This window comes from Nicotiana tabacum, chromosome 20 (genome assembly GCF_000715075.1).
Source record: "Nicotiana tabacum cultivar K326 chromosome 20, ASM71507v2, whole genome shotgun sequence".
In the NCBI taxonomy this organism is placed as follows: Eukaryota; Viridiplantae; Streptophyta; class Magnoliopsida; order Solanales; family Solanaceae; genus Nicotiana; species Nicotiana tabacum.
The window spans coordinates 136,690,283-136,762,371 of NC_134099.1; the positions used below are offsets into that span (position 1 = coordinate 136,690,283).

The 72,089-nt window shown below is 38.2% G+C and overlaps 1 protein-coding gene and 1 long non-coding RNA gene across 3 annotated transcripts; both read right to left on the bottom strand.

Annotated features, from left to right (window-relative positions):
• Positions 1-4,047: 4,047 nt before the first annotated feature.
• On the bottom strand, positions 4,048-51,416 carry LOC107762287 (nuclear pore complex protein NUP107). 2 transcript variants are annotated; one of them, XM_075241402.1, is made up of 24 exons: positions 51,156-51,416; positions 48,754-49,088; positions 47,401-47,470; positions 45,772-45,892; positions 44,937-44,963; positions 44,459-44,584; positions 21,806-21,964; positions 21,185-21,277; positions 20,950-21,117; positions 20,620-20,718; positions 14,145-14,380; positions 14,005-14,062; positions 13,041-13,129; positions 12,262-12,393; positions 10,242-10,364; positions 8,291-8,389; positions 8,005-8,193; positions 7,741-7,915; positions 7,473-7,629; positions 7,058-7,260; positions 6,314-6,455; positions 4,928-5,088; positions 4,617-4,733; positions 4,048-4,377 (listed from the first exon to the last, which is right to left on the bottom strand). In XM_075241402.1, exons 1-24 carry the CDS (start codon positions 51,233-51,235, stop codon positions 4,309-4,311), a joined length of 3,228 nt encoding a protein of 1,075 aa, XP_075097503.1. In that variant the 5' UTR covers positions 51,236-51,416; the 3' UTR covers positions 4,048-4,308. The 2 variants fall into 2 exon arrangements, with proteins under 2 accessions (XP_075097503.1, XP_075097504.1); XM_075241403.1 differs by lacking the exon at positions 44,937-44,963 and having other exon boundaries at positions 45,747-45,892.
• An 11,091-nt stretch (positions 51,417-62,507) lies between these two features.
• Positions 62,508-63,209, bottom strand: LOC107802729 (uncharacterized). Its single transcript, XR_001651877.2, has 2 exons — positions 63,010-63,209; positions 62,508-62,774 (listed from the first exon to the last, which is right to left on the bottom strand). It is a non-coding gene; the product is annotated as an uncharacterized LOC107802729 (long non-coding RNA).
• Between the last annotated feature and the right edge of the window lie 8,880 nt (positions 63,210-72,089).

Here is a 72,089-nt window from a genome sequence, read left to right on the forward strand (position 1 = left end):
ATCTATACGTTAGTGTCTAGCATGACCGTGAGTCTTATATTGTGATTTTTATGATTTCGTTGTATTATACATGCCTTGGTGAAGATTTCTATTTGTTTTGTAAAGTTGTGGAAAGAATTATGACTTATGAACATTGAAGAGCGTTGGCTCCAGTTGTATAACGAATTGTGAAAGTATAAGTGATAATATAAACTCTAGAGCATTGGCTCGAGTTGTGAAGTGAATTGTAAAGTAAAAGTGAGAAAGAGAAGAGATCATTATGTTGCCCCCTCGCCGGGCTATTGTTGAGTTGTGGTTCCCTTGCATTGTGTTCTTAATTGATATTACAGATGCTTAGGTTGATGATTCTTTGTATGGGTGAGGATTATGGTCATAGCTGAGGCAGTTAGGTGTTGTAACAAGTTTGGTTATAGCTGAGGTAGTTAGATGTTGTAACAAGTTTAGTTATAGTTGTTTCTCCCTTGACGGGACGTAATTACTTATGCTGTCGAATCCCTTGTCGGGATAGCGTAGACCTTATTGATCCCTTGTCGAGATTCTTGTTATGATTGTTATTAATATTATATGTGGATCGGATTGCACGCCGCAACAATATTATATATGGATCGGGTTGCACGCCGCAACAATATTATATATGGATCGGGTTGTACGCCGCAATAATATTATATATGGATCGGGTTTCATGCCACAACAATATTATATGTGGATCGGGTTGCACGCCGCAACAATGATAAATGGTATGGATCGGGTTGCACGCCGCAATAATGTTGTTATATATTGGGATCGGGTTGCGCACCGCAACAATTATTGGTACAAGTGTGTTTAGTTTGGATATTAGCTTTCTTTTGTTTTGCTGTGAATTCTATGCTGCCCTTAGACTGTTACTCTAGATTTACTGTTAATACTGGTATACCCCCGCAGCATGTTTCCCCCTCCCATCTTTACTTGCTTGTTCCTGCTTTACTTTCCGTTATATATTATATAACTGCACAGGTTTATTTGGTAGTCTGGTCCTAGCCTCGTCATTACTTCGCCGAGGTTAGGCTAGGCACTTACCAGCACAAGGGGTTGGTTGTGCTGACACTACACTCTGCACTCTTTTGTGCAGACCCCAGTGTTGTAGACTCCGGACCGCAGTGGAATTGTTGATTCTTGTTCATCAGGAGGCCTGAGGTAGTCCTGCAGGCATCCGCAGGCTCTGGCGTCTCCCTCTATCCTTATTTCTTGTTTCATTTTCCCTTTTTTTCAGAAACAGTGTACTGTTATTTCTTCAGACTTTGTATGTAGCAATCTTAGACCGTCTGTGACACTGTGACACCAAGTTTTGGGTGGTTAAGGCTTAAGTATTTGTAATAGATACAGATTTCATATATTTTATTGTTGTCTTCCGCTTAAATTTGGATATCCGTTGTTATCACGTTACCGTCTTATATTTGTTAAAAAAAAAAAATTGGATAAAGAAGTAAGTAGTTAAAGGATTGGCTTGCCTAGCTCACATTAGTAGGCTCCATCACGATCCCCGAGGATGGGGAATTCGGGTCGTGACAAACCTGGAGAGAAGAGGGGAGGGATGAGAGAAAAAAAGAAAAGGATGTAACTAAATCCCTTGATTGAAGGCACAAATAATGGATGGATTGTATATATTTTTTGTAAACAAAGCTTGTTTATGCCGGGTAATTAACTAAACATGAACATTTAAGATAATAATGTTTCCAATAGTGTATAAGAATGAAAAAACCATTTCTTCTTCTTTTTTCCCTTAGAGCTTCTGAGTTGCTTTGATGATTTTATATATATATGTATATATATGAGAGAGCACGCGCTCTAGGACTTGATATGAGATAGCTCATAATTTAGTTAAATTTTCAATTTCTCTCTTATATAGGGTTATCTGGGATTATTTTCTCAAGTTGGATTGCAAATGGTAAAATAAGAGAAAGTTTTGGCACCCAATAGTTACATTAACCCAATAGAAAACATAACACGTGACTTCACATACACTATTTCACTAAACCGTCTACTTTTATTTTACCATTTACAATTCAACTTGAGAAAATAATCCCAAATAACCCTATAATCCTATGCAAATAGTTAATTAATACATATATACTCGCACTTTAATTTAGCACACAATCATAAAAATTAGTGTGATTTGGTATAAATACCGAATGCGAGTAAGCTTTTATCATCCACATTTGAATGTGGTGTTGCATGAATAAACTAAAGTTATTTATGATGAAAAGCAACTTTACGAGCTCATAATTAATCTTTATTCGAATATTAGATTCTTGGTTTTATTTTCCAATTATCCAAATAAGTCTCGTGTTAACTTTTTTCCGGAGCTCATTTTGTAACTCAGGTTGATTTTAAGAAACGTGACTGGGTAACTTTTTTTGTTTCAGTGGATACAAATTAAGCTCACTGGTACCTTTTATTTTATTTTGCACTATTAATGCATCAATTTTAAATCTAGAAAAAGAAAATTAGAGAACACATTGCTGCATGTTCCTTCTAGCATGAGAAACGTCAAGTTACTTTTCAAAGTTTTACACACATTAAAAAAAAAAAACATTTTTGCTAGCTTTCGCTTATCTTCTTTTTGCGTTCCCTTTTAAAATGATAAAACTTCACGTCCGAATCAAATTACAAAACCATCCATATAAGGAGAATAATAACAAAAATTATGCAAATAGTAAAACCTAAGCGCTTATAAGGTGAATACAAAAACCTTAAAGTCTTTATAACCTATATTTTGGGCATTATACCTCAACCTTAATGAATCTTACTTGAGGGTCAAATTTCCTTTTTAATAACTTTATTGGAAATGGTCAATTGAGGGGAAAAATAGAGAGAGGACATTTAAAATTAATGCAAAAATAATATATGGAAGAGCTTGCCCGTTAGTTATCAGCCCTTTCGGTTAAAAGAAAAAATTGAAAAAATGACATTGTATAGTAATTCTCAAAATAATAGCTGAAAATATATATTTTTATATTTTTTTGTATATATATATACATTATGTATATTATATACAAAAATTATACAAATTTTATACACTTTTTCGGCTACCGAGTGTATATAGTTTCTGGCGCGGGCTAAAAGTAAAAAAAAAAACCTTAAAAATTAGAGCAGTTTTAGACATTGCGATCAGGTTAAATACTTGAACCCCAATGTTTTTAGGCGTATTCCCTGTTAGGAAACTGATGTTTAACAAGGGTTCCTCCATTGTTTCGGTAAGAAATAAAATCTCACCACCTCTGAGATTGTACGTGATTTTGAGGGAGAACATGCCTTAATCAAGTAGATAGTCGAATACACGATTATCTATAAGTAGAGCTTCTGGCAGTAAGACTCAAAAGATTTATCTTTCTAGCAAAACTCTGCAAATTTCAATCAACAGGCAATTCCAGATGCCACAGGGAAACATCAACTTCACAGTTTTATCTTCTAACCAACCAATGTGATTTTCATACAATTGTTGTGCCATAAAAAAAAACTGTGGCCTTATATACAACTTGTTTGAATGATAGTTACAAATCATTTTTTAAAGTATCGTATAGCTTTTAACAAATAAAATATTTGAATAGATCATATCATTTTTCATAGTTTCATAATGTCAATACACCAGAAATTTGAAAAATAAGTGGTTGTTTGGTAGAAAAGAAGTTATCCCAAGATTAGTTATTCCACCTTTCCATGGGGATAAAAAAACACTACAAACCCGGTATTAATTATACCGCAGTTTTCTACCAACCAAACATAGAATAAACTCCTTAAATTTAGTCCCGGAATTAATTATTCATTATCCCTCTTACCAAATGAGCCCTAAATGTATAATATTTTTTTTTAAAAAAGTAGAATACGAGGTAGAGTACAAGAACAACAACTCAGTGAGTTCTCACAAATGGGATCACGAATGGGATCTGGGGAGGGTAAGATGTACGCAACCTTACCCCTACCCTGGAATATGAGGTAGAGTAATTATTAAAAAAGGTAGAGCAAAAAGTAATACAGAATATAGTAAGGGCCAGATGAGAAAAACAACAATAACAACGCAACCACACAGAATCGATCGTTACATAAAGGGATCTATCTTTACATTGTTATGTAACAAAGAATGTAACGATACGATATAATCAAAAATTTGAATAGCAATCAAAACATTGTATTTAGTGTAACAATATAATAAATAAAATACAATAGGTAACAACCATCCAAACAAGAACTCTAATTTTGATAGACTACAAAAATATACACCATAACCAAAATTTAAACAAGCCTGCCAAGTATTTAAGCTCCTTAATGAAATCAAGAGGTCGGCTCCTCCTCGAGTTCCATTTTGTATATTGTATATTCCCTCTCAAATAACAAAAACTCCTGTATGAAAAGAGAGCTTCAACTTTAGTAGCAAGATCTAGTTATTGCACAACAGATCAAATTAACCGGCTAACAAGACAACAAATATAATTTATCAGAAAAACAAGACAACAAATATATTAATGCTACAAGTGATGTATGCATGAGAACTAATGAGACTTTGTCAAACCTAACAATCGTTTAGTTGATAGTAGCTCTTTTCCTGTGCATAAAGGGTACAAGCCAACCAGTTAGCTTACCTGCAATTGATGATGACTGAAGAGACGAAGGAATCCAGTTTCAGGACTTGTGACAAGGTTGATCAACTCATCATGGCTATTAGGTGGATTACCAGAACCGACAAGCGACACACAGACCTAAAAATGAGTCCAACAGATCACAACTGAGAGTACAAACAGACACGTCCTTGAAGTTTTTGCTTCTATTCAAATTTTCAGAATTGTCAAATAAGATAAATGAAAATTTATGGTATAGGAATTTTGCTCTAGGTGATAGCCTACACACAATACTGTAAATAATTAGAAATTATGAGTTCGAATATCAAGCTCACCTGCATACACCGCAGAACAACTTCAGGGATGCAACACCTACGACAAAGACCATGCACTATGTAGGTTGCAGGGCCTTCAATAGAACCATCACTGCCAGAATACCAAGCATCTAATCGAGAGATTTCCAATGTAACTCCAGCTTGAAAGCGAATAAGCTCCCCTGTGACAAGGAATGAGGTACTTTATGAAGATAAATTTAATATACAAAAGAGATAAAGAAAAGGCAATGAGCTTCAGCAGAATTCTCATTTTACACATCATGCCAACTAGCACAAGAAATAATACTTTAGCATATCAAAGTAACAACATATATAAACAACATACCTCCTGCAAAACTTACAACTTCTGACATTGTAAGCAACGGGAAAAACTTCTCTTCTAGGGTAATCTAATATTTCAGTGCTCATCCACATACAGATGGCTAATATCCAATATTCCATGGCTCATCCATAAAATACCCTTTCAATTTTTATATTTTTAAGTTCAACATTTATTCCATTTGGCCCACGGGCCGGCACAGCCTAGGCTCAGTCAGACCTCAAGGGTCGGCGGGCTTTGCTTGGGCCGGTCTAAAAGGCCTCATTCTTAAATGAGGTCCAAAGATCTTAGCCAACTCTATCAAATAACGGGCTAGGCTGGGCTAAGATTTTTGGTGGACTTTGTTTTTTTCCTTTACTTTTTGTTGACAACAGTGGTGCCTGCTGCCCAGGCCGATTTCCGCGCACCTCGAGTATTCCACTAGGTATCTGCTACCTCTCACCTGCACAAGTACCCGGCAATTATGCCCACCAAAGCTTGGGCAGATGAGAAGAAATCACTTATTATTTTGTCTCTGCCGGAATTTGAACCATGATCTCCAAAGTTTGCACTCAGTTCAACGTGGTGGACATTGTTATTTAAGTAACTATGTCAATTTTTAAAGAGATACTAAAACAATAAGTAGATCAATCAAAATGGGATAGAGGAAGGAGGAAGCATCAAGTAAGCTTAGGTGAAATGACAATGTAAACACGGAAAGCGATAAAAAAGATGTTGAAAAGAAAAGTTAAACAAAAATTGGGAAAAAGAATAAGAATAAAGAATATGAAACCCAAAAACTAATCGATCAGCACGAATCAAGATGAGGCTAACACAATTTTATTTCAAGGCCGAAGATGCACAGCCCCAAACGAATGAGACTAGTTAATGGAAAAAAGGAAGAAAAAGATGGAATGCAAAATAATGACACATAACAAGTCATATTTAAAAGCACACAATAGTTTGCAGTCTTAAGATAATCTGGCCTTAAAAGGAGCTCCAAGAAGACAATTGCATCAACTGGAGGCCTAGGAAACAGGGAGAAGGCTAATCTAAAAACAAACTCACCAACTAGAGAATCTCATTACCTTTGAAGCCAGCAGCAAGCATTGCAGCAAGAATACCACCATCATGGAACTGATGTGACCCAAGACCATCCTTTTCTGTTGCCAAGCAGCGTAATACAACCTCGACACAATAGTTGTCTCTGGATGATATGGAGACGCTCACCTGCACGAACATCATGGCAATCGCCAACATTACTACATTTATATAGAAGGTCGAAGTCCTCCTAAATCATAACCTTTTGCATTGAATCCTGTTTAATGTAGAGTTGATTTTAATAATTTGTTTCAGACAGAAAAGCCTAATAAGGCTAGAGACCCATTACAGAGGTTACGAGACCTATGGCTGGATGAGCATGTGTACTAACTAGTAACTAATAACTCTTATTTTAGTTAACCTTCTGCTTTCAAAATGTCAGTGCATGTACTTCCATGTTTTATATAATCCATTGTACCAATAGACCATTGCCGCAGACTAATGTACTTACTCATGTTTAGGTACATTTGCTAGCTAGAATGCTCATTCTGACTACACCTTTTTTGGAACTGATATCTTGGCAGGGAGGCTACCATTTTAAAGCTACCATACCTTGTACACTTTTGATAGATATCTTGATCAATAGAGAAATTGACCGACGCAGTCCAAGTATAATAAAAAGTTAGACACCACAAGAAAGAGAGGAGGCTTATGTATTGAACATGTCCTCTGAGGACCAGTACAACATCAATTACAACTTCCGCATTTGACTCGACAAAAAATTAGCATACCATTATCTGGCGCTTTAATACTTCTTCCTCACTGACTGAAGAGTAAAGGGCACTCATTAACGTTGTGCACAAGGTGGCATCGGGCGCCAAACAATCACCAGATGATGAACAAAGCATCGCAGTAGCATGCAACTCGAGGAACACAGGCTCATCACTTTCCAAGATGTGATCTTCAGTTGGAACTAACCAGGGATTCTTTTGCCCTAAGACACATATTCAGCACATTAACTTTCTGGAAGCCCGGCAATTCAATTATATAAGGCCATATACTTGAGAAGAAAACCAACGAGAGGGGGAGGTGGGAAAAATGAAAACTGGGGCAAGGGGTAGGCGAATCATATTGAGAAGACAATATATCTTCCAAGACTAGACATCTTCTGAACAATTTTTTCTCACATAGGTTTCGTTCACTCACGTTGTAGAAGCAAGAGTGATGTATCAAGAGTTTCTCTAGCAGCTATAACTTCATTCTGCTTTTCCTCATCCGAGAGTTCAACTGGTGAAATTTCTGCATTCTCTAGCTCAACCTTTAACCAGTTGCGATAAGTTGCATCACATGAATAGAACTCACTCTGATTGGGCAAAAACAAAATATTACGATTATAATTTCTACAAAATTTAAGAAATAACAAGCAAACCAAAGGCGTATCCATATCTTCTTTAGAAGTCTCAAAAAAGCGTACCCAGTCCTGGAACTCCTTTAAATTCTCCGAGAACTCATGACTCTCAACAGAAACAAGATCATCTGAGAGTTGTTTCAATGGCTCAGCCAGTAAACTGAGTAAAGTATGAGCCCCGACTGGCATTGCTGGAACCCTCCACATTGAGATAAGAGCAAATTCCCGGAACAGTACGTTGCTGTGGAAGTAGTTGCAAGTCAATTCCATGATCATTTGAGTCACCTCGAGGAACATAAAATTAAAAAGAAACGAGAAACAAAAACTGACCTGTGTGTCAATGCCCGGAAAAGAAGTTTCATACTAACGGACCTAGAATTATTGACTGTTGAAGGAGGTGTAAAGCAGAGCCACTGAATTACTAAAGCTTTCTGAAGGCTCTGTAATCGATGCTGCTCTGCAACATCTGTTTCATTATCATATTTCCCGACTCTGATTTCTCGAGACCTTGAAAGAACCCTGTTTAAAATAATTACAATCTAACGTCAGTCCTTCGAAAGAACTCAATTTTGCATGTTTTCAAAATTGTGAAATATGTGTTAAGAAATAAAGGAACCTTTCGATGATATCCTCAAAACTGCCCTTTGAATCATCTTCTGGAGCAAATGGCAAGTATTCAATAGCAGAAAGGAATATTTTATACCTGACGCGAACGCTGTCAACAATGGAAAAGCTATTAAAACTAGTCTAAACCAAAACATCTGACCAAGATCCTAGTAATGATAAAGTAGAATGAACTGTTCCTGAGTCATAAAATAAGAACTCCCACAGTTTATGCAAGAACGTGTTGCATGAAGTAACAACTTACATAGCTCAATTATCTTTTTTAACCTGGATAGCAAGGATACAATCCATCAAATTAACTATAGTTAATCAAAATAATTCCCACTCACCCTTAAAGGAAGGATGATAGTAGAAGGAATAAACAAAAGAAAGACACCATTAGACTAATGTATCGTAGGCCCTAATCTTGCAATGAAAATTACTTCCATATAAACAGGTTGTATTCATACTCATTTTCCAACTTTTGGTCTTTGCATTAGAGAATGTTTCCCGAGAATGTAAATTTTTTAATTTAAAAAAAAACCACTTAAGTGACAAGTTTAGAGGGGAAGGGCATCAATTGATAAAATGACCAACAAAAGCTTTAACCCAGCTAGTCATTATGCATCCAATAGCATGCGTGGTATAAAAACTACTACTAATTAGTTGACAACCTCCTAAAGTTCCTGCCAAAATTAACAAAGGAAGATTCAGCACGAACTCATTGACTATAACACGTTGAGATTATATGGAAGATAAAAGGGGGCATTTCTCAAGAAGTTCTTTTCCAAGTTCGATCACACAAGAAAGCAAAGAAAACCCTTACACTGACCATGCACACACTCAGCAAGCGTGCAAGGGGAACATAAGGACGAGAAGAGGGGAGAAAGTCAGACGCAAAGCATGCGTTATGGCAACGACAAACACCATGTTTAGCTGACCAATATATCATAGCCTGGGGCTTTTATAGTAAGTTGTCACCAGACTTCCTGACCTAAAGTCTATACATGAACACCAGAAGTTTAAGATCACCTGCACTCTTATGCTTCTTAGTTAGTTGTTACCGGGCGCATCCCTTCAGAATTAGTAAGGAGCAAACTAAGGCCAAATTCATAATGAGTCAACCTATACTTTTGCAATAATCTATAGTTTATTTTATTGGTCAACTTTCCTTGACATCCCACTTCACCTGTGTGAGTTCATCCAATTTCTGAATAATTGGCCCCAAAGTACGAAGAAGATGGAAGTTTACTAGTACTAAACAAAAGCCTGCCAATGCAAACAGATATTTTAACAAGGCAGAAAATGTCCTCCACAACAGCATAGTAAAGTTAAGGCATCTAAAAGCTACAACACCCAGGCACAAAAGGTTGAACTGCAACCCACTAAGAATTTGTGTCTGAAGATTAAGTCTATATGCTTATGGCTTTTTGGCTATTAGGTGTACTCTTCAGGATGTCAGAGATGAAAATAGCTTGGTAGATTTAATTGACTCACTACAGGGATAGGAACTTTACAGAAAGGAATCCTTTCTTTTGTTTTTGTGTAGGAGGATTCTGACTATGTAAATATACAAGCACCGTTGTAGAGCTAGATTTTTTACTATCAATAAGAATCCATTACTTACCTGTTCAAAAAACAAAAGGAAAAAAGAATTTGCCACCGACGAAAGTCAAATACCAAAGTACCAAACACATAAAGGATCATAATACTTTTTTTTATAACCATGGTCTCGGCCAGCTTGCGCGCACCTCGGCTAATTCCAACGGGTAAAGGGTCATAATACTTAACAGCACGCTTTTTAGTACCTAAACCACACGATGGGTATTTTATGCCATAACTCATAAGCATGCCCATCAAATGAAATCTACGAAATTCCCTATCGAAAGAATAAAATAAATGGATCACCAACAACCAAAATAGGAAATAAAGAGGAATAAAAGTCAGCATTACATGGGTTTTACCTGCTATTTAGCCTTAACTCCATCATATGCACAAAGAGATCGATACAACGATGACGAGCTAACTGAGAAGCATAAATCCCAACCAACTCTTCATGTTGCTTTGTAAAAAGAAACATAGTATACCTGCAATTGCAGTTCAGACTTCAGAAGCCAACAACACAACCCTATAAAATAACAGACACTGGATATTGGACGATAACATTTGAAGATAACAATGAAAATAGTGCATTATTACTTTGATCTATCACGGGAATGAAGCAGAAAAACTAGATACAATGAAAAAGAAAATCGACAGATGAAGACATTAATTCTCCATGAAACTTGAGACGAAATGCAAATCCCAATCAAGAACAAACACAAACAACCAATATATATGAGACGTATACCAAAAAGTAGAGAACCTACATCAAGATATGATTCTCTGCACAGACACCAAATCATTTATACAGACAGGTATCTCATAGCTACATAAAAAAAAAACAAGTGGATATTCCTTAAATGGACAAAATCATTTTCAGTCCCTCCCACCGCTCTCCTTCCATGCAACCTACATAACAGCTAGCGGGGTAACCTCCCATGCCGTTGATCTTCTTTCTAGCTTTTAAGAGACCAAATGTAGCATATCTCTTATTGTACCTATATCGCCTTTTATATTCCGAAACAATTCAAAATCACCCTTCACAAACCAGGGGCCACCTTGCACTACAACAGAAGGTGATCAAGGTCTTCGCCCGAATATTTGCATTATAGCACCAATAGAATCATGCGTAGAAGGCAATATGATCTGCTTGTAGAGTGCTCGAACTAAATTTGGAACTCCCCATCTCCCAGTCTCATAGATTCCTCCAAAACCGAGGTCCCTGAAATATACCTCCCTCTTGCGCCCCTTCAGATATGTTGGATTGTCATCCCTCCCTGGTTTAATACTCTGTATACGCGAGGAAAGGAGGCCCTCAGAACCTCAAATCTGTGGTTCCAAAAGCTAATTCTAATGTCAACCCCGACCCTAAAAATGATATGCCCGCTAAAGTCTTTCCCCCTTCATGATACTCCTCCACAAGCAACAACCAAATGGCATTGTGATATTTCAAGTCCACCCCTCTTCTGTTGTGTCGTACCTCTCTGCTACCACCTCTTTGCATAAAGCATACTCCATTTCGAATCTCCACAACCATTTCCTTAGGTTTCTTGAACACCTTGATCTCTTCCGCTCCTAGCCACACATTTTCTTGGTGTCGTGTCTGCTACCACTTTACAAAATGGAACTTTCTGGTACCATGTCCAAGGGATTAAGAATGAAGATATTGATTTCTGAAATCAAGTTGCATCACATTTTATTTATACTTCAATGTTCCATGAGAGGATAAGCACATTGAAGTTGATTCTTCTTTTAATCAGTCACAAAAAGTTGATTCTCATTGTTCGTAAAAAATCAAAATCCAGATGCATCTATTCCAATTTTATTTGTACTGTGACGAGTTGGAAGATGCATTCATTCACCAAGGCTCTAGGGGGGACAAAAGATAATGTATATTTGTCGTGAACTCATTGTGTATGATCTATGTAGTCTAACTTGATTGAAAGTGTAAGAACGTGTCCAGTTTCATTGCATACAAATTTATTCGCATTATACTTTGCAATTAGGCAATTACTTATTGAAGGAAACTACAGCTAAATAATTCAAAAGGACACCTCACAATCAGTACATAGCATAGATATCGTAGACAAAGCAGTACATAGCATAGATAGATAAAGGTTGATAGGCGTTAGTCATGCATTTTCAAACTTTTAGTTTTCTCCTTAATTTTCGTGGGTACATCAAATCAAATAAGATATATTGCAAATTTGTGCTGATTTTTCTACCAACATTACATTAGATGCTATAAGCAGTGGAATTATGGCTATGTTCTCCAAACTCTCATTTTGAAGAAAAATATGAGATATATGAAAGGAGCATCAATTGACTCCCCAGATGCCTATCAATACCACCAACAAAAAGAATATGCTGCGTAATACTTACATGTGAAGAATGAGGTCACCAACTGTCAGTAATTTCTCTCTAAACTCATCCTTCATTTGATCTTCGAGCAAGTATCGGAGCACAAGCACTAAGTGTGCACCAAGGCGCATCATTTGTGGGTCACCATGAGGTCTAAGCAAAAGAAAATGTGCATTCAGCATAAATCATATCCAGCATAAAGCTCAATCTCCAAGAATAACAAGTACTTATGCATATTGTGGACTAGTCTATTACTAAACACATCATGTATAGATAGATCATTCATGTAATTCTGACTATCAAGGACATAAAGATTACTCTGTACCAGGAACCAAAAACAACAAAAGTACCCTCTAGAGGCCTTCCTTATCCCTTGGACAATTGACATCAAAAAATCTAACATGATAAAGCTGATAGAGGGGTAATCAGTATGTGACGTGTTTGTAATATTTTAAGATGAGGTGGTCACGCACAATTCAACACAGTGCCAACGTAGGCAGAAGTCTCAGTTTTGAATCTTACTACCACCCATTTACACATGGAGCTTCCACATGTTAGACTCAAGGAAAAGAATGAGACCCATAGGGAAAGAGGCGTGTCAGGAAGTACTTAAATAAATGTGTCCCGATTCTAACTACTATGTTTTAATGAGGTGAAACAATTCATCAACGTTAAATACTATTTAGAAGCTTTACAAAGACAATAAGAATCTCAAAATACTGCAGAATAACCTAGTCTTTTTGTGTATGTGCAACAAAGAGCCTCCGCCCATGTACAATAAAGTGTGAAAAGTGACTTACCTGAAGAAGGTTGCATCATCTTCAGAAGGCGATATCCAAGACCATATGATGTCCAGCAAACTTGGTATGTCTCCTAACATAAGGTTCATCTGTTCAAAAGCTTTGGTTAAAGCTGCAGAATAGATCATAGAAACTATAATACTTTTAAGATGAAACCGGTACTCAGCTAATATACACTCCCTTCCTCGCAGGAAAGATGTAGTAACTTAGAATGGGACCAAGGAGACGGACAGGATGAAAGACACTCTACTCAAAGTCATCACCTACCCAAGTAACTATATACAGAACAAAAATAAAAAGGGCAGCCCGGTGCACGAAGCATCCCGCATTCACGAAGGTTCTGAGAAAGGGCCGCACCCCAAGGGATATGATGTAGGCAACCTACCCCGATGCAAGTATCAATAGATGATTTCATGGCTCGAACCCGTGACCTATAGGTAACATAGAGACAACTTTACCATGACACCAAGGCTCCCATTCTATATGCAAAGAAAATGGAAGGAACCAGGCTTATCTGAGAATGACACAAGACGAAGTGAGGGAGAGATCTGAAATGCCAGATTTTATGGTGGAAAAAGCTATGGACTGAGCTGCATTACACAAACATACATTTGATACATATGCGTGGGTAAAGTCGTGAGAGGACTAACACCAAAATATGATATCCATGGATGTGGAAGGTAGCACGCAATGGTAGCCTATTTCTCCTTCTAAAGCATCATTCAAAATTACTTAAATCATAAGACAAGACAGGCCAAATGTTTGTGCATATAGACTCACCATGTTTAAAACATCTGGTAAGATGTCTCTCATCATTTTTTTTTGTGTGTGTAAGGGGGTGGGGGTGGGGGGACTAAATTTTAAATAGATAAAACGGACTAAAATAAATAGAGACTAACACAGATTACTCTTCTAAAGAAAAAGTAAAAAGGTTGAGAAGCGATACAAGAACATGAGCCTATACCTCAATTTGTCTCTGCTGCTCCTTGCACGATCGAGCAACAATTTCATGCACCGTATCACTAGATTACAGAGAATTTTAATTTATTTCAGATAAGGAAGTACAAAAGAAAAACCTGGAGCGAAACCGGACTGCATGAATACCTTGAATGGAGTTTCTGGAGAAGGGCAGAGAGGTGCCTAGGTTGCTGATTCACAACTTGAAGTGGCCAACTATCTGGTCCAGCAGTTGGCTGAGAAACACCATCTACAAATTCTGGGCTTCTATTAATTGCTTCTTCAAAATTCTTGAAGTGATCCCCTTCACCTGGTTGCAGGCGGGTTAATTCCACATCAACCTGGAAATCAAGCCATGATTTGGCCATGGCCCAGCAAGCAGACTGGAACAAGATAAAATTGATTTGAATATCACGAGCAACACTAGAAATCAAAGAAGTGGCTGAAGGAAAAACAAAGAGAAGAGGAAACCAACCTCCGTATAACAAATGCAGCAAATGGTTAGAAATAAGTACATCCTTTTGTTGGTTCAATTCATTAGCTAGCAGTTATGTTACTAAAGCTTGCATATTGCTACTAACTTAACGCCATAAGAGTATCAGGCACATAGAGATTTATTATCACTTTATATATAAGATATATTCTAGCCGTATCTCCACTAGTTTTATTTGTTCAATTCAATCTAGCAGATACATCACTAAAGCACTTGAAGCAAACTTGGGAAATATAATCAATAATCTACAATTCAGGAGAGTGTTAGCATATGCCTAGGTTTAAACATATAAAATTGGCCAGGTCGCAATGATGGACCAGGACCATAGTACCATACTTATACATATTTCTTAAGAAAATATGTAATTCATTTTAAAAAATCTTATGTCACATTTTTACATTTCATTTTGATCAAGTAATAAATTTATAGAATTTGGAAGAAAAAACACCTATATACAACTGTATAGGCATACAACTTTACATTCATAATTTCTTTGTCAATTTTTCTTTTTTTTGAAATTTATTTCCGAGTGAATAAAAAATTGAGGAACAAAACATATACGGTTATTTGAAAAATTAAATTAATATTGAAAAGATAAAGTAAAGGGCAGGCCCAATCAGAATACCAGATAACCGGTGAATATGCCTCCCCAAGGGGTTAGGGTCTAGTTTCCCTTGACAAAGCCTCCTAATTTTAACGTTTTTAGCCACTCATGGACTATGTGCCAATTTCTTAGGGGCGTATAGATCTATCCCCTTTTCATGCATAGATCTATCCCCTTTTCATGTGCCAATTTTTTTTTTTTTTGAAATTTATTTCAGAGTGAATAAAAAATTGAGGAACAAAACATATACGGTTATTTGAAGAATTAAATTAATATTGAAAAGATAAAGTAAAGGACAGGCCCAATCAGAATACCAGATAACCGGTGAATATGCCTCCCCAAGGGGTTAGGGTCTAGTTTCCCTTGACAAAGCCTCCCAATTTTAACGTTTTTAGCCGCCCATGGACTATGTGCCAGTTTCTTAGGGGCGTATAGATCTATCCCCTTTTCATGCATAGCTAGAATAGATTATATGTGTTTAGGTTCATTCTACAGAGATCATGCAATAGTTAGCAGCTACCATAATTAAGAATATTTTTTTGGTAAGGTAAATAACTTTATTAACGGGAAACTGTGTATACCAAAAAGAGAACCTACACCAAAATATGGTTCTCCACAATAGAGACCAATTCCTCTATACAAATAGGGACCTCATGAGTAAAAAAGAAACAAAAAGACTACTTTGAAATTTTACAAAATCTTGTTCCACCCCTTCAAATGCTCTCCTATCTCTCTCTTTCCAAATAACCCACATGATCGCAAAGGGAGCAACAGCCCATTCCCTTAGACTTCTCTCCCCCACCTCCTGTGAGGCCAACTTTGTAATGCCTCCTTCACTTTACCCGGCATCACCAATTGCATCCCAAACAAATTAAGGACCACCCTCCACAATCGATTAGCCACTTGATAATGCAATAGAGGATGAATCTTCGCCCGACATCACAAATTATAATTAGAGAATATATCAAAGAAATTGAATGATCCGACGATCATATTGAAGGCCCTTTGTCCCAATCTCAATGTCCCCTTCTAGGAGAAGCTTTAAGACATGACAGATATGACCAGAATCTGTATAATATGCAAGACTAGCAAAGTTTCTAGGAGAGAAACAATCAACATGCAGCAGTATTTTCAATCCAAAGGCTACCATGCATTTAGTATTGTGAGAAATGCACGGGAGAAAATATTATTGATTAATATTGACAATGATACAATGAGCCCTATATATATATATAATACATGCTCTACTCCTAATACATATATAATACATGTCCTACTCCTAATACATATGGGATTAGGGTTATTTACTACTATTTAACTATCAAACTAACACTCCCCCTCAAGTTGGTGCATATAAATCATATGTACCGAGCTTGTTACGTATATAATTAATACGAGGACCAGTGAGGGACTTGGTGAAAATATCAGCAAGCTGATCATTCGACTTCACAAATTTTGTAGCAATATCTCCCGAGAGTATCTTTTCTCTAACAAAGTGACAGTTAATCTCGATGTGTTTAGTTCTCTCATGGAACACTGGATTTGACGCAATATGAAGAGCGGCTTGATTATCACACAAAAGCCTCATCTGACTAATCTCACCAAATTTCAACTCATTGAGCAACTGTTTGATCCAAATTAGCTCACATGTTGCCATAGTCATTGCTCGATATTCTGCTTCTGCACTAGATCGAGCAACCACATTCTGTTTTTTGCTCTTCCAAGACACCAAATTTCCTCCTACTAAGACACAATATCCAGACGTAGAACGTCCATCAGAAGGTGATCCTGCCCAACCAGCATCTGAGTATCCAACGATCTGCTCATGGCCTCGATCCTCAAACAATAAGCCTTTACCTGGAGCTGATTTTATATACCGAAAAAAGCGGACAACTGCATCCCAATGACTATCATTAAAAATGAGCTGATTTCAAATCCTGACTCACAACGCTCAATGGAAAGGAAATGTCAGGTCTAGTCACTGTGAGGTAATTTAATTTACCAACCAACCGCCTATATCATGCAGGATCGCTAAGAGGCTCCACCTGTCCTGGCAAAAGTTTAGAATTCGGATCCATCGGAGTGTCAACAGGTCTACAACGTGTCATTCCTATCTCTTCAAGAATATCTAAGGAATACTTCCGTTGTGAGATCACAATACCTGAGCTAGACGGAGCGACCTCAATACCCAGAAAATACTTTAATCTGCCCAGATCCTTAGTCTGAAAGTGCTGAAAGAGATGTTGCTTCAACTTACTAATACCATCCTGATATTTGCCGATAATAACAATATCGTCAACATAAACGACCAGATAAATACAGAGATTTGAAGCAAAATGTCGATAAAATACAGAGTGATCAGCTTCACTACGAGTCATGCCAAACTCCTGAATAACTGTGCTGAACTTACCAAACCAGGCTCGAGGAGACTACTTTAGACCATAGAGGGACCGGCGCAACCGACACACAAGGCCACTAGACTCTCCCTGAGCAACAAAACCAGGTGGTTGCTCCATATAAACATCATCTTCAAGGTCACCGTGAAGAAAAACATTCTTAATGTCCAACTGAAAAAGATGCCAATGGCGAACAGCAGCCATGGATAGAAAAAGACGCACTTATGCAATTTTAGCCACGAGAGAGAAAGTATCACTGTAATCGAGTCCAAATATCTGAGTATACCCTTTGGCAACAAGACGAGCCTTAAGTCGATCAACCTGGCCATCTGGACCAACTTTGACTTCATACACCCAACGACAACCAACAATCGATTTACCCGAAGGAAGGGAACAAGTTCCCAAGTACCACTCGTATGTATAGCAGACATCTCGTCAATCATAGTCTGTCGCCATCTGGGATGACACAGTGCTTCACCTGTAGACTTAGGGATGGAAACAGAGGACAAAGATGACACAAATGCACAATGGGGTGATGACAGACGATGGTAACTTAAACCGACATAATGAGGATTAAGATTAAGTGTGGACCGTATACCTTTTCGTAGTGCAATCAGTTGATTAAGAGGAGACAAGTTGCAGTATTAGCAGGGTCAGGTGCAGGACGTGAATCAGCTTCGTCTGATGCTGGGCACGGACGACGATGATAAGTCAGGAGTCGTGGAGCTGTAAAAGATTGAACTGGACTAGGTGGTGGCACTAGAGCTATAGTTAGTGGAACTGGACCAAGTGGTGGCACTGGACTCGGTGGTGGCACTGGAGCTATAGGTGGTGGAGCTGCAACTGGAACTGTAGGTGGTGGAGCTATGGAAGAAGATGAATGGGAGATAGGGACTGAATCTCCAAAAGAAGGAACTGGTAGCACCTCAGAAATATGTAAGTGATTAACTGGACCTGAGAAGTATGATTGGGTTTCAAAGAAGGTAACATCAGCAAACATAAGAAATCGCTGAAGGTCAGGAGAATAACATCGATATTCCTTTTGCGTTCTCGAGTAACCCAGAAATATGCACTTAAGAGCACGAGGAGCTAACTTGTCTTTTAATAGAGTAAGGTCATGAATAAAGCACGTACTCCCAAAGACACGGGGTGGAAGAAAGAACAAAGGTAAGTGGAGAAACAGGACAGAGAATGGAACTTGATTTTGGATAGCTGAAGATGGCATACGATTAATAAGATAACAAGATGTAAGAACTGCGTCTCCCAAAAAACGCAGCGGAACATGAGATTGTATGAATAGGGTACGAGCAGTTTCAATAAGATGTCTATTCATTCTTTCAGCTACCCCTTTTTGTTGGGATGTGTACGGTCAAGATGTTTGATGAATAATCCCATGAGAGTTCATAAACTGCTAAAATGGGGAAGACAAATACTCTAGGGCATTATAACTACGAAATGTGCGGATAGAAACCCCAAATTGATTTTGAATTTCAGCGTGGAAGGTCTGGAAAATAGAAAACAACTCAGATCAATTTTTCATCAAAAATATCCAAGTGCACCTGGAATAATCATTAATGAAACTAACAAAGCAGCGGAATCCCAAGGTAGAACTGACCCGACTAGGACCCCAAACATCTGAATAGACTAAACTAAAAGGTGACTGCTCGATTATCAAGACGCCGTGGGAAATGGGAGCGAGTATGCTTACCGAGCTGACATGACCCACACTCTAGAGTGGACAATTGAGATAAGCCAGGTACCATTTTCTGAAATTTTGACAAACTGGGATGTCCTAACCGTTTATGTAATAAATTTGGTGAATCAGTAACGGGACAAGTTATTGGAGGAAAACAAGATGCGAGTCCATGTGATTTTGCAAGGATAAGGTAATAAAGTCCATTTGATTCACGTCTGGTACCAATGATCCGCCATGTACTGCGTTCCTGTATAAAAACAAGGTCATCAAGAAATAAAACAACAGATTTAAGTGATTTGGCTAAGCGACTAACGGCTATGAGATTAAAAGGACTACCAGGAACATAAAGAACTGAGTCTAAAGGTAAGGAAGGAAGTGGACTTGCTTGACCTACTGCAGTTGCCATGGCTTGAGACCCATTGGCCATTGTGACTGTTGGAAGAGATTGAGAATATGAAATACTAGTGAAAAGAGATTTGTTACCAGAAATATGATCAGATACACCTGAATCAATGACCCAAGACTCAGAAGGTGAAGATTGGGAGACACAAGTCATGCTACTATTTGTTGGAACAACGGAGAATCCTGAAGATGTCTGTTTACGTGCTTTTTACTGAAGGAACTCAATATAATCCGGTAAAGAAACCATCTGGATTGGATTCAATGCATTGGATCCAACAAATTGTGTCTAAGGCTTCTAATAAGAATGACATTATAATGTTTTTTTTTTAGAATAAATAAGAATGACATTATAATGTTCACGCCGGAAAAAATCATAAATTTTTCTTCAAATCACTTATCACGCCAGAAATCACAGTTCACACCGGAAAAATATAAAAGTTGTCGGAATTAGGTTTAAATTGGATGGGTAGGCTCGGAATTGCAAGACAATTACACCGTCCAAAAGAAACTTTTTCAAATTCTGGTCGGAACAGCCCTCACGAGCCGGCGCGTGGGACAGACGCGCCGCCGGTAGCAGAACTCCAGCAGGCGCGTGGGTGAGTGTTTTCAAGTGGTTTTTTCTGGGTTTTGGTCGCCTATCTCTTGGGAACCTTTTGGTGGTATTGGATTTCGCACAGTGTTAACACTGATAATTAGTGATTAACGCAAATAGTCACTTAGGTAACCGGAAAATCTCACGGTGACTGAGTTCTTTCTTCCCGGATGTCGCTGGAATGACGCACAACAATCTATTCTCACCAAAGCTCTGATACCATGTGAGAATGCACGGGAGAAAATATTATTGATTAATATTGACAATGATACAATGAGCCCTATATATATCTATTTATATATAATATATGTCCTACTCCTAATACATATGGGATTAGGGTTATTTACTACTATTTAACTATCAAACTAACAAGTATCATGCAGATTAAAGAACGGAAAGTACTGCATTACGAAATGGACAAATAACAGGAATGTTATACCTCCCAATCCCTACATGTTGGAAGAATGCGTTTCAGGTTACTGCACTGGGTTGCATATACTGCTGCTTCATATTTTCCGCCACCTTGATCTGCAATTTTCTTCAATGTAGAGAAGAAAACAAGTTTCATCAGTTCAAATACAACACAACCACACCAGCACATCCATAGACGGAGAACATGCGCTCTCAAACATAATCATGACGCAAAAGGCATAACAGAGACAGATATCCTTAAACCCAATGTCTCTTGCATAATAATAAATTATTTTTGGACGAGAAGAAAGCTAGATACTGAACAGGAAAACCCCATCACTTTAACCCTATTTCCTACCTCTGAAGCACAATAGCAAGCCCATTTCCAGAGACGCCATTGATGACCGAGTCCACTTTCCAGCTCAATGGCCTGTAAGGTTCTGTTCTTGCCATTTCTTACCAGGGCTTCAATGGATGGGAACTGATCAAACCCTCCAAATGGAGATAGTGTTGCAGCTCTCCATGACTGTCAAGTCAATGTTTTTATCAGAATAAAGGATACGGTGTCAAACTTCCCTAAAAGATTGGCATACCTGTCCAGCAGACCGGCAGAGGCTGCATGCTTCTTCCAGTCTCCCTGCCCTTAACAGAGTCCAGACATCCTCCAGAAGAGATTCATCTTGTTTCTATGGGTACAAGATGTTTTTCAATGCAAAAAGAGCATCACATGCCATCAGTTAATGAGATATGTAGGCACCATGAAAAACCCACCAATATGAACCTTCTAATGTTGGCTACAAAGATCATGGTTTTTCCATTTCTTGTTCTCCACCCTCTCCCCACGTCCCCATTCTCATGTAATTTACCAATAAAGAAAACAGGGAAACCAGAGACACTTAATAAACTATGCACAAATCGAAAAGGACTACCAAGAATGAACTGAATGAAGATAAGCATAATGCAGTTGAAAGAAGATACGAGATACCCAGGAGAAAGAAGCTGAAGCATGGTGGTTTCTGCAATATGTAAATGTATGCCTACAGTGATATGATCAAAGGAAGAGAGAAGGTCTTCTAATAATCCTGACATCTAGAGATAGCTTTTCTGTCAATAGCGAAAAATTTAACAAATTTTCACCATCCAAAATCATCCAGGAGGAGATAGACATGGAGACACATGCAAATAATTAAGTCAATTTCTTTGCAAGAGCATACTTTGTCATCAGGCAATTGCTGAGCATGTTCACGCGTAGGAGCATCAAAGTCCAAGTGATTAATTGTCCTTTGATTTGGAACACCTTTCTTCAGGAACCGTTGAGTGTGATGCCAAATTCCGGAACTAGGGAGATAGGTGCCAACATGAGAGCCACGCACCTGCAAAGGTAAATAAGCATAATTAGAAACAATCACCATTACAAGATTTCATGAAAAAAGGAGTAAAAATATGTCAACTGTGCAATTAGACATGGTACTGAAGTTATGAGCAGTCTTCCCATTAAAATTTTGGTGTTTATGCTAGATAATTAAACAAACAAATAAACCATCAAACTCATCTCTAGCACACACTATGATTCCAGCAGTGCAAACAGGTGAAAAAAGTAACCTCCCTTAGTTCCAAAAGAGAATGTAGCAAGAGAAAAAAAATAAGAGATTTTGAAACTTTTGTAGCAATTACAGATAACCCAACAGACGAATCTAATTAGAAAATCTGATGTACAATCAAGGATCTTATCCCAAAAAAATCTAGGAACAAAAACCTCTTTATCCGGACTGTCATATACTTTTTTCTCCTTTTTTATTTCATGCATCCCTTAGACTGTCTTACGATAAAATTTGAATTAAGTGCTTGGCATTCCCTTGCCTCAAGCTAAATCATTCAAAAATATATAGAACTGGATGGTTATGTACGTCTACCATCTAGGAAAAAGATATTGTGCAAAACAGTACAGCTTAACAACATTGGTTTTCCACCTATAAAATTTTAATTTCTCCGTGTTACACTTTAAAACCAGACTTCTCTACAGGTGCAATGTCCATCTAAGAAGCATGGATTTCCCTACATAGAGGTCAAAAGAAGCTAAACCCTCATATCATTTCCACACAATCATCCTTATTCCCTGAGTAACTTTGCCCAAAATCACAAGATCTTAGGCAATTCCCCAGACAATGTACAGCAAACTCAGCTTGCTGAAGCTTAGTTAATAACTGAATCTTGTTAACCAGCTTTTGCCTCAATTTAACATTTCAGAAAGGTAAGTTATTTCCATGATTTAAACAATTTAACACTTTCTTTTATAAGGCCAAACAAGTCGTGACTGATATAACCATGTTTCCTCTTGTTATCATACAGTAGATCAGCCTGTAGTCTCTCCAGCTCAATTCCCATACACCGACTGGAGAAGCTTTTCTAGTGTTTGACATTGTTTTTACCCAGGCATAAATCTGCAAATAAATTTGAACAGGAGAGCCAGAAGGAGTAGAAAAAAGAGGATATTTGGGTCAAACTTCCCAGTTAAGTAGCATAATTTTTGTTTTAATTACCTTTTGAGATGATGATCAATCCCTGCTATGCTGGCTAATGCATACGTTCAGGGAAGAAAATGGAAACCAAAGACCAACAAAATTTTAACTTGAAAACTGGCCATGTCAATTCAATTTGGGAAACTGCAACACATAGGGCACAATAATTTCCTTCCAGCTAATTGGTTGTCTCTCCAACCAAGCCATACTTCACTTGTTAATGTTGAATGCAATGCCTACACTAGGTGAAAAACTGAAAATTATACTTTTCTTTGTCCGCAAGCATAAATAACAACAGTTGGACAGTCACATTCTACTCTTGGCAGAACTACAGTTCGTGGAATCATGAGGGAAGAAGAGAATCTACTATCGAAGACTAGGAATTCCAACAGATAACCCAATGATTAAAGGCGCTCTAAAGCTAGGTGCAACTTAGCTTGGTGATTTGCCTAACCAAGCTGGCGCTATGATACTGACACCAAAACTCAGAGGAGTGCGCCTCACCGCCTAAAGTTTGTCTTAAAGAGGGTGGTAACAACAAAAACAAACCCAGAGTATTTCCATAAATGGGATCTGCGGAGGGCAGTGTGTACGCAGACCTTACCCCTACCTTATAAAAATAGAGAGGTTGTTTCCGATAGACCCTTGGCTCAAGGAACAGTGGAGATAAAGCAACAAGTAGCAAATAATAGTAACAACAATATATTAAGTTAACGGGCGCAAATGACACGGCATGTAATAGTAAAGAACCATGAAGAAACATCTTGGAGACAAAAATCAAGGTGTCAATGGTTAAAAGAGGGTGACAGGAACACAAAGTACTTCCAATCAATTGCCAACTCTCACAGAAGATTCAACAATATCGACAAGCTCCAGGTGGATGATGAATTAATAGAAGACAAAGCAAAAATCAAAGAAGAGATTCTGAGCTTCTAACCTGTACACAGAGAATGAGGGATGGAGACCTAGAGCTAATTTTGAAGAAGTTGCTACACTTTCGGGGGAAGACAAGGAGATGCTAGAGAAAGCGTTTGACGAAGAAGAAGTGCATAATGTTATTCTTTCATGTGCCCCAGATAAAGCTCCAGGTCCAGATGGCTTCACATTGGCTTTTTTCCAAAAATCCTGGGAGTTTATCAAACCGGAGGTGATGGGGGCTCTCAACCATTTCCATCAGCAATGTTACATGGTGAGATCATGCAATGCTTCTTTCATTGCCTTGATCCCTAAAAAGAAAGGGGCAATTGAGCTCAAATACTATAGGCCAATAAGCCTTATTGGAAGTGTTTATAAGATTGTGGCCAAGTTGCTAGCAGAAAGGCTGAAGAAGGTTATTGGTAAACTTGTGTCCAGTCACCAGAATGCCTTCATCAAACATAGACAGATCACATATGCAGCACTTATAGCTAATGAGACTTTAGATTGGAGGATTAAAACAGGGGATCCTTGTATTATGTGCAAGCTGGACATAGAGAAGGCTTTTGACAAACTAAACTGGTCCTATCTAATCTCTATACTGAGGAAGATGGGATTTGGAGACAAATGGATAAGGTGGATCAGATTCAGCATCTCAAAAGTGAAGTACTCAGTTTTAGTCAATAGGGAACCAGTGGGCTTCTTCTCCCCTCAAAGAGGGATCAGGCAGGGAGACACACTCCCCCCTTTCCTGTTCATTCTAGCCATGGAGGGACTAAGCAAGATGCTAGAAAAAGCCAGAGAAATGCAGTGGATTCAGGGATTAAAAGTAGGCTCCAATATTGGGAACTCAGTCACCGTTTCTTACCTGTTATATGCTGATGATACTTTGATCTTCTGTGAGGCAGATAAGTCGCAAGTTATGTATACTTTGATCTTACCTGTTATATGCTGATGATATGCTGTTGCTTTTTTGAGCCGAGGGTCTCCTGGAAACAGCCTCTCTACCCTTTGGGGTAGGGGTAAGGTCTGCGTACATATTACCTCCCCAGACCCCACTTGTGGGATTTATACTGGGTCGTTGTTGTTGTTGTCTATGTACCTGAACCTCACTCTTCTCCTCTTTGAAGCTCTGTCAGGGTTACATGTAAATGTGCTGAAAAGCATAATTTATCCTATCAATCAGGTGCCTAATGTGGAGGAGCTGGCAGGCATTATGGGTTGCAGCATTAGGACTCTACCTACAACATACTTGGGCCTACCATTGGGTGCTAAGTTCAAAAACTGTGAGGTATGGAATGGGATTCATTGAAAAATTTGAGAAGAGACTAACCTCCTGGCAGCTTCAATATATATCCACGGGTGGCAGATTAACTCTCATCAACAGTGTGCTTGACAGTATACCAACATACTTCATGTCATTGTTTCCCATTCCAAAGAAAGTACTAAAGCAATTGGACAGAACCAGGAGAAACTTCCTATGGGAGGGAAATAGCAACACCCACAAATTTCATCTAATAAAGTGGGACACAGTCACTCAGCCGAAATGCAATGGAGGATTGGGAGTTAGAGATCTAGCAGCCCACAATAAATGCCTATTAATGAAGTGGCTTGGGAGATTTGGCACGGGAGAATCAAGCCTATGGAAGGAAGTGATCATTGTCAAGCATGGGAAAAGAGATAACTGGAGCACTAAAAGTTCTAATGCACCTTATGGTGTGGGTCCTTGGAAGTACATTAGTAAATTCGGGAGTGAATTTTTCCAGTACATCCACTTCAAACCAGGCAATGGGGCTCACATAAGATTCTGGAAAGATAAATGGCTAAACAACTCTTCACTCATGGATGAGTTTCCTAGCCTATATCAGATTGCTCTACACCAGAACTCCTCTATAGATCAAAACAGAAATGGTAGCAACTGGGATGTTCACTTTAGAAGAGCAGTGCAAAACTGGGAAATTGATAGCCTATTTGATTTGCTAGCAAAAGTGGAGGGGTACAATATTGATGTGAGCCAACCAGATAACATATGCTGGGGAAGCAAGGGCACCTTCACAGTAAAAGAATGCTACAGGCAGACTGATTCCAGAACCAGGTGTTAGATGCATGGCCCTGGAAGTTAATATGGAAGACCAAACTGCCTATCAAAGTCATTTGCCACAACTGGATTGCCCTCAATGAGGCCTGCTTAACTCAAAACAACCTCAACAGAAGAGGTTTCCAGTTGGTCAACAGGTGTTATCTATGTCTGAGAGATGCAGAAACTGTCAACCACTTATTTTTGCATTGCCCTGTGGCTTTTGACCTTTGGAATATGTTCCTTTGCATTTTTGGCTTGATTTGGGTCATGCCACAGAATATGAAAGAGGCACACTTGAGCTGGAGTTTATGGAGAGTTGACAAGACCATCAAAAAAATCTGGTTGATGATCCCTGGTGCTATTTTTTGGTGTTTATGGAATGAAAGGAATAGAAGATGTTTTGATGGAATCTCAACTCCAAATCACACTCTCAAAGCTATTTGCCTACTCAATCTTTTTTGTTGAACTAAATTAGCTTCTGTAATTAGCACTGACCAATTTTTGGACTTTGTTAGCTCCCTGGTCTTAGATTGACATTGTAAAGGGAGCTACAATTCTTATTCTTTTTTCTGCATTTCATTACTTTTGTAACGTGCATCTTCTTGATGCCTTTTGCTAATGAAACACCTTATTTCATCAAAAAAACAAAAAGTAAAGAACCATGAATAAGATAATACAAAAATAATCCTAGTACTAGTGTTAAGCCTATAAGGAACACACTACTATCTGTCAACCTACAACCCTAATCCTCGACCTCCCCACCTTTCTATCATCGGTCATATCCTCGGTAAGCTGGAGCAATAACATGTCCTGCCTAACTACCTCTCCCCAATACTTCTTAGGGCTGCCCCTTCCCTTCCTCGAACCCGCAATGGACAACCTCTCACACCTCCTGACCGGAGCATGATGCTACTCTTCAAATGCCCGAACTATCTCAGCCTCAACTCCCGCAAATTATCCTCCACCATGCCACTCATACCTTGTCCCTAATAACTTAAAGAGGGTGGTGCACATAATAAATATAAACTATATACAAATAGTTAAGGAACGTCATAAATGAAAATGTTAAATGAATGGTCATATAAAATAAAATTCTTCTTTTTATCAAATAAATTTAAGTATAAAAAAAATTATATAGCTCTTGCACATTGCATCCACCCCTATCTAAGAACTTAAGGAGCTGATAAAATATTCCAGAATATAAGATATTCAGATGCTTCGTGCACCGGGCAGCCCCTTTATGTTTTGCTAAATCCAGATGAATGGACACAGCTTTTATAAAGTCGATTTCAAATTATTGGAGAATGAGGTATAGTTGACTTATTGCATTTTTTCCAATTCTTTTGACTATATAATTGTTATTTGTGTTTTCTAAATACCCATTTTTTCCTGGTGTTACACATTATTTTCATTGTTTCTTCGTGTGTGTTCCTTCATTAAACCGAGTGCTTTAGTTGCACTTAGCAGTTTGCACTTGCCCAGCAGATCTTGGCCCTTTTCACACTTTTTACCCTTTTTAACACCAAAAGAACCACAATGATGCTGATAAAAGTACAATCAGTGTGTACAAATAGAGAAAAAAATATCAATGCAGCCTCCCTACAGTAATCATGAAGACAATACCAACCATCTTACTTAGTCGATGTACCTTAGTATAGTTATGTTTACTCCCCACATATTCCTTGGTCAGAGCGACAAACCTTAGACTATTTACCTTTACTCCCACACATGAGCTACTTTAATGGTTTCCTCAGTGAAGTCTTCTCACCACAATTCAACCATAATGCAGGTTAACAAACAAAGAGACCTCGGATTGACTCAATTAAAGCTTTACTAAAAAAAAATTTGACCAAGTACAAGACCGAATAGACTCAGCTTGGACGAGTCGAAGGACCGAGGACAAAGAAGTATAATTTTGTTGACTAGTTTTACGATACGCCCATTGTGCGTGTACCCCATATCAATGAGTATAATTTTTTTTAAAATCACACAAATAATATTAAACCATGTGATTGAATTATAAAACAACAACAACAACCGAGTAAAATCCCACTAGTGGGATCTGGGGAGGGTAATGTATACGCAGACCTTACCCTTACCCCAAAGGAGTAGAGAGGTTGTTTCCGAAAGACCCTCGGCTCAAGAAAACAAAGAGACGAGAGGAGACAATATTAGTTTCACCACAGAAATCATAGGAAAAATAGGAACAACATGAAATCCAGAAGAAAGATGCAAAGCAAAAGTGATGACTAGTAAATAGGTCCTGAAGTGAAATAGTAAGACACAACATTGCCACTAGCTATCTTACACAAAAACCCTACCAGACTAGGCTCACAAAGGTACAAAGTAAGGCAAGACTCAACTACCTCCTAACCTACAACCCTAATACTCGACCTCCACATCTTCCTATCAAGTGTCATGTCCTCGAAAATCTAGAGCCTCGCCATATCCTGTCTGATCACCTCTCCCCAATACTTCTTAGGCCACCCTCTACCTCTTCTCGTGCCCTCCACAACCAGTCGCTCACACCTCCTTACCGGAGCATCTGGGCTTCTCCTCCGAACATGCCCGAACCATCTGAGATCGCTTCCCGCATCTTGTCATCAATGGGAGCCACAAGCACCTTCTCCCGAATATCATCATTCCTAATCTTATCCATCCTAGTGTGCCCGCACATCCACCTCAACATCCTCATTTCTGCTACTTTCATCTTTTGGACATGTGAGTTCTTAACGGGTCAACACTCAGCCCCATACATCATAGCCAGTCTAATCACCGCTTTATAGAACTTACCTTTGAGTATCGGTGGCACTCTCTTGTCACACAGGACTCCAGATGCTAAACTTCACTTCATCCATCCTACCCAATACGGTGTGTGACATCTTCGTCGATCTCCCCTCCCCCTGGATAACCGACCCAAGGTACTTGAAGCTGCCTTTACTTGGGATGACATGTGATTCAAGCCTCACATTCACGCCTACTTCCCCCGGCTCAGCGCTGAACTTATACTCCAGGTATTTCGTCTTCGTCCTGCTCAGCTTGAAACCCTTAGACTCAAGAGCCTGTCTCCAAACTTCCAGCCTCTCGTTAACACCGGCTCGCGACTCATCAATCAGAACTATGTCATCGGCGAATAGCATGCACCATGGCACCTCCCTTTGAATATGGTGTGTTAATGCATCCATCACCAGGGCGAATAAGAACGGACTGAGCGCAGAACCTTGGTGTAACCCCATTACAACCGGAAAATGCTCAGAGTCGCCTCCTACTGTCCTAATCCGAGTCTTAGCCCCATTGTACATGTCCTTAATCGCCATAATGTCGGGAATCGATACATTTTTTGCCTCTAAGCATCTCTAGAGAACTTCTCTAGGAACCTTGTCATACGCTTTCTCTAGGTCAATAAACAACATGTGCAGACCCTTCTTCCTCTCTCTGTACAGTTCCACCAACCTCCTAACAAGGTGTATAGCTTTTATAGTAGAACGACCCGGCATGAACCCGATCTGGTTGTCGGATACAGACATTGTCATCCTCACCCTCGCTTCAACCACCCTCTCCCACACTTTCATGGTATGACTCAGTAATTTGATACCCCTATAATTGTTACAACTCTAGATATCACCTTTGTTCTTATACAATGGAACCACCGTACTCCACCTCCACTCATCCGACATCCTCTTCGCCTTAAAAATTACATTAAACAACCTAGTCAACCACTCCAAACTTGCTCTCTCCACACACTTCCAAAATTCCACCGGAATCTCATCTGGCCCGGTCGCTTTGCCCCTACTCATCTTACGCATAGCTCCCACGACCTCCTCAACCTTGATACGCCTGCAGTACCCAAAGTCTCGGTGACTCTCGGAATGCTCCAATTCGCCTAGCACAATATCCCGATCCCTTTCTTCATTCAGAAATTTATGAAGATTGAATTATATTTAGCCAACTTTATAAAGGAAAAAAACTATGTCATACTCTAATGCCTTATGATAACTTTGATATATTAGTTGTGCATTTATTTTAGTAGCTTAGACATAGTAGAATAACTAATATATTAACTTATATTCAAATATCATGCAATAATACATGTTCTTCATGGCTTTAAAAATTGTATTCTCTTTACTCAAGTATCTAATATATGAATTCATCGTATTCCTACTGAAACTCAAATTAGAACTCAAGTATCTAATATATGAATTCATCTTATTCGTATTGAAACTCAAATCAGAAAATACGAGAAATAAAAAGAGACTCCACATTGTTAGTTTTAGTAATCATATGGAGAATTTAATTAGATGGTAATATTAAAACCCAACAAAATTTATTTTTAGTAAGAAAAAAATGATCATCATAAAAAATTAAAGTAAAAAACTAATGCTTATTACTGTATTATAAAACTGCAATCACAAGGAATTCAGCAACCAAGTGTCATTGAAACATCTAAATGGACAAAACTGGTTATGGGTAAAGCACGCAAAGCTTTTGGGATCAACGTAACCGGATTTGAGCATGAAATCTTCGATTTAAATGGATCAAAAGAGACAAATTCAAATACAAAAAAGGGGTCACTGGCAGCAACAAGCAAGAAGGGAAAGAAAAAAGGGGAAGGTGAGGTTCAAAAGCTAATTAGCAGCATTAAGTACGATGGGCGAAGCAACAGAGGCAGGGGCAAGCACTTCAAGAGCCAGTCAAGATGAAAGTAAAAATCCTAAGCTGGAACATTAGGGGTCTCAATGGTAGGAAAAAAAGGAGCACTCTAGTATCTTTAGTTCGTAAATGGAAGGCCGACATTTTGTGTCTTGAGGAAACCAAAATGGAGGTAATTCCTAAAAACTTGTTACATCAAATTTGGGGGAGCAGATGGGTTGATTGGGTAGAACTAAAGGCTTGTGGCACTAGTGGGGGTATTATTATTATTTGGGATAAAAGAATGTGGAATTGCATTGACACTCATCAAGGCAATTACACAGTCACATGTATCCTTGAAAGTTCACAAGAGGATTTCAGATGGTGCTTTACTGGAGTATATGGTACACATACAAATTCTGAGAGGGAAGAACTATGGCAGGAGCTGGGAGCAATTAGAGGTATTTGGAGTGAGCAATGGATTATAGGTGGGGATTTCAATGCATGCAGGTTGGAGAACAAGAGACTCAATTGCACTATGAGATCCAAAGCAATGAAAAGCTTCTCAGAAACAATTATGGATCTGCAACTGATTGATTGCCTCTTCATGGAGCAAAGTATACATGGTCAAGGGGGGAAAACACTCTACAGACATCTAGGATTGACAGATTCCTTATTTCTACAGAGTGGGATAAAAGCTTTAAAGCAATTAAACAGCTAGCGTTGCCTAGACCTATTTCTGATCATAAACCATTACTGTTGGAATGTGGAGAATGGGAGGCAACCCACTCCTAATTCAAGTTTGAGAATATGTGGTTGCAACAAGAGGGGTTCATTGATATGGTAAAAGGGTGGTGGCAGAATTACACTATAGGTGGCAGCCCTAATTTTATTCTCACTCAGAAGTTGAGAAACTTGAAAAAAGACATCTCCAACTGGAACAAAGAAGTTTATGGCAAATTGGAAGTAAGAATGCATACACATACTAAGTAAGAATAGGTTTGTTTGGATATCATCCTTTAGTGAGAGAGGCTCCTCCTTCTCTCTAACTTTATTCTGCCTAAGGCAACCAAACGAATGCATACACATACTACTACAGGCAACCTACTAGCAACAACAACAATTCCTCCAAAGCCTCCTAACATCCCCCCATGTGAGGAAAAGATTTCGTACAAGGACAAGCTGATTGGAGAATTAACTAACAATCTAGGGGACTTGAACAGTCCAAATAGCTCATCTTCCCCATGGATGTGCAACACAATGATCGTGCCCAGTTTACCAACGAGGGAAGGGTGAACCAGCCTCATCAAATAACCCTAACGGGGCAGGATATCAAAAGAATTTATGAACCATGGAAATTCTCCGTTATAATCAAGCTAATTGGAAAGAGAATCCTCCACCAGTATCTAAAGGCAAAGGTTCAAGCCCTGTGGAGGCCATCTGAAAACTTCTCCTTAATAGACCTCGGAGAGGACTATTATACGATTAAATTCAATAAGGAAGAAAATGCAAAGAAAGAACTGCAAAACGGGCCATGGTTCATCAATGGCTTCTTCCTCTCAGTCCAAAAATGGACACCAAACTTTGTAGCCACTCAAGCAACCCAAAGTTTCACGGCCATCTGGGTGAGATTACCCCATCTCCCAACGGAATTCTACGATGGAATTATACTCACAAAAATTGGGAATGCTATTGGAAAGCTTCTAAAAATCGACGCATGTACCTCCTCTACTCTTCGAGGGCGTTACGCACGTTTATGTGTTCAATTGCCACTGAAGGAAAAGGTGCAGCCCTATATCCTTATTGGATCTCACAAACAAACAATATTATACAAATGAGATAATATTCTATGTAAAAAATGTGGTTGTCTTGGGCACTCAACTACCAAATGTACCCACATAACCACCCACAGTACAAACTCGACCAATGAAGAAGGCAAACCAGAAAAACGGACAACGACTATGAATGGCAGACGGTTTCATTCCCCAAGAATAGGAGATCATTATTAAAACCAAGCATGCAGACAAATACCACAACATCAACACTGCCAGGTATAAATGTAAAAATTTTTGAAGCCTCAACGGGTAAGTTTCTCAAAACTCAGCAATTAAAATTCATAGAAAAAAAATCTGTGCCATCCACGCTTCTCGATAATCCAAAGTCTCTTCATAATCCTGTATTAGCTTTAGTTAAAAACCATAAGCCTAATGAAAATACTCTTACTAACCACTTTAATCATAATTACCATAATCTAAATTTAGAGCACCTAGATTATGAACAAACCAGCGGTAAAAATAATACCACCAGTGGTTTGCATGGCAAGGACTACCCCAAGCAGACAGGTGGACAAAACGTGTCTTCTAAGAACTCTAATCCTACGGAGTATCTCCCAAAATCTCTTGCTACTAATGAGCCTGCTAATAACCCTCTAACACCCAATAAAAAAATCCACACAAAAAATACTCCTTTACTAACCCCTCACAGTAATCATATTATGGAGGAAGATATCCCACTATTAGATTGCGTGCAATCAAATGACCTCCCTGACGATGAACACTTGGCCAAAAGCGACCTCCATATGTCGGACGCGATCTCCATTGGAGATATTGCTAAAAACCTCACGCAAGACCCCTTCTCTCCCTTGCATATAGACCCTATCATTACTACTCCTGCTCTTACTCCTCCAAACTCCATAGCTTGTGATATATTAACTTCCCAGAATGCCTCGAACACAACTCACCCTCCGAAGGAGATTTCGCCTAATTCAAATCCAACGCCTCAATCGTCCCTACCCAATGGACAACCTTCCTCCATTACCACCCCATCTTCCCCCTCAACCTGTGATTTACACTCGGCCACCAAATCCACCCAACAATCAGCCACAATCCTGGATAGAGCTAGGCCTCATGGGTCAAGCCATTTCCTTCAATCTTTAGATCGACGGGCAGGACCCAGTCCTGATCATCCAAAATACGAGCTACCTTGCTCAGCTGATCTCGGAGGGCATGCATTTGGCCATGACAAACTACATCAACCAAATGTGGATCTCAAATATCCTCCAACCACTGGCTCCATCACTCAATCAAAACCTAACTACCAATATGCAAGAGATGTGGAACATTCCAGGAAATCCCAACAATATGATGCCACAGAATGTACCAATCAATCTACCCTTGTTTGCTCCAGAGGAGATGTCCATGCTAAACCCCATTTTCACCCCATGGACAGCCCAAACACCCCCTGTCCAACAGGCCCAACCACCAAATCCACAACCACAACATCAGAACCCACCTCCTCCCATGCATGCAGAAGCACAGCAGATGGACATGCAAAATCTCGAGGAAAACCAAGAAGTGGAGGAAGAACCACTCCCTCATCTTGGAGAACCGAGGGTGGCGTTCTCAAACCTAAGCAAAGTAAAAATACTAATCTTCAAAGAATGGCTCGACAAGAAGTGCATCATCAGCTGTCCACCCACCATGTTCAAGTGCTCGATGGATATACGCTCCCCCCTCCCCCGACCCCATTGTCGGGAAGAATGTACTAATTCTGGTACCCTCCCACAGGAGGAACAATACACCAACCGCGAGGGAGAACCAAGCACCTTCCAACCAGCCCATGATGAATCAACCCATTAACTTTATAATTTGGAACGTCTGGGGTGCAAATAATGCAAATTTTCGTCGTAATTTTAGGTAGCTTATGGATACTCACAACCCCAACATGGTAGCTCTGCTAGAAACTAGAATGGCTAACCACCTCTCAATTCTGGAGGACTTCAATTTCACTGAAATGATTGAGGTGCCCTGCTGAGGGGAAAGCAGGTGGGCTGGTCATCCTTTGGAATCATAATAGAGTCGTCGTCAACAACTTCACTAGGCGTAACCAAGAAATCCATGCCATGATCGAGGTAAAACCAAATCACAAAACTTGGCTCTTTCGTTCAATCTATGCTGGCACTGACAAGTACAATCGTGATACATTATGGCATAATATAAAAAATATCTATAATTTCTATAAAGGACCTTGGCTTATGGGAGGGGATTTTAATGATGTAATTATGTCTCAAGAAAAATTTGGAGGTAGGGCAGTGAACCAAAAGCGTGCACAAAACATTTTAGCAAGCCTAAACTACTGCAAATTATTTGATCTAGGCTTCAAAGGGTGCAAATTTACGTGGTCGAATCATAGAAAAAGAGGGAAAGGTCTAATAATGGAGCGTCTCGATAGAGTTTATGCTAACACGGAATGGTTAGATCAATACCCTGATGCCTCCATAATCCACCTATCAAAAACTCATTCCGACCATAACCCTATTCTCATCTCTCTCAAAAAGAAATCCACGAACTATATTGACAAGCCTTTCCGCTTAGAAACAATGTGGTGTTCCCATCCGGAGTTCACTTCTATAGTCAATAAGCACTGGGCCACTAATGATCTTATATCTGCCACGAAGTCCTTTGAGGAGGATGTTAAGAGCTGGAGTAACGAAGTCTTTGGTGACATTCATAGGAAAAAAAGACAAATTCTAGCAAGGCTAAGTGGAATTCAAATTAGTCCTAGATATAGCACTAGCATTTTCCTTCAAGAGCTAGAAAAAAATTACAACATCAATATAATGAGATCCTAGTACTTGAGGAAGATTATTGGAAGTTACGCTCTAGAGTTATGTGGATGAATGGAGGCGACGCTAATACCAAATATTTCCAAATCATAAAGAATTAATAAGATTACCTTCTTTAAAGATGGCTCCAAAAAGTAGATAGACGACCCAAAATCCATAATGGACCACACGGTCAATTTTTTCAAGAACTTATTCACTACAAACCACACTTCTTCCTATTTGCATACACAAAATGGTAGCAACCACTCTAATATACACTTCCCTCCCTCGTGCCTAGACTAGCCGCTTATAGACTTTGAGATCACAAAAGCAATATTCTCTTTTCATCCTAATAAAGCTCCATGACCGGATGGGCTTCACCCCCTTTTTTTCTAAAAATTCTGGAATAACATTAAAGGTAGTGTTATGGATTTCTGTCACAAAGTATTTAGGGAAAACAGTATTCCTAAAGACATTAACAAGACTTACATTTGCCTAATCCCCAAGTTTGAAAATGCTAATCATTTAAAAAAATTTAGGCCCATAAGCTTTTGTAATACGATTTACAAAATCATTTCTAAAATAATAGCCAATAGGATGAAGCCCTTTATGCAGAATATAATTGGCCCTCACCAAGCTAGCTTCATTAAGGAAAGAAGAGCTTGTGATAATGCTCTAATCATTCAAGAAGTAATGAACTACATCAAAAATTCAAAAAGCAAGCAAGGGAATATGATAGTCAAAACCGACCTTGAAAAAGCATTTGATAAATTGGAATGGTCTTTCATCCATAGAACATTAATCTTCTTTAATTTCCCTACTAGTTTGATCAACCTAATTATATGTTGTATTACCTCCTCTAGCTATACCATCCTTGTCAATGGCACAAAGTCTGAATCCTTTGCTCCTTCAAGAGGAATTAGACAAGGAAACCCTATGTCACCCTACATTTTCATACTTTGTATGGAAATGCTCTCTATAATGATCAACCACAATGTGGATATTAAGAAATTGGAAACTATTAGAATTACTCACAAAAGCCCTCCTTTATCGCACTTATTCTTCGCAGACGACCTCACTCTAATGGGCAAAGCCAACATAAAAACATCCCATTCTATGATTCGTTGCCTTGATAACTTCTGCCAGTTATCAGGCCAAACCATTAACAAATCAAAATCTAAGTTAATTATTTCTAGTCAGTGCCCAAAGTCAACAAAAATCAAACTTTCGAATCTTTGGGACATAAAAGTCAGCGAAACTTTTGGTACATACCTTGACTTTCCAATCATAAACGTTAGCCCAAAACCAAAAGACTACCAATTCGTCATTGATAAAATGAGAAAGAAACTAAGTAGTTGGAAAGCTAAGTGGCTCAACACAGCGGGGAGGTGCACCCTGATATCCTCTACTCTAAACACAATTCCCAACCACATCATGCAATCCTCTATGCTTCCCAAAAAAACTCTAAAGGAAATAGACAAAATCCAACGGGATTTTCTATGGAACTCATCCCCTGATAAGAGGAAACTCCATATGATTAATTGGAACATTGTTACAAAGAACAAATGCATGGGTGGCTTGGGGATTCGAAAAGCTGATAGTAAAAATCTAGCACTCCTAACGAGTTTAGTATGGAGACTTATTAACAACCCTAATTCGATGTGGACCAAAGTAATCTCTAGTAAATATGGTAATATGAGGGGGAATACTACTAACTCCCACACCTGGAAGAGCATCTTTAGAGGATGGCACCTTTGCAATATTGGTACAAGATGGGATATCAATAACAAGGCTCTCCTTAGTGTTTGGCAATCCAATTGGATCCCAAACATAAGGAACCTTAGGAATGCAATCGCAGGTCCTCTAAGGGAGCATGAGGATAAGCTTACAGTAAATCAAATTAAGGAAAATGGGCAATTGAACTTCTCAAAAATCTCATCCCTTCCCAAATAACTGATAGCATTAGTGCTATCATCCCCACCGGTAGGAAATCTCGCAATATTCACAATATATGGAGCCTATCCTCTAATGGACTGTTCTCAACCTCTTCTTGCTATCAAATCATAAATGAAGAGGAAAATCAAGACAAAGATTTCAGTTGGATCTGGAGCTTACATTGCCCAAACAAGATAAAAAAATTCATTTGGAAGTGCTACCACAATAGACTTCCTACACGATCTTACTTGGCTAATATAGGTATCAACATCGACCCAATCTGCCCGGTTTGCAAAAACAATGAGGAAACTATTCACCACATCTTCTGGGATTGCTCATCTGTCAACAACTTATGGCATACTTATGGTCTCCAACTGAATGATAAGACGCATACTACTCACTGGCTCGACCATAAGCAAATTAATAATTATTTTAGCCACCACTATCTTTCTTGGAATGAGGACTTTCCTTTTGCCATTTGGAACATCCGGAAAAATAGGAATGCAAATAACCACAACAATACTTCTCACAAAATTCGTTGGTCAACCATTATCAACACCTCTCTAGAATATAAACTCGTGATTGAAAAGCACATTAACAACTCCCTCACAAGTCTATTAAGGTTAGTTGGCACAAGCCACCGCAAGGCTGGTTGAAACTAAACATAGATGGTGCCTTCAAAGCTGATAGATACCAAGGTGGAATTGGAGGAATTGTTCGTAACCATGCAGGCGCTGGATAATGGCTTTCACCAAGAAGGTGCATACACTCTCATCGGCTCAAGTGGAACTCCAAGCACTACAAGAAGGCCTGCAGATGGTTATAGCACACAGTATGCATCCGGTAGAAATTGAAACGGATGCTTCAGAAACAATAACCATGATTGAGCATGACCATCCTACTTACACACATCTAATTTATGCATGCAGGTTGTTACTTCTTCGGGCGAGGCAGAAGGGGCAGGTAATCCTCAAGCATAGCTTAAGGGAAGGAAATGCAATGACACATATTTTGGCTAGAGATGCACTCATGCAGCCCAACATAAATAAGCTTCGCCTTTTGTCTACCCCACCGGAACCGGCGATGACACAATATCAAAGGGACATGGAGGGCTTCTTTTCTGTAAAAACTACTTCCGCTACTATATGCGCTAGGCTGCGTTAGGAAATGTTGATGCCTTAGAAGGCTGTAGTGCAAATGTTAGTGCCAATTGCGGCAGTTTGGGATGTAATATGTCAATGTTTGACACTTAGCTATTATTAATATATTTCCTTCTGTTCAAAAAAAGTTGGAAGTAAGAAGAAGCAAGGCTCTTGAGGAACTTGCAGCTTTAGAACAAGCTACAGAAGGCAGAATTCCAATGCAAGCTGAAAAGCAGAAGATTTTGAGTTCGCAAGTGGAGCTGGAGGAACTGGCCAAAGCTGAAGAAACATATGGAGACAAAAGTCAAGATGTCAATGGTTGAAAGAGGGGGACAGGAACACTAAATATTCCCATTCCATAGCCAACTCACACAGAAGATTCAACAATATTAACAAGCTTAAAGTAAATGATGAAATAATAGAAGACAAAACACAGATTAAAGAGGAGATTTTGAACTTCTACTAGAATCTGTATACAGAAAACGAAGTGTGGAGACCTACTGCCAATTTTGATGAAGCAACTAGACTAGCAGAAGAGGACAGGGAGTTGTTAGAGAAAGCTTTTGACAAAGAAAAAGTGCATGAAACCATTAATTCTTGTTCCTCAGATAAGGCTCCTGGGCCAGATGGTTTCACTATCGCTTTCTTTCAAAGAACATGGGAGTTTATCAAACCAGAAGTGACGAGGGCACTCAATCACTTTCATGCTATAAGGTGAGATCATGTAATGCCTCCTTTATTGCCTTGATTCCAAAAAAGAAAGGGACTATTGAACTTAGAGACTTCAGACCAATAAGTCTAATTGGCAGTGTCTATAAGATTGTGGCCAAGCTACTAGCAGAAAGATTGAAGAAGATTATTGGCAAATTAGTCTCCAGTCATCAAAATGCTTTCATTAAGCACAGGCAGATAATTGATGCTTCACTTATAACCAATGAGGCTCTAGATTGGAGGCTTAAATCTGGGGAGCCTGGCATTATATGCAAACTTGATATTGAAAAAGCTTTTGACAAGCTGAATTGGTCCTATCTAATTTCTATTCTAAGGAAGATAGGATTCAGAGACAAATGGAGAAGGTGGATTAGATTCAGCATCACAACAGTCAAATATTCAGTGTTGGTCAACAGAGAACCTGTGGGTTTCTTCTCACCTCAGAAAGGGATCCCACTCTCCCCATTTCTATTTATACTTCCCATGGAAGGTTTAAGCAAAATGCTTGAAAAGGCCAGAGAACTACAACGGATTCAAGGCTTCAGAGTAGGGACAAACATTGGGAGTTCAGTCTCAGTTTCTGACAAAGAAAAAGTGCATAAAACCATTAATTCCTGTTCCTCAGATAAGGCTCCTGGGCCAGATGGTTTCACTATCGCTTTCTTTCAAAGAACATGGGAGTTTATCAAACCAGAAGTGACGGGGGCACTCAATCACTTTCATGCTATAAGGTGAGATCATGTAATGCCTCCTTTATTGCCTTGATTCCAAAAAAGAAAGGGACTATTGAACTTAGAGACTTCAGACCAATAAGTCTAATTGGCAGTGTCTATAAGATTGTGGCCAAGCTACTAGCAGAAAGATTGAAGAAGATTATTGGCAAATTAGTCTCCAGTCATCAAAATGCTTTCATTAAGCACAGGCAGATAATTGATGCTTCACTTATAGCTAATGAGGCTCTAGATTGGAGGCTTAAATCTGGGGAGCCTGGCATTATATGCAAACTTGATATTGAAAAAGCTTTTGACAAGCTGAATTGGTCCTATCTAATTTCTATTCTAAGGAAGATAGGATTCGGAGACAAATGGAGAAGGTGGATTAGATTCAGCATAACAACAGTCAAATATTCAGTGTTGGTCAACAGAGAACCTGTGGGTTTCTTCTCACCTCAGAAAGGGATCCCACTCTCCTATTTATACTTGCCATGGAAGGTTTAAGCAAAATGCTTGAAAAGGCCAGAGAACTACAACGGATTCAAGGCTTCAGAGTAGGGATAAACATTGGGAGTTCAGTCTCTGTTTCTCATCTGCTGTATGCAAATAATACTCTAATCTTTTGTGAGGCTGAAAAGTCACAACTTATGTACCTAAACCTGGCTTTCCTCCTATTAGAAGCTCTTTCTGGGCTACATGTTAATGTGTTGAAAAGTATCATTTATCCAGTCAACCATGTATCTAACATTGAGGAATTAGCAGGTATCATGGGTTGCAGTATTGGCTACTTGCCTACCACATACTTGGGCCTTCCACTAGTTGTCAAATTCAAAAGCTGTGAGATATGGAGTGGGATTATTGAAAAGTTTGAAAAGAGATTAGCATCATGGCAATTGCAATACCTCTCCATGGGAGGAAGACTAACTCTTATCAATAGTGTACTTGACAGCATCCCAACTTATTACATGTCATTGTTTCCTACCCTTAAAAAGGTGTTAAAGCAATTAGATAAAATTGGGAGGGACTTTCTATGGGAAGGGAACAGCAGCACTACAGGTTTCATCTCATTTAGTGGGATAAAGTCATACAACCAAAGCACCAGGGAGGATTGGGTATCAGAGATCTCTAGAGGTCCACAACAAGTGTTTACTAATGAAATGGCTTTGAAGATATGGCACAGGGGAATCAAGCCTCTGGAAGGAGGTGATTATTGCAAAGCATGGGAAAAAAGACAACTGGAGCACCAAAGTCTCTAATTCACCTTATGGAGTGGGCCCTTTGAAGTACATCAGGAAATTGGGGAATGAATTTTCTAGGAATCCTACTTCAAAGCAGGCAATGGAGCACATATCAGATTCTGGAAAGACAAATGGCTCAACAACATTACACTCATGGATAAATACCCTAGCATGTTCCAGATTGCATTGGACAAAAACTCCTCCATAGCTCAGGACTGAAGTGGCAATAATTGGGATGTTCATCTCGGAAGAGCAGTGCAAGATTGGGAAGTGGACAACTTGATAGAATTGCTTGCCATAGTGGAAAGGTTCAACATGAATGCAAGTACACCAGACACCATTTGTTTGGGGAGTAAGGGCACTTTCTTAGTGAAAGAATGTTACAGGCAACTATGTTCTCAAAACCAAGTGATTGATGCATGGCCATGGAAATTAATATGGAAAACTAAGTTGCCTATTAAAGTAATTTGCTTTGACTGGATTGTTCTCCATGAAGCTTGCTTGACACAAGATAATCTCAACAGGAGAGACCTTCAGTTGGTCAATAGATGTTATATGTGCAGGGAGAACGTGGAAACAGTCAGCCATCTGTTTTTGTATTGCCCAGTGGCCACTGATCTTTGGAACATGTTTTACTGTATTTTTGGCCTCAAATGGGTTATGCCGCAAAACATAAAACAGGCACACTTGAGCTGGAGTCAATGGAGAGTTGATAAGACCATCAAGAAGATCTGGTTGATGATCCTTGCAGTTATTTTTTGGTGTTTGTGGAATGAGAGGAATAGTAGATGCTTTGATGGGATCTCAACTCCAAATCACTCTCTCAAAGCTATATGCCTACTCAATCTTTTTTGTTGGACTAAGTTAGCTAATGTAATTAGTTCTGCTCATCTTTTGGACTTTGTTAGCACCCTTGTCTTAGATTGACATACTGTAAAGGGACTAGTTTTTCTTTCATTTTTGCACCTCAACTTTTGCAACTATGAATCTTCTTGATGCTTTTATTAATATAACATCTTACTTCATCCAAAAAAAAAATCTCAAAAAGATTTAACGTGTATTCATTGAAATCATTACAATATTGTTTAAATATTTATTTTATCTACATACATATTTTAAGATTTTTTGAGTTATAAAATAGAATTATAGTTAACTACTTAAAAGTTATTCGTTGATAACATTTTAGTGACACACTACTTGAGTTCAGGGAACACTTTTGGCAGTAATTAATTTTAGGTGATTCTTTGAGTTATCCAACTGATTATCTTTCTAATATTTAATTCTAAAATCCTAATATTAATTTTAGTCGAATTTAAAGTCCTAAATGTTACAAAAATAACTAAATCATTATTTTGTCTAATATGAAATATACTTTTGAAGGGTAGGAAGTTCTTTTTTAATTAAATAGAATGACAAAACATTCCAGAATATTAAAAGTGGTAAATTCATAATTGAATTTAGAATACGAATATTAGTTCATTCACATTTTTTAAATAACAGCATTACTCAAAGTCTTTCTCTTGTTTTCTTTTAAATTTATCGAGGGATGATTCTAACATGGAAGTTAACTTTGCTTTGGATGGTAAAATACTCACGTTAGTTCTGATTTAATTAATATCTTACATGTCTGTGATGGCTAAAGTCTAAATATTAGGACTTTTACTTATTCAATAAGGAAATATTTAATAATCAAAATTTTAGGTGAATTAAATGTCCTAAATATTAAGAAAGTAACTGAAACTACAATTATGTCTAATGTAAAAAAGGCGAATGATATTTCACTAAGAGCCTTCGTGCTTTTAATATAACAATATAGATTCTTGCTAGGTTTTTGAGAATTTTGTGCGTCTTTACTACCAAAAAATTTAAAAAAAACATTAGCTGAAAAAAGCATTTTGGAAACTCTCGTCTCCCTCATGGACAGTTTTTCAATACTAAACGCAGGCGTTTGGATATAAGAATTGTGAAATTCCGGAAAAAATGATATAAAAAAAGAAATCAAGCGAAAATAGTATTTGAAAATTAGAGTTGTGTTTGAACATGAATACAATTTGCAGTTATTTTTGAATTTTTGTGAGTGATTTGAAGTGAATTTTGAAAAACAGGTTTTTGGAGTTTTTCAAATTTCCAGAAAAATTTCGAAATTCAATAGTAAATTTTGAAAATTTCATGGCCAAATACTGATTCCAGAAAAAGTGAAAATTTTCCGAAAAAAGTGAAATTTATTTTATGGCCAAATGGGCCCTAATATAGCCAGCTAATTCGAAATTGAATTTAGCTGATTGATTGATTTATACATCCCAGACGAAGTTCAAACCAAAAAAAATCTTTAATAGATAAAATCGCACAAAGTTCAGAAAATAAAGGAAGATGAAACTTATGTTAGCCTGTTGAGTCCTACATTGGTCAAGTATATAAGCCATCATCGCCCTATATGATCTTAGACAACGTGATCTCCTCACCATATGAGCTAATTTTGGGATTGATTTAGGTACCAGGTCCATCTTCCTAATATGGTTAAGACAAGACTAGTCTAATCTTTGGTTATGCAATGTCGGGCCCCAGTATTATATTATTCCATGCTCAGATATTCAACAATGGATGTGCAGGGGGTGTATAGTGCAACATTAGACAATCATGTGCATGAGTCCTAGATATGGTCTTGGACGATCCTCACTTCATGAGCAAATTTTCGAGATTAAATTAGGTCCAAGGTCCATTTTCTTCACAAAATCAGTTAGAGTGCTTCCGCATTTACAAATAAAGTTCAACACCTAGAACCAATTAGGTTTCTAGGGATCTGCCAAATGTGTGCAGTTCTCTAATGTACATATAAAGTGTAATGTGCATTTTAAAGCTTGCGGAGACATATTTCAAAAAATGGAATAAGCTCCAAAAAAGATTTCGCAAACACTAAACAGTAGTGGTACTATATTCTGGAACGTTACACCTTAATTATAAGAACAAACCAGGAAACATGATTAACCAAAAATCGCAATAATTGGTTTAATGGCATAAACTGAGATTGTTCTGCTATAACGTGACGGTGCTACCATTTGCCCCTTCAGGGACATCAGATAAAACTGTGAAACTATTTTTCCCCTTTTTTTGGATATATCTGTGACACCATTTCATCACATTAAGCATCAAGTTTCACCTCAATCATCCACATTCAACTGTCCATGGAGCAGTATGAGATGCACGAAACAATGTCATAAATATTTATAATCAACTCAGACATGTAAAACTGCAAAAGGATTTATTTACATCCCTGTTAAATTATATGCTTGATTGATTTTAAGGAATAAGAATGAACAGATAGGGAAAACCACCAAAAATAAGAAAACTGCAAGAAATAAATTATCATATACTAATTCATTACCTTTCTATCCAAATCAAGGGCTTTGGAGGCTAATCCTTCAAGCCACTGAACAATTCGGAGGCATAGTTGTGCAGTATGATTCTTCACAACAAATTGGCAAGCTTCTAAGTGTGAAGTAGTTGGCAACTGCAAAGAACATAGTATGATAAGCAAAAATTAAACATAAAAGAAACTAAACAACACATTCCTTAAAAGCTAGATGTTTAGTTAGTTTGTTCAGTTGGAACTTTCTTTTCCCTGTTAATAGGGTTGACACTTTTTGGATTTTGTTAGCTCCCTGGTTCTAGCATAGGCACTCTTGTACTCGAGCTTACAATGTTTTTTGTCTTTTGTAGGGGAGCTAACATAAGTTCTGTTCTTGTAATTTGGCATCTTCCTGATGCCCTTTCAATGATATTATCTTACTTCATCAAAAAAAAAGAAACTAAACACATTAACAGCAACAATACTACTCTGTTGACAACTAAAGATGCATCACCAGGATAAGGTCTTCAGGAAGTTCTTCATTTCCTGCAAGAGGATGAAACGTTCAATTTAAATAACAATAAACATCTAGCAAATGAACTTGAGCAGGAAACTATTTTCTGTTCATTACGAAAACTTTATGCAGTAAAATTGCTGAAACACAACAAAAGAGATCCAGCTAATAATGACATTAGTGAACTGCTTCCCACAAGAAAATCAAAGATTTACTACACATTTAAAACTCGTGTCCACAACCTCTTTTTCAAGAGCCAAATGCAGAGTATATTTAGAAAGAACATGAAACTCCTTTTGTCAACATACAAGGAAATGAAAGATCTACATTATTCAACCGTTACAGGACATGAATTCTAATACTACACCAAAAGGCTATCTCCAAGGGTCAATTGTGCACACACGTTATTATTTTTATAACGACGTAGATGAAAGAAAAGTATCCCCTCCATTCCTTTAATATGAAAATTTGAGTTGTCATCAAAATTATCAAGTTTTAAGTTGAAAATAATGTCCATTAGATCATATTTCCAAATTGCATCTTTTTTTTTAACCAAGTACAACATTTCCAAATTGAATCTTAGACATTTCAAAAACTACATTGAGAATATTATCTACAATAAATGAATAGATTTTCATGATGATTGAAAAATTAAAAAGAAATATCATAACCGAAAAGTTAAAAATCAAAAAGTTAATTCGAACCATATGAATTAAGACAGATGGAGTAACAACTATGCCCAAAGACATACACAATTTTATCACTACCAAAGTAAGAAGTGGCAAGACTTTCTAGTGATAACTTAAGAACATAGGAATTAAAAGGTTGACGACTTATTTCCTTTTCCATAAAGATGCCACAAGAGAGACCATGAAGCTGCCTCGTCAAGCAAAATCCGTGCCTTCTGTCTCATCAATTTGTCCTCCATAACTCTGTGCATTTCATTAGAACCATACCTACAGGAAAAGAGCACAAGACATTGCAGTCTCACATGAAAAACACTAGATACATCCTCAATCTGGGACTACACTACAAAGTTCACAATAGCATTGGAGGATGTTGGCAAACACCATATTTTTCACAAATTTGGCATCTTAGTTTCTGTTGTTTTACTATTTTAGTCATTACAACCACTAAAAATTCTCTTTTTTATAATGAAAACAGATTGAAGAAAACTAAAGATTATTTACCTTTAGGTGGAAAATCAGTCAAATAATATAAGAGCTCTTCACAGTGGTAGTTGCAGGTGAAACTGTATAATGGTTAAACAATAAAGTAGAAAGGCAGCAAAAGGGAAAACTTGAAAAGGACTTACTGTTATTTGAGGTCTTTGTAAGATATTTACTAAGGAGAGCAGTTTCTCTGCTACTAGTCAGAGCACATATTTTTATTACCCTGGCTTGTTGGAAAAGTCAGATTGATACACTGAAATATGAAAGACTTACTACAGTCAAATAAAACTTGGAAGACTAATGTGCTAATTCAGAAGACTTCCACAATCCAATTGGCCGGATACACATATAGGAACAAGCAAATCCGGAGTATCTACACGTTTAACCAAGATATTTCCTTTTTCTTTTATTTTAAACTACAGGAGGAGCACAAGAGCTGGAAAATCACTTTTAAAGAGTAATAATGAGACTCCAAATCACAACAGATTTAAATGACCGCAAAAAGGGGGGAGCATGTGGCAAAGAAGAAAATAAGGTTGACTGACAAAGAGCTCTTTGGACCAAAATGGCAAAACTAGTCTAAGGCTTGGTGGACTCTCTTAGTGTCACCTTGTGAATGTCAACCCAACTTCGAGATCCTAGTTTGTTGATCTGGAGTAACTTTGACAGAAGTTTATCCAGCTTTCGCTGAAGTTTAAAAGGATGCAAAATACTTCTGAGGCAGGAATTTGAGATTGTCAATCACTTCAAAGAACTCAAGCATGTAATTGAAGATACTCGAGAATTTTTGGAGCAAAAAAGGTGCACTCACAATAACTACAAAAGCTAACAAAGACATCATTTAAACTAGCATACTCTTCATAGATTACAGATGAATTGAATGTCCACCTTTCGTTTTAGCTTATTTCAACTAAAATCCAGTGCAGCACATTTCCAGCAACCAACAATTCATGTCTTTCCTTCTATTTTTCTTTTATTATCAGTAAAACACTCATCTACTTCTTATTACTATAGAATCAAAATGTAACTTGTGGCACTCATATTTTTCCCGGTTAACAGTAAAAAACACATTGTCAGCTCTCGTATTAATAGCCATAAACAGTCAAATAGAGACATTCAAGTTGGGATAAAATGCACATATGATACAGAGCAACAGAAATACTTTTTTTATGAAGTAGATTTCATTAATGGCATCAAGAAGATGTAGATGTAATAAAAGATAGAGGTCAGCTCCAATAAAGAGAATTCTAAGCTAAGGCTAGTGAGCTGACAAAGAGGAGCAGCATACATACCTAATTGATTCTGAGACATCACGGCAACAATTCTCAAAATGTAATATCAAGTCAGGGATAGAAATTAACCCTACAGCACATATAAACAGAAACTGTTAGATATCAATCTTTACATTATTTTCCCTCATTCATGGCATACTAAGAGAACTTTCTTCTGAAAACTGGTAAATTAATCTACACTGCATAATGTCCAAATCTCTAAAGTTCAGATCTTCCAAAGCTGACAAGTGAGGCTTGCTATAGTGGTTGAGCACCTCCGCCATCAACCAGTAGGTTGAGGGTTCGAGCCACGTTAGAGGGTAAGTGGGAACACTATTGATCCTCCTGATGGGGTGGGGTGGGTAAAAAAAGTTCTCCAAAGCCCAATGCAGGCCATATATACAACCCAACATTTCCTATCTGTAAAAGAGTGAGAGAACCAAAAATATTGAAGTTTGTTTTAAAATCAAAAGGAGCAAAATTCAAAGTTTTCTCTATTTCACATGCACGAACCCATGCAAAAGAGAGAAGATTATTATGTCTCAACAAAAATTTAATTCCATGACTGTCCTGTCTAGCTCTCTCTCAGTTTCCTATTGAATCCAGCTTCTACAGAAAGCATTGGATGCCATCCTTATAAATATAGGGAAAAAATCCAAAGATTGTGAATAATTCAAGTACCAATCAACATAAAGATTAATGATCTTGACATCTCAACTTTAACATCAGATCAGTGTAAGTTACTAGAAATGTAGACAACTTGGATACAAGATTTAACCAGAAAAGAAATCATAACCACACAGTAAGAAAATCATTACACTAGTTCTTTTAGTCTATGAATAATAGTGATAAGCATGCAGAAAATACCAAACAAAACCCCATGAACACAAGTTAGTTACACAATATAACCATACAGAGCTTACAAATATATCTCATGCCTCTCCACTTCTCGATCTGCATACAGATATTCATGATTCTTTTTATTCCTAAAAAAATCAATTAATCAATCCACTACACCTCAATCCCAAAAAATTAGAATCACAGTTTTATTTGGGTAAGGTAAAGTAAAAATTAGAATCACAGTTTTTTTTCTCTAAACATCAAAATTCAAGACATAATGGGGGAAGTGGAATCCAAGACATCAATTGCACCAAGCAATCCCATTTCTCTAAACCCATCTCGCAAATATCATCAAATGTAAGAAGTGTAAATGGATAATTAGTGTTGGAGCCCTAGGGTAATTTCAAAATGTAAGCTACATAACAACAACAATCCAAAATCATCACCCAAGCACTTTCTGTTGATCAAAGAATGCCACCTTGCACTGCTGTAAATAAGGTTATATTAGGTCAACACAATTTTACTAGTAAGCACCTTGAAGAGCTGAATCCAGTAGAGATGCAAATAAAGAAAATGTTGAGTCTCCACTGTCCGGTGATGCATCATGCTCCTCCTTGCAAGTTCTAAGGGAAATACTTCCACCTTGACGAATCAAATCATCAGTATCTGTCTCTAATATCCCATGGCTATCAAGAGATGGTCTACTCTTAAAGGCAGTTTGTATTCGAGAAGGTGTTACATCAGCATCAATACTTTCAACTTCTTGTTTGATGTTCTCCATAAAAAGTGCTCCATTCGATCTAACCTCAGTGACCCTAGCAGTAGATCTTTCCCGATGAGGAGATAGGCTTGAACCTGAACTCCTTTTCCTGTGCATGGTACTGATGCTTCAGTGGCGTGTGGATTTACAGAAATTTTAAATACACACACAAAAACTAAAATAGATGCCAAGCCCATAAAAATCATTGTCGATACTGTGAAACAGCATATAGTTAATACAGAACATATAAGCAAAGGCACCTTCAACTACCATACTCTAAATACTTTCAGAAAAATACCACTATACAGAAATGCACATGCTCTTATAAAGATAATAGGAGTATCCAATAGTATTAGACTTTGTCTTTTTAATTTTTTTTTTTTTGGTTGTGTGTGTGTGTGTGTTGGGGGGGGGGGGGGTTACAACTATCTCCAAAGAATTTTGAAGACAATAGTCAGGCTGTTCTGAGTTTTTTGCATGTTCGCAATATTAACAGGTGAACACCGTCTGCCAATTTGCTGTCCCTTACTGGCATGCTCAATTGGTACATCCAAATGTCTCTTGCCACGGATTTGTTTCACTTATGTGTCCACTGTCTCTTCTGTTAAAGGTGTACTGAGGGAAATTGACCCAAAGGACTAAACGGGTGCAACACGATATTCAATTTGATCTCTGGCCATTGCTTCTAAGTTATGGAGAGACAGAAAACTTGAATGCTACAGCAAGAATTTGGTAAGGTGAATAAATACAGAACCAAGAATAAGTGCCAAACCTAGGCTTCAGTAATAGGACTGTGTTTGTATACATGATATATAACATACATGGAGCTAACAATACCTCTTTTGTATACTTTGCATCTATTTGATGCCAGTAAAGAAACAACTCACTTCATCAAAAATATAATATATATGAATATGTACATACATGATGATAATTCTCCCAAGTCTGTACTCATTGTCCTGCAGTAGTGGTCAAGGGGAGCACAACAACAACAACAACAAACTCCGTATAATCCCACCAAGTGGGGTTTGTGGAGCATAGTGTGTACGCCGACCTTACTCCTACCTTGTGAAGGTAGAGACAAGGGGAGCACATATAATTAAAATTTAAAAAATATATATTTCTACTAATTCTGCACTCATTGCCACACAGGAATAGTGAATGTAGTGGTACTTCACATCGACCAAGTAAAGATTTTAAATCTGGCTCGACCAACAACTGTGTCTCTCTACCATGCCCACTCTCTTTTCCTAAAATTAACTGTGAGCTTTCCCACAAAAGATATTACGAGCTGAACATCTCTTCTTTTTCTTTTTTGGTCAAATCCAATTCCATACCTGGTAAGCACAACCAAGGGTGTTAAATTGCTACCTATGTAAAGGTTCTTAAAACTGAAGTAATGTGGTAATTATGAGTTGAATATCAGAACTACTAGAATGACTTGAACCCCATAATAGGAAAAACACCCAGGTCCCCAGAGGTTCAAAATTTCCTACTTCAGTACAATGCACTAATAGACTTTTGTGGCTCGGTCCTTCCCTGGACCCCGCGCATAGCGGAAGCTTAGGGCATTGTGTTGCCCTTTAGTATAATGCACTAATAGCTGTTGCAGAAGCTAAGTATACATCAATTGACAGTCATCAATCAATCAACTATACCTCAATCCCAAACTAGTTAAGGACAATTAAACCAATCATCTACATTTTTTTATGACGGTAGTGTCCGAGTCAACTTGCATGTGCCTCGACTATCCCCCGGGTATCTGCTGCCTCCGACCAACATAGGTATTGGGTAACTCTATCCACAAAACTTTGCTATATGGGAAGAAATCATCTAGTGTTTCTTGTCATGCTAAAATTTGAACCTGATACCTCATGGTTCTCCTCCCACTTCATTTGTATCCGGTCCGCTCAATTGGAACTCATTTTATTCCAATACTAAAAATATATAAGGGTTTTCAAACCCTAAAGGTTTTCTAAATCTCACACTTGTGAGGGGTGAGCCTCTGTAACCTAAGCAAAGATGGAAGCTAGTGCAAGTGTAACAAAAAAAACTAAACTTTAATTTCAACTAGTTTGTATCAATTACAATCTATATAGACGCAAAAGAAAAGAAAAAGACAAACTTATTGGTAAAAGTTCGAAATGGCAAAATTGAAATTTGCAGAAAGAGATACCCGTATCGACGAAAACGCTCTCTTGTACTGAGATTTTCAGGGTCAAAATAGCTGGGAGATGGGCCCTCGTCAATCTCCATCTTCAGAATACCCAAAAGATTTGACGGGACAGAAACGAGAAAAGCTAAAGCCCTGCAGGTTTAAGAGCGGGAAGGGTTTTAAGAAAGCTCTAATGTCTGCGCGACACTGCAAGTAGTACTCCGTGTAATAGGTTGGATAAAATGACAAAAAGGTCTCTCATGTTTGAAGTAGGTCTAAATTAGTCACTGAAATATACTCTTGAGCTATTTTAGTCTTTTAAGCTTGTCAAAAGTTACTTTTGATCCTTGTCGTGTATTTAACAAAGTGTACTTGTTTTTTTTCTTGGTCAAGAGGATCTTATATTATAATATTAGTTTAAAATTATTCTTACATTGGGCTGTTGAGGAGTTAGGTCCATTGTACCAAAAAGTGAGTAGTCCAAAGTTATATTTAGAGCCCGTTCGGATTGGCTTATTTTAAGTGTTTTTAAGCCAAAATAGCTTTTAAGCAATTTTGTAGTATTTGAATAAAGTAAAAAAGTATTTTTAAGCATTTATTTTTAAGCTAAAATGACAAAATAAGCCAAAAGTTAAAATTCCTAACTTATGGCTTTTGGCTTAAAAGTCACTTAAAACAAGCTCATTCAAACGGGCTCTTACAATATTACAATTGTTACTACTTCTTTCAAAATTAGTTCCTAGGGTGTCTGTCCATAGTGATTCATTGACAAACATCGTAGGAACTACCAAAAAGTTGATTCCTTCACCCAGCTGCTTCCCTGTTTTTGTTGTCAACTTGTCTGTCACTTTATTTGCATCTCTAAATATGTGGTTTACTGGTGGATGGCCCAGCGTTTCTAGGAGAGACCTGCATTCACAAATCAAGGAATCATATATTAGATGACTTTTGTTTATGCATTGTATTACTTCTGTCAAGTCCGTAGTTGCCTCCAAGGGCATTAGATTATTTGATAATGCCATTTTCAGGCCCTGCAAAAAAGCTGCCAGCTCATAATTGAGGGTATTTGTATATTTGACTTTCCCCATGTACCCTGTTACTCAATCCCCATTGCTATTTCTAATTACTCCTCCTATTCTTCCTTTTTTATATTTTTGATGTAAGCATCATTAGTGTTTAGCTTGTAACAACCCCTATCTGGGGGGTGTTATTTAACAGAGATAACAGTACTATATCTGGTGTCTTTTCCTCCTATTGCTATGTACACGAATTCTGCAGCCTTATTAATGGCCACTTTGAAAGGAACATGATCCTTGCTATGATTGAAGCTATCGATGTTCCTAGTTAACCAAATTTGCCAAAGGTAGAAAGGGATTAGGTGGCCCCACTTAAGAAAGCCATTGAAAGGTTTGTGTTTAGCCTTGTTAAAGGCGTACACCCAGTTAGCTTGGCTGGTGACAACGTTTGGGATACTAAGGTTGGAAAGGCTTTGCTTAGCTAGCTTCTACCAGCATTGGGTAGCATTTTCACACTTGAAGAGCATGTATTCTATGGTTTCTTCCTCCTTGTCACATAAGAAGCACATGGGGTTTAGGTTCATACCCCGTGAGTTGTAGGTAGCATGGCATGAGTTACTAATCAAAGGAAATATTTAATCTTATTGGGTAGCTTTTGGCCCCATGCCCAGTTGAAATCTTTACCAGGATTGTGGGCCTGATAATGGTTTAGCCTTCCAATAAGGGTACAGGTTGTTTTGGTTGAGAAGAGGCCAATATCAGTCAGGTTCCAAACCATTTTATCCAGATTGGCAGAGTTGGGGTTAACAAGGATAGACTTTATAGTAGACACAACATCCTTGGGAAGGTCAAGGGAGATATTAGTGATGTTCTAGTGACCCTCATTGTAGAAAGTGTCTACTTTCAAACTCTCTTCCCCCTGGTTGAGGGAGCCACTGATAAGGCTTTTAAGGGACTCTATGCCAGGGATCCATCTGTCACCGTAAAAATTGATTCTATTCCCCTTATGTACTACCTACCTAGTGGACTTACTACAGACTTGCCAGCCATTTTTTATATTTTGCCAAGTCCTAAGTGAATATGCCTTGAAGGGTTTTTGCTAGTAAAGTGCTTGTGGAATAGCATCCTGGCCCACATGGCATTTATATTGTTGTACATTCTCCAGGCCAGGCCAGTGTGGGTGGCGGTGTTTCTGTCTTCAGTTGTCTGCATACCCAACCCCCTTCTTCCTTAGGTTTTGTCATAGTTTCCACACAACTAGGTGCATTTTCCTTTTAGCTACAGTGGTACCCTATATAAAATTCCTCTGAATTCTGTCAATTTGGTTGCATACCTGGGTTGGAGCTTTATGCATTGCATAACATAGCTAGGGATGCACCCAAGGGAGTATTTAGCTGTATGGTTCTCCCAGCCATATTCAGGAACTAGGTTTTTCAGCCTGCCAACTTATTCTGCATGCTATCAATTATAAAGTGATAGTCTCTATTGGCGGGTCTTTTGTGGAAGATGGGAAAACTCAGGTACTTGCCAAAAGATAGGGTGGGCTTAATTGTCAAAATACTGGCTAGTCTATCTACTTCCTCTTGGTTATAATTCGTGGAGAAAATAACCTTGGATTTAAAGTTATTAACCTTTTGGCCACAGCTAAACTCTTGGAGATTTTTTATGATGGTATTACAATTCTTGGTGTTTGCTCTAGCAAGTAGGGTAAGGTCATCTGCAAAGAAGAGGTGGGAGATTTTTGGCCCTATTTGGCTGACTTTTATGGGAAACCATTTCCCATTTTGCACTTTTGCATCAATGCTTCTAGAGAGTCTCTCCATACAGATTATGAAGATGTAGGGAGATATAGGATCCCCATGTGTGATGCCCCTACTATGTTTGAAATATTCAGTCCTACTCTCATTGACAAGTACTGAGATAGAATAGGCGGAGGTACAGGACATAATCAGCTTAGTGGTGCTGCTAGGGAAACCAAAAGAAAGCTATGTATCTTTGATGAAGGGTCATTCTAACCTATCAAAGGCCTTTTCCAGGTCAATCTTTAGGATCATGTTGGCATTCATACCTTTCATTTTCTTAAAGTGACTAATGTATTATTGCACAGTAATGGCATTGTCACAGGCCCTCCTGTTTGATAGGAAAATGGCTTTGTTAGGTCCTATAATAGAGGGCGGCATAGGTTTTATTTTGTTAACAATGATTTTAGTAATCAATTTATACATTGTATTGCAAAGGTCAATGAGTCTAAATTTTTTCAGCACAATTGCATTGGCACATTTAGGGATCAGGCACATATGATTGGTGTTGACCGCATGGTTCATTTCAAGTTTGTGGAATACCTGCTTACAAAAGTTGGTTACTTTTCCCTCAAGAACATTCCAGTACTTTTGGTAGAATATTGGGTGTAGGACACCAGGCCCAGGGGCTTTGTAGGGTTTGAATGAGAATAAAGCAGTCTTTATCTCACCATTCCTCGGAGGGGCACTAGGTATGTTCTGATCTCTATGGGAAAGGGTGTGAGAGACGTGAGTGGTAGTATCTTTACCCTTGGTGGAGGATTGGTGATCAGTGGTGAACATAGATGAGTAGAATTGAAAAATGTGTCTTCAATTCCTTTATGGTCATCTACCCATTCCCCTGCCTCATTTTGGAGGCCAAGAATCCTATTCCTTCGTCTCTTGTTGAGAGTGGAGGTATGGAAGAATTTAGTGTTGGCATCCCCCTCCATAAGCCAGTTAATCCTAGACTTAGTTTTCCAGAATTCCTCTTCACTTCTCAGAATGACTGAATAGTCTTCCTGGAGATGACCTTTTAATTGTCGGAGGCAAAAGCTGAAGGGGTAGGCATTGGATCTCTGGATACCTCCTAGCCTAGAGAGCAGATGCATTTTCTTGTGAAAGATGTTACCAAATACTTTCATGTTCCAAGAGGTAACTTGGTGTTGGAATTTGGTAGTTCCCTCTAGGAGGCTACAGTTTCCCTCATAGACTTGATGTATCACATTAGTGAGAGAGGGGTGACTGCACCACATGGGGTTAAATCTAAAGGGCTTAGTGGGGTTGCTAGGCCTACACCAAAACTTAATAAGCATAGGGCAGTGATCAGAGTGGGTTCTAGGAAGGTGACAAATTGTACTTGAGGGGGATTCTTAAATCCATTCCTCATTAGCAAAATACCTGTCTAGACTTTTTAAGATTAACTAACTCTTATTCCTATATCTCATGTTAGTACAGGTGAATTTTCTACCTTTAAAGCCAAGGTTAATCAACTTATACTAATTGATGCATTGCTAGAAAAGATTAGCCCTTGGAGCAGAGATGCAGTTCCCCACATATTTGTCTCTAGCTCTCAGGACATTGAAGTTCCCCTACTAGCCAACTCCCCTGATAGTTATCATGCATAGTTCTGAGCTACCGCCAGAGATTCCTTCTAAGAGCATAAGTGTTACTAGCATAAACATCAGTGAAAAGCCAGGAATTGGAGGATGGGATTATATTGACCATGACATTAATGCCCTGGGATGTGGTGGAAACTTCATTAATTTTGAGTAGATCATCTTTCCACATGTTGACAATGCCCGCAGGCATGCCAATAGTTGGCTTTGGATTTGCCTAGAGAAACCCAGCTCCTGGATCAGGTTTTTATGTTCAGTCATATTAGTAGGAGGACTAGCATAGCTGGCTTGTGCATTTTGATCATCTCAGCATAGTGCCTCCTAAACTTACTATTGTTGCCCCCTAGCATTCCAGATAATAAAATTCATTAAAAACGTGGTTTGTGACGAGAACTTCCTTTTTCAGGCATTTGGCCTTCCCTTTCATAGGGTTGGCCTCCAGGTTCACTTGTACATGGCTGGCCTGTCTGCCCTCTTGAGTTAGAATTGGGTTTAGCCTTACAACTGAGTCTCCTGAGTTTAGATTTGAGGCTAACCTTAGGCTTACCTTGCACATTTTCATGCTCCTTGGGCATAGTGTGATGAGCATTTCTCTCCCAGGCCCTCTGAACTCTATTAACTTCTCCTTTTGTAGGAGAATTGCGTTTGTTTTGGGTACTCCCAACTTTGCAATCAGTGCCTTCGGCTCTGTGTTCGAGGCTTGTAGGTGCTCATGGACCTTTTCTGATCCTGCCATCTGGGTTTCCCTGTATGGTGCTCAGCTGATTTGGTGTCATTGTTTGTTGGCTGAGTACTACCTGAGCTTGTACCAATGTTACCAGCCACAGTTGGTGCCCATAGTTCAACATTGCATGGTTGAGGCATGTAGTGGCCACCTTGGCTAGGAAGTGTGGGTTCTGGATTACTACAGTAATTGGTAGTTACCCTATTGAGAGGTTCAATAGGAAGGCCGCTCCCTGCAATACCATTTCCATCCAAGAGGTGGGGATGCGGTCTGGTGGCAGTGGGGTTGTGGTCACCATTAAAAGCATTGGTTCCTCCTTCGGGTTCATGGTCTGAGGGGTAGTTTGCATGTTGTTCTGGTTCTGACTGTTTTCCATCTGAGTGGAGTGATGTGGAAGAGTATTGAATCATAGAAGGCATTTTTGTATTAGTTCTTAAGGCTTCAATTGCCTTAGTTGGATTTTGTGCACAAAATTTCCCCATCATTACAAATCTTTTAGAGGCGCTGAGAACTGTCAGGTCAATAGGAGAGTCAAGGTGGGATGGGAGAGGCGAGTGGGGGCTCGTAGTTGGTAACTCTCTCAAAGAGATGAGCTCTCTTTCCCCTTCCTCAAATCTGAGGCTATCGCCTATTGATTTGACCCAATTCGTGGACCCCATAATATGGCCCTTAGAGAAGTTAGTAGGTATTACTTTTGGGTTAGCGGCATATATGTCTAACTTACCCACTGTTAGTTGTTAACTCTTTTCCTTAGGGCACGTGGTTCTTCAAAGAAGAGTGTGTTTGATTTTGGCGTGTGGGCTTCCTGTGCCCATGTTAGGAGTTGGGTTTGGGCACGTGCTCAGATTTTGGGTTAGTTGATTTAACTTCAGCAGGCCTTAGAGTTTGGTCAATGTCTTTTTGACCATCCCATTGCAAAACCTATTCCGTTGGCCCATCTAGGCATGTGGTCTTGGTCCCATTTTCTTTTCTTTGGGTCTGGGCCTTTTTACCCATTAGGATTTCAGCCCCACTCATCGTTGCCCCCCAAGTCTCTAAGGATAGCGAACTTACTTGCCGCGGGCGTTCTAGTGCTGTTCTTCTGTCCATCTGGCTTCTCGCCTGTGAGTTCTTCTTTTGGTGGTTTGTATGTTCTTGCTTTCCTTTTGGATCATCTTGGGAACTCCACTGTAATCCAATTGTTGCCTCCATTTAATTGTTGTTCCGCCGCCGTGGATAATTCCGGCCTCCCCGTTTGTTCCAATTTCTATGTAGTTGCGCATTTCTCCGTTGTGTGGCATATCCTTCCGCACCCCTTACATAGTATGCCCTCCCCCTTATATTCGACTTGTTACATGTGTTCTCCAATTACGACGGAGGTTCTAAGAGGTCATCTACGGGAACTTGAATGCAGATCCTTGCATATCTACCTCTGAGAATGGGAAATGTGCAAGTATCAATCTTCAATAATTTCCCCACTTTTCTTCTCACTCGTTCTAGAATCTTCTTATTGTAGAACTATGTGGGTAACTGGGGCAGCCTGATCCATATAACCGTCGATTGGATCTTAGACTTTTTCGGAACAAAATTAGGCTCCCAATTTCAGACTGAGAGAAAGTGGCCCATAACGAACCATGGGCCTCCGTGTAGGGCCTTTTCCATATTGTTTTTTCTTGAAACTTCACAATGAAGAAGTCCCAGCCCAAGTCAATGATTGTTAGGTGCTCACTGGGGCACCATAGTTGTTGTAACTTAGGTTTGAGAAGCTGATAGGGAATTTTCTTCCCAAAAATCTTGATGATTACTGAGAAACTCCACGGATGGTAGATTCTCAATTTATGGTCATGGGATAGGATGATTTCCTCCGTATTATCATCATCATCATCTTCCAATGGGGCTTTCAGGGTTTCCTCCACTTTGTGGTAATTTGTTAGGTAGACGCTTGACCTTGTCAAGTGGTTGTCTTCCAGAACTTTTTTTGAAGGGGTCCTTCATTGAAGGAGCTTCGATATCCATTAGAGCTACCGTGGAATCCGATGGATCGGAAGGTTTACGTAGTGGTGAGGGGAGTGGGTCCTGAGTAGGGGGTGGAAATAATTGAAGAGAGAAGTTAGAGTCTCTCTCTCCTCTAAAATAGAGATACTCGGTCAACAAAATGTACTTCTTATGATTTAACGGGAATAACAAAAAAAATAATTTAATAGGAACCCGAATTTGGATCTAGTTTCTTCTTTTTAGTATATTTTTAATATTTGGTGTAATTTTTAAAAATGTAACTTCAGCTATTTTTGATTTATTTCTGACATAGCAAGAATTTTGCTTTTATATAGGGTAATTTCTTTTTAACAAGGTAGAGTCTATTTGTGGACATCTCAACCATTTCAATAGGTACATGTTACCTCACTAGCATATTTATTAAATGATTTTATAAATAATTGAAAAGAAAACACCTAATGTTATTTGTCTTGTTACAATAAACTCTAACATCTCATGATTTTCATCCATTTTAATAATTTATGTAGTTATGTCACATATTTGGTGCTTTAACATGTCATTTTAATAGATTATTAATTTTCGATTCAATATTTCCTTTGTAGTAGGTATTTCAGTTTAATCACTTGGATAGATAATTTACAAAGTAATATTTAACAACTATAGTTTTTCACTTGGACAAATTCAATTATCAGCACTGCGTCATTCGCTTGTTTAGCTGGTCTTTTCCCTTTTAGAAAGCTAGTATATCGATGCTAAACTCTGATTTCTTTTCTTCAGTCGTTGTCACCAAGGTTTGTAATGAGATGCATAGGACTTTACGTTTAATCAGGGGTCTCTGGATCGACATTTAAAATTAAAAAAACCTGATTAAGAGCGTTCCCCCCTTCATTGGATCATACCCGACATGGTGAGAAACGAAGAAAAAATTCAATATGGTTTCCAAAAAGCATTATGTTTAAAATCTTTTGTTTAGTCAGCTTCAAATGCCGCAGAATAACTTGCTTTCATTAGTTGAAATAAATTGAATTCCAGTCTTACTTAATATGTAAAAAAATATAGTATATATGCAACATATTAGAGGAGGACAAGTCGCGAAACTTTATATATGGGATTACAGTCATTGGGCAGAAACGAAATTAATAATGCCATTGCAATGGCTAATGCACAACACTAATGGATGTTCGAATGATAGGGGAGGACTCTGAAGTAAGAGAGATAGGATGAACAACGTCGATAATAGTGACAATTGACAAAGGAAAAGGGAAGCACAAGTATTCCCTTTGCAATGGACCAATAATTTATATTGTACATGTTAAAGATTTTTCCGAAAAAGAAAGGCTGAATCCAGACTTCCTTAATGATTCCAGCACCAAGTACATGAAAATGGCGATGGGGATCAGGCTATGTCACCAAAAACAAATATAAATGTTTAGCAGCAAGTCATTGCAAAAGTAAGAAACTATTTCGCGATGGACATCAACATGCAATTATGGGCAAGGGCACTCTGGATTTTCTACCAAAAGACCATAAACGTTAGTGTTTTTACTGATAGAAAGTAAGATTATATTCAGTATACGAACTTTTTTTTTTTTACCTCAGGAGTAAGATTGCCCGCATAAACAGTAATATACTATGGGTTATTCTCATAAACATCACTGTTTGCTGCCTCTTTACCCTCTTCTGAAATACCAAAAAGACAATAAACAAATGAACTTTATTTTACAGTTGAATAAAATAAAATCAAGGCGTTAAACCAAAATTCTTTAAGAAGGGAACGAGTCCAAGACATGGGCGGACCTAGAGCATTGAATATGGGTTCCCGCGAACTCAGTAATTCTTGCGTAAACCTTGTATTTATATTAAGAAATTCACTAAGTATTTATAAATATCTAACTGTAAACCCAGTTATTATTGCATATTAATTTAAAATTATGGTAGGAACCCGTAAACCTTAAATCCTGGATCCGCATCTGGTCCAAGATTGCGAACTCATAATTGCCTATCCTGGAGATAAGGTTCTCTTGGATAGTTTTCTTTACCAAATTGGCACTATAATTTATGGTTCACAAAAATAACACACACACCTGAGGATCCATTTGTTAATTCCACAACATTTATGGCATATGAACTCTGCCTATCATCATTCGCATTAGCACTTTTTGTAGCCTAATTATATTGTATCTGTTTACGACCAAACTATTTCCTTCAAAGTAAGTGAGAAATAAAAAGGAAGCAGTCAACCGTTTAAAAAGGGAGCAAGTTTAAATCCACATTAGTACAAATGTTTAATAATGACCACAAAGAAATTAAAGGACCTTGTTCCTCTTCAATCTTTATCTGTTAATAGCATTTGAGCACCTCGAAGAGAAACAATACAACATGATTAAGTATTAATGCCAAAAAAGATAAATGTGAAGATTTATTGAAGTTCAACTTTAAACAAAGTCAGATTGATCACTCATTATTCATTAGAAAAACTACTGAAGGAGTTACTATAATTTTGATATATGTAGATGACATGTTAATTACATGAGACAGTCTACAACAGATTGAGAAGACCAAATCCTCACTGCAAAAACGCCTTCAAAATGAAAGACATGGGGGAATTAAAATATTGACTAGGTATTGAGTTTGCTAGATTTAATCAGGGGATCATTATGCATTAAAGAAAGTATGCTTTGGAACTAATTTCAGAAGTTGGGCCCAATCCAACAATAACTCCTATTGATATCAGTGTCAAACTAACTTCCAAACAGTATGATGACTGTGTTGGAAAGACAAAACTCTCAGAAAAAAAGGACCCATTAGCTGATCAAACTTCTTATGAGAGATTGATAGAAAAACTTCTATATTTAATTGTAACTAGGCCAGATATAGCATTTGGAGTTCAAACACTCAGTCAATTCCTTCAACAACCTAATAGATCACATATGGAGGCTGCCTTGAGGATTTTAAAATACATTAAAACAAGCCAGGGCAAGAGATTTTGTTATCTAGTACACAAAATAATACAATTACTGCATTCTATGATGCATGTTGAGCTGCATGCCCTTTGACCAGAAAATAAGTCACAAGCTCCTTAATCAAGGTGGGTGACTCCTTGGTCTCTTGGAAGTCTAAGAAACAAACTACTATATCTCGGAGTTCTGCAGAAGCTGAATATAAAAGTCTAGCAACAACAGTAGCTGAGCTAATTTGGTTTTATGGTTTGCTAAAAGAAGTTGATACACGGATCGAATTACCTATTGATATCTACAGTAGAGTTATCAATACGGGCTAGTGCAACCCAGCTTAACCCAGCCCACGTGGGCTTTGGCATTTGACGGGTCGGGTCGGTTCACTATTTCAATGGGTCTTAAAATGGTCAGCCCAACCCAGCCCTATATATTAACAAGTCAAAAAGTATGCTTGTTGGATAAAAAGTTTTTGCAAAACTTAATAATTTTGATATTGTTTTAATAGATTACAATAAAATACAAAAAAGGAGGACAATATTTCATTTATTAAAAGTCAATACTCAAAACAAACTACTCACAAATATTTTCAAGGTGCTCATGGCATATCCAACACCAACAGATCATCGTCATCAAGCACATTTGAATCTTCTTGTGAAACAAAGATGTCTTAATATCTTTATTTTTATCTAAATATATAATTATATGCAATATTAATTAGTTAAATATTAAGAAATAACTAAAATTTTAAGAACAAAAAATATTTATATTCGTATAAAAATATTCCTAGTCTTGTTATTGTTAGTTCCCTATTTTTTTAAAATACTTTTAATTAAATATGTTTTTAAGCCCACAGGCCGACTCAGCCCAGCCCAACCTCAGTCAAGCCTCATGGGACACGGGCTTACTTGGGTCGGGCTTAAAAGTATCGTTTTTAAATGGCATCTAAAAATCTTAGTCCAACCCTATTAAATCATGGGATGGGTTAGGTCGGCCCAGCGTGCCAAGCCCATATTGACAGCTCTAATCTACAGTGACAGCAAAACATCTATACAAATAGCTGCAAATCCAGTTTATCACGAAAGAACCAAGCATATTAAAATCGACTGTCATATTATGAGAGAAAAAAATTCAACAGGGACTAGTTACTACCAAATACATTGCAACAACATATCAATTTGTTGATATTCTCACAAAAGGGACTAATCAAAGTGCAGCATGAGTATTTAAATCCAAGCTAGGTGTGTTCAAATTTTTTCACCACCTAGCTTGTGGGGCATTAATGTTAAATAATGTGAGGGTATAAAAGTCTTTGTATAGAGTAGTTGTTAATTAGCCGTTAATTACTGTTAGGAGTTAATTAAGTTGTTAGAAATACAGTGTTGAATAAAGTGTATAAAGTAAGTGGAGTTCTTGTATTCTGTAAGTTTTTGAGTAATGAAAATTGGTATACATTTCCTACGTCTCTCTCTATCTCTCACCGAGTGTGTCTTCTTCTTCCTTATAAAGCAAGCTCCAACCATAGCTATACAGCCACTGGTGTTTGCCCAATTAACTTTTATGAGTTGCCCAAACCTGTAAATGACATAATAAGAGTCTAAAACAATACCCAGGCCAACAGAGTAGCAAACAAGTCCTACTTACAGATGTCTCCCATTAAGAGAGATTATCACCTGTCCAGCTGATCTACGATCAGAATAATGAACAAAATTATAGGAAATATGGCCCAGGAAACACAAGAAAAGAGGAGACTCAAAGAAATTATACAGACGCCACATGAAAATTACGTAATCGGCACAAGAAGAAGTACCTTTTCCTTCCTTGCAAGCTTGTTTGCCTCACCGAGACGAGTACTCGGAAAAACTTCTCGACTTTTGGGTGAATGCATTTTCTCACAAGTAAAAGAAATTAGTTTAAACCACACAGTTCAGTTGTTTCTTCACTTTGAACAGGCGATATAGGGTTTTTAGTTGGGGAAAAAAGAGAAAATGCCCAAAATAATCCGGTATCTTTGGCTTCGGCTCAAAATAATCCTATAGTCCACATTCTTTAATAAAGCGATGCACTTTTAGTTCGAAAATAAGATTTTCAAATAAACCACTTTTTCAGAATTTTTTGTTTCACACTTACAAAGCTACAATATCTTTTTCAAGTAAAATATATGTCCAAACATAATTTCAAATTTTAAATATTATTTTTTTACTTAACTCCAAGTACTACTTTTTTTCAAAAATTATAATTTTTATGTCCAAACACCTTCGAAGGTTCCACTTGTAAGAATTTTACCATGTGAGAAAAAGGATTTTTACCGTAGAATCGACCCTAGGCAACATTAAGACAGTTTTGTCGTGGTTAAAAAGTAAAAACTAGAAAAAGATTGTCTTGATTAGGGCCAACCTTACTGATATCTTGATCGCCAACTTCTATCAAGTCTAACATTAATACTTTTTACTTGTAACTATTATATACTTTTCACACAAAATATTAATTCAAAATATATTTTTATTAAATTATTTTTGTTTATTAATTTATCTCAATTTATTACTATTTTTACTTTTATCATATACTTTCTCTCCATATTTATTAAGGTAGGATAAAATTTTAAACAGAGGAATCAATGCTCTCTTATTTTTCTAAAAAAGAAGTATTTTAAAACAATTATTTTTAGTAAACATGACAAGCAAAATGGAGCATAAATAGTATAATATAATTTATTTTCTTGTCTCCTGAGGTAGATGGGAGAAATCACTAATATATATATAAATTTTGGTCTCTAAAATTTAGACCAACTTCATTGATCATATGATCGCAATCTTGGATCCACATAATTATATATTATAATTCTCTATTCATATATCTTTTGCATTTATGTGCTTCTTCTTTTATTGTTTTATAACATACTTAAACTTTTTGTATTATGACAATTTCTGCTTTAGCCTTGGTCAAACTATTTAAGATTCATTTTTGTCTTTTATAGTTCACAACCATCGATGTTGGTACGTGGACATGCCTAACTTAAACTCTATAGATAAAGTGTTGGGAATGAAAGTCGTAAAGTAAAATTATCACGTCCCAAAATACTTCTCAAGTCGTAATTGGCACCCAACTAACATCACCCGTTACACGAACCAATTTTTCATACACAACCATTCATTCTCATCATTTAACAAGTTAAATGAGCATCCCGAACAATCTATTAATTAATTATAGAAGTAAGTAATAAATCCAACAATTAAAATTGCAGCTCAAATCACACACTAGATCATGGAGCATTTAAAAGAATAACAAAAGATATTATATGAATAAATAATAAAAACTCTTTTGGCAGCCTCCACAAACAATGCGGTGGCCAACCTCAATAACTGAATCAACTCTAGCAAACTTGTCAGCGACTAGTTTCTTCTTTACCAATAGAATCTCCATGGACATGCAAGTAATGAGTGAGTTATACGTGAATATAACCCAATAAAATCCTCGATCGGCCACTCTAAACACCTTTGGAATAAGTGTTAGAAAATATAAGCACATAGGAGCGTAGAAATTATAGCACCATATAATACTCAATAAGCCCCAAACAAATATTCAATAAGAACACGATATATTAATCTCAGTACAATCTATACTAAGGACCTCTCATAAACAACAATGCAAGAAATCAACTAAGCACCCCAACAAATTCATGACAGCATACACAATGCTCTAAATCTACCACGGCGGCATACACAATGCCCCAAATATATTATGACAGTAAAGAAATAATTTCTAACGACCCAATGTCATAGCACGAGGCAACGCCACGCAACAAATTACTTATTAAATAATTTCAGTTTTTTCACAAAATAATATATATTTGCGGCTGGTCAAAGACGGTCAAAGACCATCGATTCTGCCAAGCACACACTCGTTCCAATACATGGACCAAGCAGTCAAAATGTAATTTAAAAGCAGGCTTTGAAAAGCAAACATCAAAGCTTAAAGTCCCACTTACTTCGCTAACGGAAAGTTCCCCAACCTTGCGACATCTAGAACACCAACCAAACAACCTCCAATTACCTCAATCTATGCAAAATAAAATTAATTAACTATATTAATTATGCTAGTCGGAGTCAAATCGTAACTTTTCCTTAATTTCAAGCTTACAGCTAAATATTATTATTGTACACCACAAATCATGAATTTAAATGTATAACATACTCCAATATCTCAATCCAACTCAATCTTCAATTAAATATCTACAAGTAGTACTTTAATCCCAATGATAATAACCACAGTAAAATATGTCTAAAAGTAAGAGCAAAGATTCGAAACAGTAGCTATCATATTAACGTCCAAATATGTTCTTCGCTAATTCACCGTGACCACATGAGCATGCATTGTTAATATATTTCAATCTTACAAGTATCTAATCCTTAAAACCCAATCATATCATAGTCATTCCACCTTATTATTGTCTAAATTATTACGGTTCTACCATTTTACTACTTCGATGAAAAATATCGCAACAATAAATATAATCAAAGTATATACTAACGAGCCCAAAGAAATATCAATACCATACTTAATATACTGGTGGTATGTCCAAAAAATAAAAATTATAGAGTATAGATAAGAAAGAAAATGGAATTAATACCCTAGCAATCAATTTGCTGTTACAGTAGTGCCGAAACTAGTACTTCTCTTAGCTTTTAAGATTGAAAATAACTACTACTCCTCTCCTAATCCAATTTATTCACGGTAAGATAGGCCTTAATTAGGTTGCCGTTGTCAAACCCATCAATTTTCTTATTGCAATGTTTGTCTTCTACACTAAAAAATTTCTTATATCGGTTTATCCGTAAAACGGTACAATTAAATTTATAACATGGTTTATAGGCAAGCGAATCGATTTGATCTGAAAATGATAAGAAAATAAAGCTAAAATAAGATTAACAATTGAAAACAAAGAAAATAGCAGGTCTGATTCTAAGCTCGGTGTTTCTTAGGGTAAGAACAGTGGCAATGATCGAACAATGATAAAATTATTTAGCTTGAACCTGAAACAGTATGTTATAGTTTTTGTGTGTAGATTATGTCATGTCCTTACAAGGGTTGTCAATATGATATGTATAGCTATTCATAGGGAGACAAGATCCTAAAATCAAGCTCCTCTTGAATGAGAATAAAAATGTCATTGGTGGGTGCATAACAATTAGCTTTGAATGCACATATTTTCTGTAATGGCCGCTCATTAAATGTTATCCAATATCAAGTCTTCGAGTCTTTACCATCACTTGTGCTTCCTTCTAGATTCATCCTATATTGGTTATGCACTTCGTAACCGATATCGATTGTTCAACTTCTGCTTGTTCTTGGTTCCATGTGTCACCTCCCTATTTATCCACTTATTATCAACAAGTTTCACCCCATACAGATAGTCCTCCTGCTTTTCGGTGATGCAACTCAGTGTTACTAGGAAGTAGATGAGTATTCCTTTCTTGGTGGGAAAGTTCTCGAACAGTCTCTGACATTTGAAGAGACGCACGTCTCTTCGCATTTAATACTCCGAACACATGTTGCCCCGTGATTCAGCAAGTATTTTTGCCGGGTTTTGAGGTAATCATGACCACGAATTTTGCCGTCTATATCTTCTTCACTATTCATCATTTTTACTTTTTCACTTTTACTACTCTCACGATCCTTTTCTTTCTCTGAATTTCCTTAGATCTTTTTTACAACCTCCAACTTTCTCAGTAAGAACATCTTTACCGATCGTTTACTATCAAGTCTAAACACTGCTTTCTTCGGAAACACCGGTCTTCTCTTCGGTGAAAGCCTGAAGAACACAAAGCCAAAGAGGTTGACCCTGAGTCTGAACCTCCAACTGTAACACCATCATACCACTCCATCTTAGCACCTCATCTAATCTTCAAGAACAAACCCCATCTGCAACTTCTCAAAGCCGCATGTTTGGGCCAGCTCGTATGTACCCCTCCTCCATTCGTCCTTTAAGTATCCCTACTGTGAATGAGGACTGTAACTATCCTAATGTTAAAATTATCGTTCCAGATATGGTAGAGCAAGTTACCTACTCCGGGAAGGGTTTACGTATGTCTATACGTATCCCTTTACTTTGGGTCCCTTCTCTTTGGGGTTGAGTGAAGGACTCGACCCAATAATTTTAGAATCTTGCCACAGGTACTAGGTTTGCTTAACATAAGTGGGCCATTCCATATGATGGATGGTGGCATGCCTTCATCAATTGTATAGTGAGACCGGAAAAACCCTGACTCTTGCACATATAATGAACCTTTACTCCTCTAAGATTATTAATGGGGAAGTATTAAACTTTTGCAAGTGTGGTCACCACGCCCTTATCACCAGTGTAGACAATGACAATGACCATGGATGGATGGAACAGTTCGTTGCTATTACCACCAGACATCATCCCAACCACAACTCCAGCTTTCCCCGAGTCGTGGAATCTTTTCTGTAAGTCTTCAAATATTTGCTTCTTTTCTTCGTAGAAATAATTTCTCGTTTTACTGGATTTCTCGTTTTGGCTTCCTTTGTTTTAGCTACTTGCTAGGAACCACTACAGGTTCATGGTCTGGACCGATGAATTCAGAAAATTCTGGACATTACGACTCCAGAAACCTATTAGTGGAAAGAAATGGCTCCCAAATATGGGTGGAGAGCTAAGAATCGTGGTGAGTGGAATTCCTCTTCATTTCAATATTAATGGTTTAAAAGCAGATCACTTAACACCCTTTTGCTTGTATAGGGCTTCCGAGGGGTTATGTTGTGTGCCTCGATGTCGATGTTCTCGACGACCCAATGGAGGCCTAACAGGTGCTGTAAGGTGCCCTTTATCGGAGGAGGGCTCGTGAAACCACTCACGCCTCTAGTGAAGGTGCTTCCTCCCGAAGTCCACAACATAAGAAACTGATGAGGAGGCGTTCCTCCTTGGTCGGGACCCAAGGAAAAAGAATAAAGAAAAAACTAACCGAGCTGGCCACAGTCACAGTGGTCCTCGATGATGAAAGAGAAGCCAGTGATGAAGAGGCTTCCCTTCAAAGCAGAAGAAGGTCTTCATCAGCAAATCCATCATCAAAGGAAGTTCAAGCGCTTTGAGGGGAGATAGGTTTAGTTAAAAATACTGATTCTCATTTCCCGATCCCTGCTGATACCCTTGGTTTGAGGAGTTTGGTCCCAGATCTTTTTCTTTTACTGACTACTGAGCCGACCTTAACTGTCGCCCCTTCTGTACCGATTGCCTTTTCGCCCTCTGTACCAACAACTTCGTACCCATCAACATCTGTTGCACCTACTTCACCAGCATCGACTGTATCCCCTCCACCAGAACAAGCTATACAAGAAAGGAATGTTTCTCCCCTACGGTGTCCCGACCACGAGAACTTGGAGGGCATTTAATCAACACCGTCCCAAGATCCTCGAGGGAAGAGAAGTGACACTCTTTCGATTTTGAAAGAGTGACATTTTTTATCTAAGCCGGTGGAGCTTGCTAGTTACCTGAAGCTGCTGGCTTCGGAGAAGGACCGGAAAACTCCCTTTCTATGGAGTGCTTGATAAATAACAGTATGCACTGTTCGACGCATGTATCATTCTAACTTCCTTCTATCTTCTTTTCCATTTGTACTCAGCGATAATAACCTTGATTCTAACCTTTTCTAGGCCAACCTTCTTGCTTTTGAGGGCTTGAAAAGGTTGATCCTAGATAAATAGGAACTTGCTTCCGAGCGGGATCAACTTTTGGCTAAAAGGAACCAGCTCGTCGAGCACCTCCCGGCATTGGAGGCAAAAGTTGCACAGATGAGCGAGCTTGAGGCTCGCTTATAGGAAATCGAGCAAGATAGAATAGCCCAAAGTCAAGAAGCTACCTAATTACATAAAAAGCTTCAAGAGGCTAAGGCTAAGTGGGCCGAACTTTATGATGTTATGACTGCCGTTGACTAGCGCGAGTCCGCCTCGAGGAATAAATTAACAACTTGAAGGCCAACTTATGCTCCAAAACCAAGGAGGCCAATGTTGTTGAGAAAAAGATGGAAAAAATGGAAGAGAGTCTTAAGAGAACCATAGAGCAAAACCGTCTTCACTCAACCATCAATGTTGAGCTTGATTCCCCGCTCAACACATTGAAGTTTGAAAGAGATGAGCTCCATGCCACAATAAACAAACTCCGAGCAAAACTCCAGGATCAAGAAGATTCCCTCGTGTTCAAGAAGACCTATGCTATGTATCATATGAAGAGGAAGACTTTGGAAGAAGCCAAAGTAGGCATTGCCAACATTGATGATTACATTGCCAAAGCCTCGAAACTAGAGTTAACTGCTCGTGAGAATCTTCCTGCTTGGCCTACTGTAACTGACTCCTCGAATACTAGTTCCAAGTATTTGGGAACCGAAGGGTAGAGTGAATAGGATGAAGGCCCCGAAACGGTAGCTGACCCGCCTTCTTCTACCATAGATCCTTCTCTCCCTTCAGGTTCTGTTGGTGAAGAATAATGTAAAAAAATTTCTTTTATCTTTTGTAATTATGCCGAAACTTTTTACTAAGTTTGGAACTCTAATAAATAAAATAATTTTTTGCTTAAGTTATGGGAAAAAATATTTCTTCTACGTTTAGTTGATAAAGCTTCGGAAATATTTTTTCATTCGATAGCTTTCGATTTCGGGCATAAATTCTTTCCAAATCTACCGTTTACTATGAGGTTTTCATATGAGAGGGCCCTTATGTTTACGGTGCTCTTGAAGAGTACGTCTCCTGTTCATTCCGGCACAAGCATTTGAAGTTGTTGTTAACTTTCAAACGATCAAATTAACTCATTATTTGGATAAGAAATAAGATTAAAATAAAAGGACTTTGCTTTATTCCCTCTATCTTTAAAAGTACATAGGCATTCATTTTCTTAAGTAAAATAAAGTTGCCAATACATGTGGCTAACTTGTACAACTTATTTCTACGGGGCTGATGATGCAGTCCCCGGTCCTAATAAGACATTGATCCCGGTTGTTACAATCACCGATTTTCGTGGCACTCTTGGTGTCATATCATGAATTCCCCCTAGTGTTCGAATGCAACGTATGAGAATTCCAACACTGGAAGTCTTGTATTCATACTACTGCTTCATCGATGGAAACAACTTATGAGCGGTTAAATAATCCTTTTGAATAATAGAAGGCGAGGCTTGCCATCGAGCCAAAGATTATTTAACCATCCACATAGCTATTTACCATCGAGTGCCTTGATATTTAAAGTCTTCCCTTTGTAGTATGCTTTACGTTGCTGCCTCGTTAAAAACCTTGTCAAAAAAACCCTATTGGGACAAAAATTGGTCGAAGGAAGAAAGAGTGCAGCAGATACTTTCAGTATCGATAGGAATCTTCAACAATAATACCTTTTGAGAGAAAACCTTAAAGTCGGCTCCCCCACTTCCACCGCTATCAGGGCCCCTGAGCCATGTACGAGAGAAAATGGAGTTTCCCCCGTGCTCGACTTCACTGTATTCCGATATGACCACAGCACCCCTGGTAGCTCATTTGGCCACTTTTCCTTAGCATCTTTTAACTTCTTCTTAAGATTTTGAATGATTATCTTATGGGTTGACTCTTCTTGCCCGTTAGCACTCGGGTGGTACGACGAAGAAGTAATTCTTTTGATTTTTAACCCTTTCAAGAACTTTGTGACTTTCAAACCTACGAACTGCAGTCCGTTGTCACATGCAATTTTCTTCCGGTATTCAAAATCGAGAGATTATGTGGTCCCATATGAAGTCAACCACCTCGCATTCTCCGATCTTTTGGTATGGACCTGCTTCAACCCATTTAGCAAAATAGTTAGTTAAAACCAAGAGGAATCTGACCTTTCCGGGGCCTGGTGGTAAAGGTCCAACTATGTCCATCCCCCATTTCATGAATGTCCATGGAAAAACCACCGAATGCAAAAGTTCTGCTGGTTGGTGAACTAAATGTGCATGGCATTGACATTTTTCGTACTTTTATACAAATGCCTTTGCGCCCTGCTCCATCCGGGCCAATAATATCCAGCCCTGATTAACTTGAGAACTAACAACTCTGCACCGGAATGGTTTCTGCAGACTCCTTCATGGACTTACTTCATCACGTAATCCACCTCCAAGGCCCCTAGACACCGAGCTAGTGGTCATCGAAATGATCTCCTGTATAATTGCCTATCTACGAGGCAATAGTGAGCTGCTTTAGTCCGCAGTGCTAGGGACTCCTTTGGGTCTTCGGGTAATTTACCATGCCTGAGATATTCAATGAACTCATTCCTCCATTCCCAAATTAAGTTGGTTGAATTTACTTCGTAATAACCGTCTACATCCAACACTGAATGCATCAATTGGACGATCGTACTAGAATCAGATCTTTTCATCTCTGTGGACGACCCCAAATTAGCCAATGCATCCGCTTCAATATTTTCTTCCCTCAGAATTTGGACGATCGACCATTCTATGAATCGTGCAAGTAAAGTTTGAACCTTCTTTAAGTATTGTTACATGCGCTCTTCCTTTGTGTGGAAAATCCCATATACTAGGTTTACCACCAGGTGGAGTCACACTTTATTTCGATGACCTTGGAGCCTAGTCTTCGAGCTAGTTAAGGTCCTACAACCAAAGCCTCGTACTCGGCTTTATTGTTAGTTAGTGGTACAGTACTAACGACCTGCCTTAGGGTCTCCCCCGAGGGTGTGATTAAAACTACCCTGAGGTCGGACCCTTTTACATTGGAGGCTCCATATGTAAACAAGGTCCAAACTCCTGATGTTGTCCCTGACACCAGCACTGCTTCTTTAGCAACCAAAGGCATTAACCCCAGACTGAAGTCGGCCACGAAGTCGGCCAAAGCTTATGACTTGATTGCAGTCCTGGGT

Excerpts from the sequence above, each read along its gene's own strand:
- LOC107762287 (XM_075241402.1), bottom strand. The coding sequence starts at position 51,235 with ATGGAGATTGACGAGGGCCCATCTCCCAGCTATTTTGACCCTGAAAAT. Across the intron at positions 44,585-44,936 it reads TTCCTGAAGACCTTATCCTG|TTGCCAACTACTTCACACTT; the intron begins GTGATGCATCTT and ends TGTTCTTTGCAG. Across the intron at positions 7,261-7,472 it reads ATCACTCTTGCTTCTACAAC|GGCAAAAGAATCCCTGGTTA; the intron begins GTGAGTGAACGA and ends TATGTGTCTTAG.